The 70,963-nt window shown below is 37.0% G+C and overlaps 3 protein-coding genes across 3 annotated transcripts; 2 read left to right on the top strand and 1 right to left on the bottom strand.

The window, feature by feature from the left end:
• Positions 1 to 15,792: 15,792 nt before the first annotated feature.
• LOC142349948 (SET domain-containing protein 9-like) lies at positions 15,793 to 16,943 on the top strand. Its single transcript, XM_075401807.1, has 3 exons — positions 15,793 to 16,019; positions 16,095 to 16,598; positions 16,685 to 16,943. The coding sequence occupies exons 1-3, from the start codon at positions 15,957 to 15,959 to the stop codon at positions 16,814 to 16,816; spliced, it is 699 nt and encodes a 232-aa protein (XP_075257922.1). The 5' UTR covers positions 15,793 to 15,956; the 3' UTR covers positions 16,817 to 16,943.
• Positions 16,944 to 26,699: 9,756 nt separating this feature from the next.
• On the top strand, positions 26,700 to 60,642 carry LOC142349788 (ATP-dependent DNA helicase DDX11-like). The gene is made up of 4 exons (XM_075401561.1): positions 26,700 to 27,216; positions 37,940 to 39,129; positions 41,988 to 42,270; positions 59,537 to 60,642. Exons 1-4 carry the CDS (start codon positions 26,736 to 26,738, stop codon positions 60,355 to 60,357), a joined length of 2,775 nt encoding a protein of 924 aa, XP_075257676.1. The 5' UTR covers positions 26,700 to 26,735; the 3' UTR covers positions 60,358 to 60,642.
• A 7,377-nt stretch (positions 60,643 to 68,019) lies between these two features.
• LOC142349141 (uncharacterized) lies at positions 68,020 to 68,706 on the bottom strand. Its single transcript, XM_075400556.1, has one exon. The coding sequence runs from the start codon at positions 68,704 to 68,706 to the stop codon at positions 68,020 to 68,022; it is 687 nt and encodes a 228-aa protein (XP_075256671.1).
• Positions 68,707 to 70,963: the final 2,257 nt, after the last annotated feature.

Below are 70,963 nucleotides of genomic sequence, written 5' to 3'. Positions count from 1 at the left end.
CTCAAAAGAGACAGCATGCAAGAACGACCACCTTCCAAAATTAGAGAGAAATTTGGAACAATTAAATTGTAAGAATATTGAGACCTTGTAACCATCGTCTTTCGTTTCATTAGTTCCGATAAAAATAGTGGGAGTTTGTCCGGGCTGATGTTCAAAGCAATGCGCATACAAAAGAATTTTGAACACAATGCGTTGCCTAATTCGCGAGGTTGGTGTTGAAGGTGACAATCGAAACGCGCAGCAGAGCTCATAAGTCGCTGAAGTTTTTGCTAATAAAGAGCTTGGCAGACCATTATGACAGTAGTCAACACTTCATAACACTAAAACTCTTACTAGGACTGATATTTTAACTTGATCACAAATTGACCACACTTTACGGAGATAAAAAAATAAATTTGACCAAACAAAGTTGATCTGTCGTTGCAGAGTAAGTTGACAATCAATATTACAAACTAGAACTTTTTCGTATTCAATGTAGTCACCATTTTCTGGCAGACGTAAGAGAATATGTTTAACAATTTTACATTTCCGAATATTCATTTACTTACTCTTATCCGCATTCAATCTCAATTTTGCATTGCAGAACCAACGTTGAATCAAGGTGAAAATATCATCAAACATACATTGAATGAGGGTCGAACCAAACACAAAATAAAGAACGTATCGTCTGCATAAAATTGATACTTTGTTCCCAGTTGTTGTTCCCAGCTTATCTTCTAAAGGCAACATATAAACGGAAAAAATAAAAAGTGCAAGAACCGATCCTTGAGGCACACCCGTCTTAACTTCAACATAACACGAACGGCATCCCTTTATGATAACCTGCTGCGAACGATGAGAAGAATAAATCTTAATGAACAGTAGCACCACCGATTGCAAACCAATCCTTTTCGCTAATATCTCATATAAAACTGATGATTAATAATATCAAAAGCTGCGGACAGGTTTAAATCAAAATACAACACGGAATGCGACTCGTCTAGATAGCAAAGAATATCATTGAAGACTTTAATCAGAGCCGTTTTTGTTGAATGCGAGCAACGAAAAGCACTCTGATACTTGCTCATAAGATTATTGGATTCCAGATAGAAATTATTTTCTCAAATACAACTCCTTCAAAAACTTTTGACAGGAATCTTAGATTTGTCACAGAGCGATAACTTCACAACAACTCAGGATCAATGTTAGACTTCTTTATTAGCGGCCTCACGACTCCTTGTTTGAATTGATTTGGGAAGTATCCTGTCTGGAGAGTTAAATTAATTAACCCCATGAAGTAGTCCGGAGAATTTGTCAAAACAATTTTCATAACCTCGTTGGTATTACATCACGCGGTGCCGTACTGTTTGAAATTTTTGGTAGAATTAATTGCAAATTGCTTAGTGAGAAAATTTGAATACTTTCCAGGGTTGTTGTATGTGAATCAATCAATTCTAGACAATTCTTTGGAGGTAGTAAAACTAATACGGCTTCTTTTTTTAATAAAGAAAGCATTAAACTTATTTGCTAGACATTCAGGCTACCGTAGTGACTGAGAAAGGACAACATTTTTTTTCTTAAGAGTTGCTGCAGCAAAGATTACCTAACAAGCTTATTCTCACTAGCGGCACAATTGTCGACGTATTCACTTTTCTTTTTGGTAAACAGCTCAATATACTCCAAAACCAAATTAAGAAACCGGCTTTTGGCTTGGGAACTACCATTCTTTCGGTAAGCTTTCTCAAACTTTCTTCTGGATCTTTTAATCGTTCTTAGCTCATCGTCAAAGAATGGGCACGTATGATTTCTCATTTATTTAGTTTTCAGAGGATGATTCTTTTCGACATAGCTGGTTTTGTTCATTAAAACACTCTACCAAACAATTTCGGGATTATCTCTGTCGATCAAAACAACAATACATTCTGCAAACGCTACCACGTCAACATTTTGTCATTTTCTGCACGAGGCCTTCGTTACAGCTAAATTCTCGTATTTTGCAGAAGGTCACATTACACAACTCCATGATCAGAGCTTGTAACGAAACTTACAAGCGGTTCTGATACTTCAACCTCCTTGGATGTAATAACCTGGTCTAAAATTCTTGAACTTTTAGACCAGGTTATTTTTGTACAACAGCGCTTTCTCCTCAATAAACAATGTTAACTCACTTATAAAGAGACGTACAATAGTATTTCGTCGACGGTATATACAAATCAAAAGATACACTGACTTGCCAGCGTAAAATCAAGAAAAGCCACCTCCGCGCTTTTAAAACACCTGTTTGAAAAATCATCGACAAATAAATTTCCATCATAGAACAGCGCTAATCCTCCGCCATTTTTTTCTTTTCTGTTTGCACTTAAGTAAATATTGCCATTTGGGCAACACTGCTGGAAATAAAATTCATCATTTGCGTTACCTTTGATCCATGTTTCTGTTAAAATTTTGAGGTTAAAATAATTAGCTTCAATAAGACTTCATATTTGCGAGGTCTTAATGCAAACCGATCTTGCGTTGTGTAAACAAACTTTTACACGGTAATTGACAGTTTTGAAATTTGATAATAATGAATCAAAAGAGGCGAGTCATTCCCTCGCTTTCTGATTTCAAAAAAATTGTGAAAATAAAACATTTTTGGGCCCGAAATCGGGAGATTCAGCTTGATCCTTATCGATTTTGAATACACAGTGGAAAGATTTCAGACGATAATCTTACCTAGATATTTCACGGAGACAAAGTAGACCAGCTCCCTTTTTCTTGCAAAATTCTCTTATATCATCCGTAAAGACAGAGTTGCTTAAACGGCAAATGTAGAGATACCATCTTTTCGGTGGTTTTTTAATTGCACTGACTGTCGTCTGATGATTAATAATTGTGCCCGTCTTGAAAACTTTTGGTTTTCTGTCTTGAAATTCTTTAACGGCAAGCACATTTTCATTGTCTTCATCTTTTTGTTTCTTTGAATTACAATCGCTAGCAGTAATGTCAGTCTGATTTCTGAAAGCAGCTCTAAGATACGGGTATTCCGGTATCTTCAGAGAATTTATCTCCAGCTTCAGTGATTGAATTTTAGAAATCACCATGTCTACTTTCTCTAATGTAAATTCAAAGGCAGATATTCGATCAAGGGCTGATAATTCTGTTGTAAATGTTGGCAAACAACTCATACAAGTTCAAAATATCATTCCAATGCAACTTGTTGTCTGAGCAATTCCAAGGCACAACCCAGGAGCACATTAAGATTTACATCGAACGCAGATAACGCCATCTTCTTCTGTACGAAAACCCATGCACACAGTGAATGGCGGAATGGAGGGAGAGGCGGTGGGGACAAAGCGGTCATTGTTTGGGACAATTAAATACAGTCCAAAGATTGCTGTATGCTGAATAAGTCCTAATTATACGAATAATCTAAATCTTTTTTATCTAAATAAATAATTATAAGACAAATAAATCAGTCGAACAAATGCGGAGAATTCTCGCGCCAAAGATTGACTGAGAAAATAACCTAATGTAACCAAAACTCAAACAATTGCGAAGAATGCTTACGACAAAAGTTTGATGTTGTAAATGAGGGCTTCAATGTTCGTTAAATACTACACCGTTTGCAATAGTCGAATATGAAACTGAAATCCCCGGTAACCGGGGCTACCCAAACAATGTCCGGCTTCTAATACAACAGTAAATAATTAAAATCAAAAGCTGGAATAGAATTAGATAGCCTCCCGGGTGCACGTGGAGACTAATTAATAAGTTTATCACAACAATTACAATAAAAGGTTTTCAAATCGGACATTGGCACCTCGATTGAATTGAAAAGTGAATTACTGATTGCCTGAAGAAGTCCTTTTTGCTACTTTTCCCACCTATTGAACCGTGTCCGATAACAGTATATGCAAGCCTGCAGTACACAGCTGGATCCGGTGCCAAAATATCGAGCAAGGTTTTAACGTTTCAAACTAAATCGGGCTGTCTTGCGATCAGTAGCTAAGTTAAAGTGAAATATCTTTCCAGCATGGTTACGCTTTGTACTTCGAACACTAAAAATTGTTTAGATCCAAACAGTTGCTCCTTTTGGTTTATAGTCATTTTTGTTCAAACAACCTTTCATTCTTGTTCCACAAGCTCTTAATGCAATTCTGCTGTACACTGCGTTTCCTGACACGCAGTTGATGTTGTGCCTCTCGTTCAGATTTGGTTAGGTTCGAGCCAACGAGGAAATGGAAGTAATTTTTAGTGTCTTTTGATCTCCTCGCAATTGCTAAAATTTGTTTGTGTTTCAAAACGCTCATGAACTTTATCAATAAGAGTTGTCGGATGATTTGAAGGGTTTTCTTTCCAATGCCTAAGGAATCAAAATAATCGTAATTGAGCTCTACGTCAACTTCTTGATCAGTATCAAAGCTTTCTGTACTAAAACGCTATCATTGGGAGAACTGGAGGTAACAATGGCCTTGATAATCAGAATAAGTTTTCTGTTATCTTGTTCGATTTGCTTATGCCTGATTGCGCAAACAATACAAGAGGACGCCTTTGTAAAATTATCTACTAACACGTTAGCGTAAGTTTTTGTGTTGTTTTTGTAGCAGCATAGAAGCCATAGAATCTGCTGCAGTCATCAGCGCTCGGAACACATTTTAGAAATAACAGGACAGTCCACGTTAGTGCAGTTCCCCGTTACTGGGATTGACGGAGGCCTACTTGATATCTCCAATTCAATCCATCGATTATGCAGAGGTGGTGTGAAAATACTTCCTTGGGGAACGCCACTACATCTAGATACAAAGTACAAAACTTTTACAACAAAAAAACCTTGAGATCTATCCCCCAAAATCTATTTAATTAGACGTCTAATCCAAATTAAGTCCATAAAGTTTGCATGAGTGAAAGTATCAATTGCATTACTGAAGTCAAGATATAGAACAATTTGCTCACAATTATTGTAATGTTTGTATTTAAATCGACTGTGAAACAAACCAGCTGCGTAGTTGTTGAGCGAACCCTGAACCTGTCGAAAGCCGTGCTGACTAGAATTTATGTTGCTCCGGAACCTTGAATATATATTTATATATATATATATATATATATATATATATATATATATATAATTGAAAACCTTTCCCTAAAAAACAAAAACATAACCTCAAGGCAAGATAGATATAGGGCGATAGTTTTTGGAGTCCGATTTTAATTTTTCTTAAATAAAGGTAATACATGAGCTCATTTGTAGAAAAGCGGCCTGCAAGCTTTTTTAAAATAAAGCTGAAAAGAGAATAAAAATAAGGGTGCAGGAAGTTTGGAGCCGGAAACATAAATAAAAGGAGGAATACCACAAACGCAAAAGTACTTGTCTGAATATCTTTAAAAAACTCGGATGGCTGATGCCTGCTAAAAAGAAGAATCTTCCTGATGAATATCCGAGTTGCGTTTTCGACCGAATTGTATAGATCTGTTCGTGTTTTTCGTATAGCGTGATTTGAAGAAAGAATTGAAAAAAGTTAAATTTGTCGGCAATTGTCTCAGCCTCAGAATCCTCCTAACATAGATTATTTAGTATATTAGGTCTAACACTAAACCTCTTCTTTGACATGAAATGACAGGTAGTCGCCATCTTGTTGAGATAATGATCCGTCAAAAATGAATAAGAAAAGGCGCAAAGACTGCCGCTTCTAGCGTTTCAACGTTGAGGCTGAGGACAGCAAATTCAAAAAGTTTGATAAATGGACAGATGATATTCAATTGTTTCAGTTCTCCTTTAACTGAGAGGTTGGTCATCGGTTATCAATTATAGAAGATTGCAAAAATAATGTCTTGTCAAACTGCTTGGCGAAGACTGTGATAAAAATTATTGAAAGGAGCATAAATTTTTGTGTACGTCAGGGTAACTGCTTTATGTTAGGAAAGTTTAGAATTCAGCAGTCGGTAGTCAAAATGCTCTGCTTGAGAAAAAAAAGCTCATTCCAGAACATTTCAGTGTTTCTCATTTGAATATCGGAGATTTTCCCACATCTGGGAATATTGAGCAAAAAATCTATCCATATCTGCCATCGGATTGAGAAAACTTCATGCAGTGCCAATTCACAGAAGGCAAATTGAACCACCCAAAACAATTGTTTGCAATTGCTCAAAACATTTGTCAACTCTCATTTTCTCAAAGTTAAACAAATTGAAACGTTGGTTTCCTGGGGCTTGCGAATTTGATACATATTGTTTGGAGCCTTTTGAGGTAGACAAACAAGCAGAAATTCCGGAAAAAACAAACCAAATCTGAACAAGCGCCTGTCTAAAAGGTCTTCAATTTGGACTTCGGACACCTCTAATGAAATAGAAAGGGTGTTACTGATTGCGTGAAGAAATCTTACCTGCTACTTTCCGGCCTGGTTAACCTTTATTTTAACAGTATATGGTAGCCCACAGAACACAGACAGATCTGGTGCAGAATTATCGAGCGAGGAATCTAAAATTCAAATATATTCGGGCTCTCTTGCGATGACTATCTCAGTCAAGGTGAGACGTCTCTCCAGCATTGTTACTTTTTGCACATTAAACGGTGAAAGTTTTGGATCTAAAAAGTCGCTCGTTTTATTTTGTAGTAAATATCGTTCAGTCGGTCTTCCGATTCTGATCACAAAGCTCTTAATTTCTTTCTTCTGTACGCTGAATTTCTCGAGGTGGAATTGATATTGTGCCTCGCGTTCAGATTTCGTTAGGTTTGAGTCTACGAAACAATTTGGTTAAATTTTTTAATGTGTGTCTTTTAATCTCTTCGCATTTGATAAAACCTGTTTGCGCTACAAAACGCTCGTTGCACTTTATCAATAAAAGCTGTCGGATGTTTTCAAGGTTCTTTTCGTTATTATCAGTTTAACCAATTGGCCATGCCTCGCGGGCCAAGGCCAGACCTCAGCGGCCCGTGCGACTTGGTATGAAACTATCACAACCAAACGTGGGATTATTTATCCAAATAATTATGACAAAACATGCCTGAAGATGATCTAGTGGTATCTCTCGATGTAAAAAACTTATACACTAATGTAACAGTTGAGGAGGCAATTGAAATTGCGCTTAGAGAACTGTACTCCAGTGACGAGGTACCTGAGATTCCGAGGTCAGCTATGAAGAGCCTTTTGAGACTAGCCGTAACGAATGTTCACTTTAAGTGTAATAAAATGTGGTATACTCAATCAGACGGTTTAGCATTGGGTGCTTCGCTTGTGGTAACTTTGGCAAATTTGTGGATGAAATCCTTTGAAAAATCTTTGCAGAAATCAAAAAAGGGAAGGGAGATCAAAACTCTTGGCACAAAGGTGATAAGTTACTTTCCGAGGGAAAGGAGTCGAGTGCGAATCATGCAAAAACTGTTTTCATGCAAAGTTTCAAGGTATCACTGACACAGAATATCTGACCATGCGGAAAATTGTTTGGATCTGTTCCTATTGTCCAGAAAAAGGTAGAAAAGAGGACACACTGGAATTGAAATTATTCAAGAGGTATGTGGATGACATAGTGTGCACGGTAAATGGGAACCCTCTAGATTACCTTGAGTATGCATATTCTCTTCACAAGAACTTACAATTCACTCTTGAGACACCAAACGGAAGTGAAGACCTGGCATTCCTAGATCTAAACATGAACCTAAACGAAGATAGAAAAATCAGCTGTCATTGGTATCAAAAATCAACTGATACCGGCATAATCCTAAATTTCCGTAGCTGTGCACCGTTACAACATAAGAGAAATGTGATTCAAGGGACTGTGCATAGGATTTTTATTGCAAACAGTGACTCGCAATCCTTTGATGTAGCTTTTAAGAAAAATCAAGAGATCTAAACTGAAGATCAATACCCAACGGAGTGGTCCTCCAGTATTGTTAATGACACATTGGATACAATAGTCACAAAGGAAAAGGTCACAGCAAAACCACCCCAAAATGAACAACAACTTAAAAAAATTAAAAAGCTTAATAAAAGGGAGCCTAAACCTAGGTCTTTTGTTCAACAAAGAGGAAATATCACGCAAAATTTTGCAAGTAGACTAAAAAAATTGTCTGATATTGAAATCATTTTCACAATAAAAAAGCTAAGAACTTGCTTGCCCATACTGAAATCACCTTTTGATAAGAATCTGAAATCCCATGTGGTATATAAAATTACATGTAATGGATGCAGTTCCATCTATGTTGGCCAAACCAGACGACATGTTACCACTAAAGTTTCAGAGCATCCAAAGAAGGATTGCCCTGTTGGACAACACCTTGTTGAATGTTTTGATACAACGCATAACGTAAAGTGGGAGATTCTTGATGCATGTCGCGGGGTTGAAAAAGTAATGACGATAAAAACGATCTACATCAAACAGCTGAAACCGCAATTAAATACGCGCGATGAGTATCGGGGGCGGGAATTGACATAGAAGTACTAGTTCAAATACAAAAATTTGACTTTTGAAAGTCAAAAAATATTCTTGTACATGTTAATTCAAAATTTTGTCAACCCCAAAAAGTAAAAAATAAAAACAGATAGGAATGAAATTAAAAATCATTTAACAGGAATAGAAAGCCTTTTACCCGGATTTTCATAAAATCCGGAATAAAAAATGAATTCATTTTAGTGTAATAAGTGTAAATAAAATGTTGTAAATGTGATTTTAACTGTAAATAATTTCGAAAATTCGATGTTATTTTGACTCATTTCTTAGAATTGTAGTCAAAGACAAGTTTATATACTTTTTAAATGATTTCATCTAATTTTTAAACTTGACGGTGAACGCAATGTTCGAAAACGTTTGTTTTAGATAATCAATTTAGGTTATAATTGACAATTACTTCATGCCTTTAATGCCGACTGCTAATTTGCCGGATTGAGTGATAGAGGGTTTAAATGAATAGGGTTAAAAGAAGTAAAATCCCCCTTTTCAATGCGTAAGGAATCAAAATCATCAGAATTGAGGTCTACAACAAGTTTTTGATTGAGATTTTCTACTAAAGCTCTATCGTTTGAAGAATTGGAAGAAACAAAGCCCTTGATAATCAGGTTAAATTTTTTAGTTATATTGTTCGATTTGCTCGCGCCTGATTTCGGGAGCTATACAAGAGCGAGCTACGATCTCTTTTGTGAGATTGTCTACTAACAAGTTAGCATAACTTTTTGGGTCGTTTTCTTTCGTAGCAGCATGGAAGCCATAGAGGAGGTCTGTTGAGTCATAAGTGCTCGGAACATAATTTAGAAATAACAGGAGAGTCCTCATTACTGCAGTGGACCGCGTAACTGCAGTCCCCATTACTGCCGGCTTTAATCCCTTAAATCTAAGGACTTTTTTATTGATGCCACCAGCTTGGACCAGTTCTAAAATTACCCAAAATCGAATGCTGTTGCTACCAATAACAATCTTTGCCTCATCTATTTTATGTTTAATGGAATTCAATGAACAATTTGTGTAATTAGCTTGACTGAGATGAGATTCAACTTTTCAGAAGCTCTTACAAGCTCGTCGACTTCGGGATAGTAGTTATTTCCACCCACAGATTTTCCCTTGCTGTTGAGTGCATTAGACTTTGGATCTCCCTTAACGACCTATTACTAGGTTCAAACGCTTTGAATGAAGAAAATAGCGGCATCGATTTACCAGAAGTAACGTAAGAGATCTAAACTGAAGATCAATACCCAACGGATTGGTCCTCCAGTATTGTTAATGACACGTTGGATAAAATAGTCACGAAGGAAAAGGTCACAGCAAAACCACCCCAAAATGAACAACAACTTAAAAAAATTAAAAATCTTAATAAAAGGGAGCCTAAACCTAGGTCTTTTGTTCAATAAAAAAGAAATATCACGCAAATATTTGCAAGTAGACTAAAAAAATTGTCTGATATTCAAATCGTTTTCACAATAAGAAAGCTAAGAACTTGCTTGCCCATACTGAAATCACCTTTTGATAAGAATCTGAAATCCCATGGGCTATATAAAATTACATGTAATGGATGCAGTTCCATCTATGTTGGCCAAACCAGACGACATGTTACCACTAGAATTTCAGAGCATCAAAAGAAGGATTGCCCTGTTGGACAACACCTTGTTGAATGTTTTGGTACAACGCATAACGTAAAATGGGAGATTCTTGATGCATGTCGCGGGGTTGAAAAACTAATGACGATAAAAACGATCTACATCAAACAGCTGAAACCGCAATTAAATACGCGCGATGAGTATCGGGGGCGGGAATGGACATAGAAATACTAGTTCAAATACAAAAATTTGACTTTTGAAAGTCAAAAAATATTCTTGTACATGTTAATTCAAAATTTTGTTAACCCCAAAAAGTAAAAAATAAAAACAAATAGGAATGAAATTAAAAATCATTTTACAGGAATAGAAAGCCTTTTACCCGGGATTTTCGTAAAATCCGGAATAAAAAATGAATTCATTTTAGTGTAATAAGTGTAAATAAAATGTTGTAAATGTGATTTTAACTGTAAATAATTTCGAAAATTCGATGTTATTTTGACTCATTTCTTAGAATTGTAGTCAAAGACAAGTTTATAAACTTTTTAAACGGTTTCATTTAATTTTTAAACCTGACGGTGAACGCAATGTTCGAAAACGTTCGTTTTAGATAATCAATTTAAGTTATAATTGACAATTACTTCTCTGCATCTCATGCCTTTAATGCCGACTGCTAATTTGCCGGATTGAGTGATAGAGGGTTTAAATGAATAGGTTTAAAAGAAGTAAAATCCCCATTTTCAATGCGTAAGGAATCAAAATCATCAGAATTGAGGTCTACAACAAGTTTTTGATCGAGATTTTCTACTAAAGCTCTATCGTTTGAAGAATTGGAAGAAACAAAGCCCTTGATAATCAGGTTAAATTTTTTTGTTATATAGTTCCATTTGCTCGCGCCTGATTTCGGGAGCTATACAAGAGCGAGCTACGATCTCTTTTGTGAGATTGTCTATTAACAAGTTAGCATAACTTTTTGGGTCATTTTCTTTCGTAGCAGCATGGAAGCCATAGAGAAGGTCTGTTGCAGTCATAAGTGATCGGAACATAATTTAGAAATAACAGGAGAGTCCTCATTATTGCAGTGGACCGCGTAACTGCAGTCCCCGTTACTGCCGGCTTTAATCCCTTAAATTTAAGGACTTTTCTATTGATGCCACCAGCTTGGACCAGTTCTAAAATTACCCAAAATCGAATGCTGTTGCTACCAATAACAATCTTTGCCTCATCTATTTTATGTTTAATGGAATGAAATGAACAATTTGTGTAATTAGCTTGACTGAGATGAGATTCAACTTTTCAGAAGCTCTTACAAGCTCGTCGACTTCGGGATAGTAGTTATTTCCACCCACAGATTTTCCCTTGCTGTTGGGTGCATTAGACTTTGGATCTCCCTTAACGACCTATTACTAGGTTCAAACGCTTTGAATGAAGAAAATAGCGGCATCGATTTACCAGAAGTAACGAAAGAAACAAGGAACAACGAATTTTTCAAAATGACGAAAACTAAAATAGAGAAGGAGCGCGGCAAATTCACCTTTAAAACCTGTAGAATTGCAAACCGCCTAGAAAATTTATTAAACTTAGGAGAACCAGTTGGACTGAAAAACCGAATTTTACTCTACCTCCAGGGTACCAGTAAGGGAGGGCAGCATGATTGCGGGAATCATGCTGAGGCCTTGATACTCGTCCCACACACTGTTCCCGCTTGGGAACAACCACTCACCCCCGCAAGGGCGAAAATAACCGCCTCAATAAGAGGTATAAACTACAAGCCTTTGTACTCTCAGTGCACATGCCGGCTGCTCGTCCTCTGAAAGGGAGGGCTGGCTGTTGGTTGTGCACTGAGGGTGCCTCTCTTTCTCTTTCTCACTATAAACATCAAAACCAATGACAAGTCACCGTACTCTCAGCGCACAAGCCGGTTGCTGGTTCCCTGAAAAGGTGGGACTGGCTGCCGGAGGTGCACTGAGGGTGCCTCTCTTCTTTCCTTCTTCTTTTTCTTTTCTCTTTGTCTTTTCCTTCGATCCACTTCTCTAAAGACCCTACTCCTTCACTCTCTCCCCGACTCCCTCTCTCCCAAACTCCCTCTAAAACACCCTTCCTGTCACCCCCACGCCCCCTCCGTTCGTCCACTCCACAACCAAGCATTCCATCCAAACCATCCTCCCTGCCTCCCTCCTCCAGACAAGCACCCAATATAAACCACAAGAAACCAACGAAAATACCAAAATCGAAAAAATTCGAAAAATGCAAACCAAAGCGAAAGCGCGGTTTAAAAGGTCGTTTAAACTACCACCTGAGGAATTGCATTTAGCAGTTCACTGCTAATTTAACACATTATATTTGATTTTTTTTTAATTTGAGAACCAGTTGGACTGAAAAACCGAATTTTACGTACAATGTGGAATTTTTTCGAGAAAAAATTTTCTGAGCAAAATATTTGCACTTCGCAATTTTTCTCAGAACTGAAGAAACAATTGGACATTGCACAGCTGTAAATCCCCAACAACAACAACAAACCTACTGCTGCCTGAATTACCTACCCAGAGGCATAAATTTGCCTAGACATCAGTACAGAAGATGTCGAGAAAGTTGCTTTCTGTCCACTTTTCATCCGCATTCACAGGCGGAGCTGGATCGTCAGATATGAAAGAAAATTAGCCCTAAAAAACTACGGGTTTGTAGGGGCCAGGGCGTTTAGCCGACAACCAAAAAAATGAGAAATTGAACCGACAATTTAAGTAAAATGAGCAATAAAACTTATTCTAAAGCTGTGATTGGCCAATTTAAAACACTATTTCGCAAGCGGACAAATATACCGCAGTTTTATCAACTAGTGTAGCGAAGGTCTATTCGTGGTCGGACCGTATTTTACCGAATCTGGCCATGCCTCTCTGGCCATTGACATGCCTCAGAGGCCCGTGGGACTTGATATGAATCTATCACAACCGAACTACTGATTTATGGACCAATTGTGGACTCTTATTACCAATTATGATAAAACTGTCCGCTAAATTTCTCATTTTTCCTTGTCGGCTAAACGCCCTGTCGGCCAATTTTCCTAGCACCGGTTTGTGGAGTCCCTAAGCCCAAAATTATTCTTGTACATGGTAATTCAAAATTTTGTCAACCCCAAAAAGTAAAAAAAAACAGATAGGAATGATAGTAAAAATCATTTTACAGGAATAGAAAGCCTTTTACCCGGGATTTTTATAAAATCCGGAATAAAAAATGAATTCATTTTAGTGTAATAAGTGTAAATAAAATGTTGTAAAGGTGATTTTAACTGTAAATAATTTCGAAAATTCGATGTTATTTTGACTCATTTCTTAGAATTGTAGTCAAAGACAAGTTTATAAACTTTTTAAATGATTTCATTTAATTTTTAAACCTGACGGTGAACGCAATGTTCGAAAACGTTCGTTTTAGATAATCAATTTAAGTTATAATTGACAATTACTTCATGCCTTTAATGCCGACTGCTAATTTGCCGGATTGAGTGATAGAGGGTTTAAATGAATAGGGCTAAAAGAAATAAAATCCCCCTTTTCAAGGCGTAAGGAATCAAAATCATCAGAATTGAGGTCTACAGCAAGTTTTTGATCGAGATTTTCTACTAAAGCTCTATCGTTTGAAGAATTGGAAGAAACAAAGCCCTTGATAGTCAGGTTAAATTTTTTTGTTATATTGTTCGATTTGCTCGCGCCTGATTTCGGGAGCTATACAAGAGCGAGCTACGATCTCTTTTGTGAGTTTGTCTACTAACAAGTCAGCATAACTTCTTGGGTCGTTTTCTTTCGTAGCAGCATGGAAGCCATAGAGAAGGTCTGTTGCAGTCATAAGTGCTCGGAACATAATTTAGAATTAACAGGAGAGTCCTCATTACTGCAGTGGACCGCGTAACTGCAGTACCCGTTACTGCCGGCTTTAATCCTTTAAATCTAAGGACTTTTTTATTGATGCCACCAGCTTGGACCAGTTCTAAAATTACCCAAAATCGAATGCTGTTGCTACCAATAACAATCTTTGCCTCATCTATTTTATGTTTAATGGAATTCAATGAACAATTTGTGTAATTAGCTTGACTGAGATGAGATTCAACTTTTCAGAAGCTCTTACAAGCTCGTCGACTTCGGGATAGTAGTTATTTCCACCCACAGATTTTCCCTTGCTGCTGTTGAGTGCATTAGACTTTGGGTCTCCCTTAACGACCTATTACTAGGTTCAAATGCTTTGAATGAAGAAAATAGCGGCATCGATTTACCAGAAGTAACAAAAGAAACAAGGAACATCGAATTTTTCAAAATGACGAAAACTAAAACAGAGAAGGAGCGCGGCAAATTCACCTTTAAAACCTGTAGAATTGCAAACTGCCTGGAAAATTTATTAAACTTAGGAGAACCAGTTGGACTGAAAAACCGAATTTTACTCTAACTCTATGGTACCAGTAAGGGAGGGCAGCATGATCGCGGGAATCATGCTGAGGCCTTGATACTGGTCCCACACACTGTTCCCGCTTGGGAACAACCACTCACCCCCGCAAGGGCGAAAATAACCGCCTCAGTAAGAGGTATAAACTACAAGCCTTTGTACTCTCAGTGCACATGCCGGCTGCTCGTCCTCTGAAAGGGAGGGCTGGCTGTCGGTGGTGCACTGAGGGTGCCTCTCTTTCTCTTTCTCACTATAAACATCAAAACCAATGACAAGTCACCGTACTCTCAGCGCACAAGCCGGTTGCTGGTTCCCTGAAAAGGTGGGACTGGCTGCCGGAGGTGCACTGAGGGTGCCTCTCTTCTTTCCTTCTTCTTTTTCTTTTCTCTTTGTCTTTCCTTCGATCCACTTCTCTAAAGACCCTACTCCTTCACTCTCTCCCCGACTCCCTCTCTCCCAAACTCCCTCTAAAACACCCTTCCTGTCACCCCCACGCCCCCTCCGTTCGTCCACTCCACAACCAAGCATTCCATCCAAACCATCCTCCCTGCCTCCCTCCTCCAGACAAGCACCCAATATAAACCACAAGAAACCAACGAAAATACCAAAATCGAAAAAATTCGAAAAATGCAAACCAAAGCGAAAGCGCGGTTTAAAAGGTCGTTTAAACTACCACCTGAGGAATTGCATTTAGCAGTTCACTGCTAATTTAACACATTATATTTGATTTTTTTTTTTAATTTGAGAACCAGTTGGACTGAAAAACCGAATTTTACGTACAATGTGGAATTTTTTCGAGAAGAAATTTTCTGAGCGAAATATTTGCACTTGGCAATTGTTCTCAGAACTGTAGAAACAATTGGACATTGCACAGCTGTAAATCCCCAACAACAACAACAAACCTACTGCTGCCTGAATTACCTACCCAGAGGCATAAATTTGCCTAGACATCAGTACAGAAGATGTCGAGAAAGTTGCTTTCTGTCCACTTTTCATCCGCATTCACAGGCGGAGCTGGACCATCAGATATGAAACAAAATTAGCCCTAAAAAACTACGGGTTTGTAGGGGCCAGGGCGTTTAGCCGACAACCAAAAAATGAGAAATTGAACCGACAATTTAAGTAAAATGAGCAATAAAACTTATTCTAAAGCTGTGATTGGCCAATTTAAAACACTATTTCGCAAGCGGACAAATATACCGCAGTTTTATCAACTAGTGTAGCGAAGGTCTATTCGTGGTCGGACCGTATTTTACCGAATCTGGCCATGCCTCGCTGGCCATTGACATGCCTCAGAGGCCCGTGGGACTTGATATGAATCTATCACAACCGAACTACTGATTTATGGACCAATTGTGGACTCTTATTACCAATTATGATAAAACTGTCCGCTAAATTTCTCATTTTTCCTTGTCGGCTAAACGCCCTGTCGGCCAATTTTCCTAGCACCGGTTTGTGGAGTCCCTAAGCCCAGAGCTTATTTTAAGTTGGCATTTTCTTCCCCAGCTTGAAACTTGAGTAATATTTGTATTCTGTTTCAGAAGTATGCAGGATTTTTGGAAATCGTACAAGTATCGGTTCATACCATGGATTTTGATGAATCTTAAAGTAAGGCAGATTACTTCTAAAAGACCTCTTATCTTTAAAGATTTGAATCTCAAAGCCTCTTCAATGGTGATTTAGAGGGAAATTCGAGAGCAGTCAGAGCACCTGAGAGGTCTCGATGTTCCGAAGGTTAAAGCTGAACTAAAGGATGCAATTGTTACTAGTCTAAGATCTGGTAAAATTCGACATGGACAGATAGTTGTAAGAAAAAGCGCAATTCCGAATTGTGGGAATGGTGTGTTTAGTGCTTCTGCTATCTCTAAACATAGTTTCGTTAGTTTATACCCAGGTACTATCTACATGCCGGGTGATCCTCTTTTAATCCAGTCATTGGGAAATAGTTTTATTTTTCGCTGCTCCGATGGCGTTCTAATAGACGGAAATAATAAGAGCTTATCAAACATGATCTTCAAATCAATAGCTGGACGGCTTGGACCCAACTCAAGAAACTTATCTTGGCTTGACTTAACGAATGAAATAGCCATGGGACAGATAATCAACAATGGTGGAAGTCAGAAATGCAATGTTGCATATCAAGAAATTGACTTCACTGAGTCGGAGTTGCGTTCAACTCGCTTTAAAGTAAATGAAGTTTCATATTTTGCAAGTTTCATATTTTGCAAGTTTGCAGAGTTCGGCTCTGAAAATTTGAAATTTGATCTGTTTAGTTAATTCCCTATGTCCATTTCAACACAAATATCAGTCCGTACCCTTTCAGAATGGTAGCCATTTACGCGATAAAGGATATTGAACCTGGAGAAGAACTTTTATCGTCCTACTTTTCAATTGATAGCAGTTAGACTGAACTCATGTTCTATAGCTTAGACTTGGTTGTTTCTGTTAGCGAGTGAGGTGTGTCAGCTACATTGTAATATAAAATGAAACGATTTTACAATTTATAGTCTAATAAAGCTTTTATTTTGCCTGTTTTGGATTCTTCGTTTTCTTTAATTTTTCTTTAATAATGGCCAATTAAAAGAATGCCCCTACCCTTGTAGGGTAGGCAGGCGGTCAACTCGGTGGCGGCAAATCAACTCCTATATTCATTTATAAATTCTAGCAGTAGTCGACGTCGAATTACCATCAAATGCAAATTATATAGAACAACATATAATAGAATATAGTAGAAAAATGATAAATACACCCGAGATTTATCAAGGGGTTGATTGAATCAAAGAAAAGCACCATTAATCTCTCCCATAGGGATCTTTTCTTGCACAGGAGGAGCAGGACCTTCAGCAACCTTGGTGATAAACCAAAAAGCAAGCTGCCAACAATCAGCCTCAAGAACGACGACGCTTACGCCAACATCACGTTTATCCGAACGAAAATCAGCTTTGCACTACTCCGGAGCTCCGTACTCTAACTGTGCGGTTAACGTTCGCTCCGACGACTGCAGCCGGTTGAGGATTCTATAGGGACTTTGTTGAGGAAGGGAGGCTTTTATGTTGACTATGATTCTCCTTTGTTTGATTTTCATTCAGTTGTTTTATTACTTAATATTTTTCATCTCATTTATGTTGATTGCCGGTTTGTAACACACCTTTCCAGGTTTCCAATCATTTCTAATCTTCTCTCCTCTCCTTTTTTTACATTCGCTCGAATCTTTGTTTTTAGCTGGTACTGATTAAGAAAAAATTTTGGCCACCATTTCTGGAAATACTGTTTTTGACCACCATTCTGCTTTCATACTTAGTTTTAATACAATGAAACCAACTATTAATCTCCTATTAATTGTCCAAGAATTTGATTCCTTCAGTCTCAAATAGGCAAGTAAACTGTTATCAGTGTCTTTGTGTGAGTGTTCTGTTTATAGCTGCGAAGCTGTAAGCTGAGCGAAGCTATATTGCGGTGCTCTTGGTTTTTACGACTCGAAGAGGAGTATTGATATTCTACAGGTTTTTTAAAGCAGAAAGCAAGTTTGTTCATGACTTGAATTTTGACTTCTTTCTATTTGAGCTTTTACCTCCGTTTTTGATTGTTGGCCTCTGTTTTCGAACATTGGATTTTAAAAATAGCTTAGTTTGTGATGTATAGCAATTGGTAACAGTCTGTAATTCAAGGTGAAGGGGTCAATTTGAGAAAATTTGATCCCATTTAACTACCTACCCCGCCCCCCAAAAAAACTACCCCCCCCCCACCAGCACCTACCCGCACCCATGAACTGAAAAAATGTTAACAACGTACCTACCCCCCCCCCCCCGCCCCACCTACCTACACCCCCCCACCACCACCTACATGCCCCCACCTACCAACCCCTTCCCCCCACCAGCACCTACCCACACCCCTGAACTGAAAAAATTTTAACGCTTTTTATGTTATATTGGTCTACTATTTTTTTTATTTCTAGTGTTTTTTTCGATATTCTGATTTTGTTCAAGTTAAGGTAGAGATTATTTTGCACGACGAATCGAGTCGTTTCCGGTATTCTACCGGCTATGTTTTTTTTTTTGTTTCGTCGTCTGACGCTCTTTTTTCGTTTTACATTTGTTCACACAGCAAAGCTGAAAAAGTCAAATTTTCTGAATGACTTCTTCCTCTCACTAACGGCATTTGCGCGCGTGACGTCATTTCTCACTCACTTTAGCAAAAAGTTTTTAGGTTATTTGCGTGATTAGATTTTGATCATACGTGACTTACCTCACTCAATAAAATGACTTTTGCACTTTAAAACTTAAGTTTAATTTGAATTTGTTTAAGGTCAAAGGAACTCATATGTGCAGTATAGGTCCCTAATAAGAGGCTTCTGCGGAATGAATTTTAACAAGCTTTATTAATTTATCGCTAAATGTTTTTTTCCTAGTTTTTTTGAGTGGCGTCGATTTTTTTCAATTTAGATCTGTTTCTATCTCTATTATATGGCACGCAGGTCTATTCTTTCGCAGCTATTCCGGCAATCTGCCGGCTATGTTTTTCTGTTGTGTGCTGCGCGCGCGCTTATGTAAATTTGCTGTTTTATGTATGTATGATATCTTGAAAAACGTATTCCACGATTTTGATAGCTCCATTAGCCATTAGGCTGTCTTGGTTTTTACAATCCAAAGTGCTTGGATTGTCTTAGAGTTTTCTGTTCACGCTTTTTAAAAATCAAGTGGGGAGGCTTTTAGTTCTACTTTCGCCATTAGTTGTTTGTTTTCATGACTTGTCTGTCTTTTGTTTTCAATTTTTCTCAGCCGACGTTTGTGTGTAATATTTTATTTTCTTTTTTTTTGACAGATTGGAAAATACGAAATGCTTTATGAAGACGTATTGCTGGAAATCCCCGGACAATACTTGACCAGTGTTGGGGAGGGGTATTTTCTTAATTTTTCAAAAATTTTTGGAATTCAAATTAGAAATTGGGATTTTAAGTCATGGTATTGTAGTAAATGGACCAAAAAAGTGAGTTGTTTGAAGTATGAAGTTTTTGAAATTTGGATGCGGACGTCAATGGGCAGCTAATGGTTTTGACTCATGGTTGTTATCTGTTTTCTATCTGTGATCGTTCGAGTTTTGCCTGTATTCGTTGTTTTGATTGTCTTGTCACATAGAATCATTGATAACAGGTCTTAGCGATTGTCTGATGAGGCATAAATGATGGTAATTACGGTTTCAACTCAAAAGTATTGATTTTCATCCGCCACTTTAACGCTACTTGTTTTCAAAAAAATATTAGTGAACTGTTTTGTTGCTGAGGCTCTATAATAACTGTTCTTATCGGCTTTCCGATGAAGTCTAGCTGCATCTTTTTTATGTTTCAGTTGCCTGTTAATGGTTTTTGTTGTGATGCTATTTCTTTTCCCGAAATGATTAAAATTTCTGTATTTCGCCCATATCGGTTGTTTCGTTGATGTCATGTTGCATAGAGTTAATACTGCATGAATGAAAATAATTACTGGTTCCAGATTATAGCTATTGGGTTTTATCTCCTTAACACTCATTTTTTTCAAAACTATTGGTGAAACTATATTATTTTTGGGTTTGACCGTTATTATTTATCTTTTAGATGCGTAGGTTTATTAGTTACATGATTAATTGATTTTCTAATGAAACCTAGGTGCGTATAATTAGATGTTTTAAGTTGATAGCTAATTGTTTTTTTGTTTATTGATATTGAGTTTTGCCCTTATTTTTCTTTTGATGTCCTGTTTTTAGGCACAATACTGACAGCTATGATAGGATGGTGTCTACTGAAGCATGGTGAATTTGTTGAGGTGTTCAGTCGATAGCTACTCGTTCTTTTGACCTTCATTTTATTTTCATTGTTTTTAGTGCGTTTTTGATCTTTTTAACCGTTTTTGCTGTTCATTTTTGTTGTTTTGTCACTATGTGCCCTTACTGAGAAGTTTCTCCATATTTTTGCTGATATATAATTGGTTTAGTTTAATTTTTTCAATTTTTTATGGGTTCTCTTACTGACACTGCTTTAATATAATTTTCTTGGTTTTTTTTTTACTGTTTTTGTTTTTCTGTCAGTCATTCTAAGGATTGATCTGTTATGATGAGGCTTTATGATTGGGCTTTGCAGAAAGTGTTAATTGGTTTCAGTTTAGAATTCACAGTTTTAATAACATTGACATTTGTTATCGCAAAATTTTTTGAATTTGCCCGTATTGTTGTGTGCCTTTTCTTTTATTCTCAACATTTGGGGTCTCGTTGGGTATGTGTGTTTTCTAATGACAGAAAGTTTGAGATGATTGAGGGTTTTAATAGATTAATACTTGCGATAATGACTACAACGCCAATGTTTGAAAGACAATGCAAAATTCGATTTCTGATTTTCCTTTTTATTCTATCACTTTCTTCATTGGTTTTATTAAACTTTGCTTTATGCGTTTGGAAGAGGCGTATTTTTTACAGTAATTTGATTATCGGATGTAATGGTTTTGACAGTACAGATTTTTTTAGAAGAAGAGAAAAGATGTTCATTTTCTATGCGCTTAGAGGATAATGAACATAACAGTTTCATTCCTCTTCTTTTAGAACAGTGATGAATCTGATAACACCATCTAAATTACCGTTAGCAGTACGTACGCGTCCCCAAAACGCACACAGTAAGTTTGATGAAAAACCAATGAAGACAATGTTGTAGACAAAATAAAGTAATCAAGGAAAGTGAGAAAATTGATGTTCCTGTTCTTTGTTAATCATCGCTAGTTGTTCCCCTGATGTCATTAATAGTCAGGTTTTGTTTTTTTCAATTCATTGAATTGTAATTCAGATCTTGCCGTGCCGTGTATTTGTTCGTTTTTCTGTTTTTTGTTAAACCATATGACATCACGCTCTTTTCAAATCGTAAGCAAAAAAGTACTTTTGCTGTCTTTAATTGGAGGAGATGAGGTCAACTGAGTGTATGTGATCTGAAACTGCCCCAATTTTAAGGTTATTGGGGGGCAGCTAATAGAAACAGCAATAGGTTATACGGATTCTTAATCAAAATATAATATCTTATCAATTAAAATGGATTGTCTTTTTTTTAAAAATCCTTAAGACGGCAGATCTGCAAAGCTATTGCAGCCGTTTTCTGGCAATCTGCCAGCTATGTTTTATTTACGAAAAAGTGAAACAAAATGTTTGGAGCCAAGTTTCGATAATAATGAAGCGAAAGCAAAAAAAATGATTCGTCTAAATTTACCGACCGAACTATTAAAATTTCTCTCTCTCTCTCTCTCTCTCTCTCTCTCTCTCTCTCTCTCTCTCTCTCTCCCTGGGTGCCGTGACTAACAGATTTTGTTAATTCTGCAAAAGCAAATTTAAAAATTTCTTGTTATAATTTTCATTTTTCCATCAGTAGGCACAAGTGTTTCCAGAGTTACGTAAACGCAAGCATTTAAGTTGATAAATGTTAAATAGTTTTATGAAACCCCTTCAATTATTTTGGGTTATTAATTGCACTGGAATGCTGTGATATCTTTGAGCAGTTGTGCTATAAAATTTGAGGATGATATCTGCTAGAGGGATTTTAAAAAATTGTCGGTTTTGATAGCTCCGATACCCCTACGGTGAGCCCGGATTTCTTTGCTCGTAGAATGTATCTGTAAATTACCCCAAATTTGATTTAGAAAATCTTTCCCAGGCCATTGGTTTTGAGATATTAAATATGATCTGTAATTGACATGCATTGATGTTGCAACATTGGGCAATTGTCGAGGTAATCTTACATTATTTTGTTCTATTCCGATCTAAAAGAAATTAACATTGGTTCTACCAAAGCGTGGCTTTAACGAAAAATTAACAATCGACGAAAAGGAGTTAAGGTTTGAGTATTTCATTGAATCATTCAGGGTCAAATCACTACATGCCCTTTGGTTTTCGCGTACTACACCCAACTCGCTATTTCTCGACTCATTGCTCGCAATCGTATAAACAGCATTTTAAAGTGACTGCTTGCGAAACTCCCTTCAATAGAGAAAACTTGCTCAAAAATTTTATTTAAAAAGTGAAAGTGTACAGCTTGTTAGGGTTGCTTTGGCAAGCTTTAGAGCCTTGAGCAATGATTTGGTGCACTTTTAATGGACGATATCAATAATTGGGCGGCTCTCATTGGGTGAGTTGAGAAATAAAGTCCCCTTATGGGGTGACGTTATTTTAGCTCCAATAATGGAGCAATCATTCTGTGAAACTTGCTAAATTTGTTCGACTTGTATTGATCTCCCCTTGTTTTTGAGCCAGCTAAGGTGAATGTTGGGCGCTATCCCCCTCTCCTTGGGCGGCAATTGATCGAGGCAGCTTACGGTGAAGTTAGGAGTCAGTTTTCAAGCGAAAAAGTGCCTTCGTCGAGTTAGAATGATTGCCTTTTGCATCTGGTAACTCTTATACAAAAGTCTGATGCTCTCAGGATGGCAAAACAGTCTTGTTTCACCCAGCTCATAATTGTGGCATAAGGTTTTTCCCTCTTTGACGGCAATCTATCTGCAAGTCTTTTCAGTGAAATTGTGCTTTCTCGGGCCATCATGCCGTCAACACTGAACACAAGTAGAGCAGACGAAATATGCTTCTGACATGCTTCAAAATAATTTTTTTTGTATCTCATCAGCGCAGCTATCTAATAATTTACATAATAAAGCCACCTTGTTTAAAGTTGAGGGCATGCTAATCATAGAAATCTTCGCCCCATCCTTTACATTTTACGGGGAGATTTACATGGAGTGCATAGCGTTGAGCCATGGCGTCACATTTGTTTTGTGGAAATACAAATTCTCTTTCAGAAATTTTTACTGCAATCAGCAGGACTTATCACTTTTGCAGTTTGTTTCCATTAGCTTTTTCTATTTTTTGGTTAACTGCTGATGATTCAAGGTATAGCTGACATTGGTCTGCTTCCATTTTTGTTTCATGTTCTGCCTTGTCCTATGGTTTTCTGATCTTTAATCCTCAGCGTTCAACTCGGCGTCTTTCACAAATCTGATACCAAACATGATGTTTCTCTGGAAATTTCGAATTTATCTTTGGCTTTGCAAGTGAGGTTTATTATTCCCAAACCATTGTTTTGCCGATAGGCTGAATATAATACGCATAGCGTCATGCAGATACTGAGATTTGTGACAGCTGACAAGAGTGTGCTTCGCATTGTGTCCTCTATGCAATGAAAGGATGCTTTGGATACTGATGCAGATCTCACCGGAAATTGTCTCTGCTGGTAATTTTTGTGAAAGCTGAAGATAGTTAATGGCTTTTAAAACGTTTTTTTTTCTGCCAGTTCTTAGATTTTTTTTGTTACGAAGTCTTCCAGATTCTTAAGGATACCAATAAAACCCCCTATGAACTGGCTAATAGAAACGACTATTAAACCAAGCTTATGAAAACAGCGTTGAGCTTACGCAAATTGGTTTTGGTTGACGATCACATGATCTTGTTAGGCTTAGTATAGTAGTCACTTTGGCCCAGTTTCAATAATTTTTCAAGTTTTCCAAGTTAGCACAAGGACAGGCGTCATCTGCATAAAACTTTGAATGTGCTTTCCGGATAACGTAAAGCAAATCCCTGATGGATGGAAAGTGGATCCCTTTGAGTTGTGCTATCTTCACGTTACTTTATAATGCCCTTGTTGCTGAGCACTAGCTTAGATTTTTCCTGGAACTGCTCCACAAAAATTTTGACACGCTTGATCAGTGTTTCCTGGCGTTTAAAAGATCAGCATTGCGAGTCATTGAATTGAAATTATTTTTGCTTCGTGTAACAGCTTACCAAAACCGTTTGATTTCTTAATTGTTGCCTAAGCCCATGTATAGACGCTTCCATACCACAGAAGCCGTTCTGCTAGATGCTTAGTATCATATAATTGAGCTGAATTATCTCTTTCTAAATAAACGTGTCAATGTCTCACCAGTGACTATTGGTCTCAAACTTTGATTTTTTCCACTGCAAAGTCGGCCGATAAAAATTGTTTTAATTTTGCGCCATGGAACAACTTCATTTGCAAGAAAAATGCGCTACTTCGAAACTGAATCTTGAGCTTTGCATCCACACCTAATGATTTCATGAAACCATTGATAAGTATCTGATCCCAATGATATGGAGCAACCAAAAAGTTTTCAGGGTGTTTTTTTAATTATGCCACTGGTAACACTGTTTCTCTTGGCGTTGACCCATCTAAATTGAACGTTCCGTGATAACGATGTGCGGGCTTGTGGTATTTATTTCATAATAAATTCTGTAACAGTCTTGCCCTCTATTATGTCGAGAGGCTTGCTCACTTTACTGAACCCTTATCTATAACTGAACCCTTATCTCTTTTATTTCCCTCTCTCATGATTATAGCAATCTTCCTGGCTAACTTCTTGATTGGCAAATGCTTTGTTTGAGAGTTCACTGCATCGTCTGTATAGTTGTATTAGCGATGTACATTTTTCTGCTCATCATTCAATCTGCTTTCAATCGTTACTTCAACATCCTTTCACTTCTTTGTCTTTGTGCGGAATTTCACTGTGAATACAAACGTTCTGATTGAATATTTGTCTTCAACAACCTTTCCACTACTTCAGTCGATAGTTCAACATAGCTTTTGCCTATTTTTTCTCTAGGCAAGCGATTAGACTTTCATCTACGTTTGCAAGTGGTGTTCCGAGTCTCTTCCCAAGATTGTCATTTATGAGTCAAACAATGAATTTAATGTTTTAGTTGAAACTCTTCGTTCACAAAAAATCCTTTCTGCTGTGAGGAAGGCTGTCTCTGTTTTGACTGGTAGAGTTCAGCTTCGTGTTAGCCAGCTGATGAGCTAGACTCGAAGAAAATTTCATTCGCCGAAACGGTTAAGGTTGCTAAAAAGCATTTTTCGACCATGCTTAAAGCTTCTTCTGTCATTTCAGTAGAATTTACCAGTTTTTTCTGCCAACTGAAGGTAAATCAGAGCAGAAAAGGTTGTAAATATTGTATCAAACAGTTAGCAAAGTAGATCAAGCCACATCGTGTGGTAGGTTTTTGGGTTGCCATTTTCGTGCGCAACTAATTTTGCCCTTTGTTTTATTACCTTGTCCAAGTATCCAAATTTACGTCTTTTAGAAAGAATTACTAATTATCCTGTCTATCATTGTCTGATGAACGAGTGGTTTACTCATGAAAGAGTTGATCGCGTAGGAGTGTTAACACAAATTTGCGTTTCCCAGTCTGCAACATATCGATCTACACTCTGGCTCATTTTAACAAGCTCATTTTAGTGGTTGACTAAAGGGCGGATAGGGTAGAACGGTTGACGGACTGGTAGCGTGGGGAGGGGAGGAGTATGCGCGGGAGGGGAGGAGTGTGATGTAAGGAACGGTCTCACTGGATTTTGTGATGCTCTTCACGTGACATAAAAGTATCGAAGTTTAAATTTGAGTTGTTTGTTGGAAGCTTTTTCACGTTCCTTAGGCTTTCAGTTCCTTTGTCTTGCCTAATAAAACTCTATTAATCGGTTTTGTGTTTAAAATTATCTTAAAATTATCGAATCTGAAAAGTGCTGGTTTAAAAAGTGAATAAAAAGAAAACGAAATAAAATGTATTAAAATTTTTTGTTATTTCTTATCCAAAACGTTTTTAGATAATGACTCTCATTTGTTGGTTGAAAAATAGATGCGGGTCATCTTCATTTGAAATGCATTTTCAACTAATTAAAATGATGTTTCCAAAACATTTGAGAAAACTAGTTGATTGTTTCAGCCTTGACTTTGAGGGTGGAATTTTTTGCAAGTGAATTTTATAAGACTTTTCTGACCAATCAATACCTTTTGCGTAGAAAATTGAAATTGGGATCAAGGGAAATCTTTCAAGAAAGCTAAATCAATCTATGAAGTCAAAATTTAAAATTGTCAACTTAATGGTTGTTTTTTTGGAATTTCACTTTTTCACGCCGAATAAACTTTTTAAAGACAATTTTTTAATCAGACGGCTTTATCTGACCCTCCTTTTGGGGTTAGTGTTTTTCTTCATTTCTTTAGAACGAAATAGCTCTTTTGGAATTTGACCGATCTTTGTTCGTAAAGACGCAAAAAGCCACCGGAAGTGAACTTCATCAGTCTCTTCACCAGTTGATTAAGTTTCCCCCTCCCAAAATTATCAGCCCAGAGTGACGCATAGGTTGATTAATCACACCAGACTCTGAAAACTCTAGCACAAAGGCTTTTCTATCCCGTTCATAAAGTTTTTTTGATAAACGTTTATCCGATTGTTCGCGTTTCTAAATAGTAATTGCCGATAAAAGATGACAATTTTGCTGAAGTCAATTGTGTCTAGGGAATGAGTGCATGCTTTTGTTTCAGATAAATGTTTGATTTTAATTTTCCCTTTCCGCCGTACGAAATTCAAATTCGTTTTATGAATGAGTTGTTCTCAGTACTGAGTGAATCGAAGCACGGTATCTTTGAGTCTCCAACGGGAACGGGCAAAAGCCTCAGTATAATTTGTGCAGCCATGTCTTGGCTAGAGAAGTTTCAGGCTGAACACGTGGAGGAACTGCAATTGAGAATTGATCAGTTGAAGTCAGAATCTGAATTCAGTGACAGAACTGATACGCATGTGAACGAATTTGAACCAAAAGAGGAAGCTAATAAAGACGACGAACCTGATTGGATGAAAAATTTTGAGGAAAATCAGGCTTTGAAGAGCGAGCTGGTGGAATTGAAAGAGTGTCTTAGGAAAATTGAGGAGTACCTGAAAATTATGGAAAAGTACAGAGATGAGGAAAAGTTCAAGAAATTGGAAAAGTCCGAACCACTGTCATCGACTCATCTTGATGAAATACTTCGTAAGATTTGTTTAACTGAATTCCTGTGAATCTGGAGTCTTATTTTTATTAGTAGTTGCGATAGCTGCGTGGGGTCCTTATTGACACTCTTGTTTTACGACTGGAAGAGGAGTATTGGATTTCTTGGTTTTTTTAAAGGAAGTACCAAGTCTTGAGGCGGCGTTTTATACCTAAAAGTGAAAGTGGATAAAATTGACCTGTGAACTAGTTTTTTGCTAAGAAAGATCATTGTTCCGTTCATACGCTGCGTTGAATGAATGACTCTTGGTCTTTTAACAGTTTTTAGAAAGAATGATGTAAATAACTATTAGCAGTTTTTTCGCCGATTTGGCTCATTTGTTTTGCTTGTATTTAGGTTTTCGATATATAACCCTCTATAATTGATATTGTTGTTTTAAAGACACGATATTGCCTTAATTTTTTGTTTTGTATTTCCAATTTTATTGACTTCTGACCGATAATGCCTTAATGTCTTAGTTTGTATTTTTGATTTTAATAACTTGGTAATTTTTTTTACTTTGCTACATTGTCTCTAATGTCCTGTGTTTTTCACCTTTTTGTTCAGCGCAAATAATAATTTTTTTTGGCCATCGTTGGTACTTTTAATACTCTAGATTTATGAGTTCTAAAGTTTTTTTTCAAGATCTCAGCCTTTTTCCGTCATTGTCAAGACATATTTTGTCTGCTGTGACTCTCATTTGATATAGTGTAGTTCTAAGAATCATTTGGCATCGCCTAAGAAATGTTTCTAGTTTGTTTTCTGTAAAATTTGGTGGGTTGTGAATTGCGTGCACGAGTTCTCAAAATTTTTTTTGAAATGAACTTTGTTTAAACAATGCCAAATAATATGTCTCAATTAGTACGATATTTTTTGTTTTAAAAGTTCCAGAGAGTAAGCTTTCTTTTCCAATTCTTAAGGAATAACTTAAGAACGTTAATTTCTTAAGTTAATTCTCATTTTACGTTAATTTCGGTTTGACATTTTTCTGTGGCGTAATTGTTTTTTGAAATTTTTGCTTGCTTATAAAAAGTTACGGTTATACATGAGTATTAGATATTGAGAGGTTTAGAAGGCTGGTTTCCCGTTTAATTTTAATGTTTTTGGCTGCATTGGCGTTTACTTTTGCGGCGTTTACTTGTATGTGTATGTGTGTGTGTGTGTGTGTGTGTGTGTGTGTGTGTGTTCTTGTGTGCGTGTGAAAAGATCAAAACGAATTTTGTGCTTACGATACGTCCATTTTTTCTCTAGATGAACACTAGATTATAGAAAAAGAGCACCACGAGATTTGTGACTGGACGGAGGAAATCCAGCTGAATAATAATGACAAATGAAGGTTTATAGAATTCATTTCTAATTAACCCAAGGCGTCTAAAAATTTTATAATAAATACAGAAACGATGAAGTATTTGGTGTTTCTCGAGACAAATAGAATTTTTTTGCAGAATTTAAGAGTAGCTGACAAAGAAGTTGAAACGGGTAAAGTTTTTTGTATAGCGTTTCAAAATGTTTTTCAGGCGTGCAACTCTGTTACTTTTGTACAAAACGTTTGTTCTACCAGTACTGCAATATGGAGTCTTACTATATGGCACTGCGAACATAATTAAAGACAATATATTGGTCTAAAAATAATCTGATAAGAATATATCCTTGTCTTGGAGAGTTTCAAATCTTCTCGAAGGTCAAAGAAGACCTGAAAATCTAAACGCCCGGGAGCTTCACCTCTATGAAATAATTAAGGCGCCTTCTGAGGGTGTTCTTTCTTACAAATGAAAATCTTTCACAGGTGTTCTTCCTTACATGCAAAATTTTAGCTTGACAATTTTGACTTTTCGAGTGACTTTTACGCCCTTGACTTTTTGCGTTTCACGTGATCTAAAAATCTCTCTGAATCACAATTTCAAGCAGCTGAATTCAATGCTGGCGGCAATTTAATTCTTGAGGTTAGAAGTTGATCGAAGAAAAATTGACAACAAACAATATAGAATTGTTGTTAAAACGAATGCTTTAGTTATTGAATTGTAAGACCGGTCCGTTTGACATATTATAGTTTTTTAGTTATACATGAGCATCAGATATTGAGAGGTATAGAAGGCTTGTTTCCCGTCTAATTTTAATGTTTTTGGCTGCAAGTGCGTTCACTTTTGCTGCTCGTTAAGTTCAGTGTTTGCTCAATACTTTCTCTTTATCAAATTTGCTTTGTCAAGTAGTGGACCAGGTCTTTTGGTTTCTTCCCAAAATTTTGATGACTTGATTTTTCTTTTTGGAAGTTAGACAGTTGCAGTCGCTTCTCGAATTCTTTTTCTGGTTGTTTTTTTGTTAATGTTATTCTAACGATCTCAAGACGATATTACTTCAAGTCAGTTTTCATTCATGCATGCAGTTTTGAGGCTGAGTTGTGTGCGTGACGTTAATGTTTACTCTTATTAATTGATTATCTTTTGTTTGTGCTAGTGAGTACCTTTTGATCACAATTTTTTCACGCCCTATTTGAGTCTAAAGAGTCAAAGGTATCACTAACGGCTTTTCTATCAATGACAAGGGAAGATTTACACCGCCCAGTTTGTTCCAGAGGTAACACATTTCTCGGGATATTACGGTTTTGCTGTCAGCTTTTATGAAGTGTATCCGGTATACTGTGTCATTTAATACTGAATTAGCCAAAAAAAAATGATCTGGGGTCAACGATTCGCTTCAAGATTTCTGAAATCAATTGTGTGTCTAGGGTACGAAGGCATGATTTTGTTTCATAATTTTTATTTTTAGTTCTCCTTTCTGCCGTACGACATCCAATTTCTTTTGGTGAATGTTTGTTTTTAATTTTCCTATTCCGCAGTACGAAATTCTAATTCGTTTCATGAATGAGTTGTTCATAATACTAAGTAAAATGAAGCACCGTATCTTTGAGTCTCCCATGGGAATAGGCAAAACCCTTAGTATAATTTGTGCAAATATGTCTTGGCTAAAGAAGTTTGAGGCTGAATACGTGGAGAAACTGCGACTGAGAATTGATCAGTTGAAGTCTGAATCTGAATTCAGTGACAGAACTGATACACACGGGAGAATTTGAACCAAAAGAAAGCTAATGAAGACGAGGAGCCTGATTGGATAAAAAAAATTAAAGAAAATTTGGTTTTGAGGAGCGAGCTTGTGGAATTGAAAGTGTCTTAGGAAAATTGAGGATTACCTGAAAAGTTTGGGGCAGCGTTTTGACCTATGTGAAGGGGATAAAATTGCTTTGTGAACTAATTTTCTAAGAGAGATAATTGTTTCGTTATAAGCTGCGTTATGAATGACTTTTGGTTTTCTAATAATTTTTAGACAGAATGATGATTAAAGCTTACCGTTTTGACTGGCTTTCGCCGATTTGTCTGATTCGTTTTGCTTATATTTAGGTCTTCGATATATAAACCTCTGTAATTGATATTGCTTTTTAGTTTTTTTTGTATTTTCATTTTTAATATTTTCTGAATGATAATGCCTTAATTTCTTAGTTTGTTTTTTTAAATTTTAATGTCTTTTTCGTAATTTTTTTTGTTCGTTATCTTTAATTCTTTAATAAAAAAATAATAAGGTTTGCTCACGATTGCAGCCTTGTTCTGTCAATTTTTCAAATTAGTTTTCTGCTGTGGATTTCTTTTTAATTGGTGTAGTTCTTAGAATCTGTTGGCATCGCCCACGAAATGAATTTGGTTTGCTTTCTAATAACTTTGTTGGATCGTGAATAGCGGGGAGCCTAATTTTTCTTAAGCGGTTATTTGAACAGAAATATATTGCAAAAGCCGTTGTTTCAACACTGTCAAATAATATGTATTAATGTATCCCAATTAGTGCGATGTTTTTTATTAAAAGTTTCACAGTGAGCTTTCGTTTTCAATCCTGAAAGAATAATTTTTTTCGTTTAGCTTTAGTTCTCTTTGTCATTTTACGTATGGCGTAATTGTTTTGTAAAGCATTTGCTTGTTTATCGGAACATAAAACTGTTCCTTTTGCCATTTTAGTTTTTTCTCATATATGATTGTTAGTTATAGATAGAGGAGGCTTGTTTTACGTCTAAAGTTTATGGTGTTGGTCTCCATTGACAGAGAATGAGGAAAAACTTTACGACCGAGTCAGACCTTTTTCAATTTTTTTTTTCAAAACATTTCCATTGATCTTGTTTAATACCGGCTGACATCGATAAGAGAGCAATAACGACATGAACAAAATTGACTCATTGAGTATACGATCCTTAAGGCAAATATTTGAGCAATTGGGAGTCTACTTGTAAGACTTAGACGAAAACTCACTTGCAACTTTACTAACAGAAATCTGGAATAGCGGCGATATCTCAACTGGGGAGCCTATACCATTTCAACGTGTAATCAAATTGGAACATGGAATTAGAGATGAATTGTTGTAGGTGAAGGAGAGTTTTATCAGACAAATTGAGAATAATAAACACGTTTCAGAGCAAAGCTCGGGCAAAAATTGATAACAATTATTGTCACAAATGTTTTTTAATAACAAACGATCCAATTGACAGTTTTAATTTTCTCATTGGATCACATTGTTTTTAGATGTAAAAAATACACGTTGTTCGTGCGGTTTTTATTAGATACCTAACAAACAACCAAAACTGATCAAATTTAGCTGAATTATTTTTCCTCCTTGGAATTTTGACTCAATTTTTTGAATGCAAACTTTGTAACATACGAAATACATTTTTTTCAGTTAGCAATTGATCTGTTTTTCTTACTATCGGAGGTTATTGCGCTTATAAAACTGCTCTTTTGAATGATCTTTTTTTTTCAACAACGTGCTAACAGTAAGCCACACCGAAACGTTTTTAAAATCAAAGCAACTTCACAAACTCAATAAAATCGGATTCAGAAAACGTAAACCTTGATGTATTTGTCTCGCAGATAGCAAAAAGTATACTTTTTTGAAGAAACTAATATCAAGTCATTGTTCGAACTTATCAAAAATAAAAAAAAATAGTCCATTCTCATTTTGTCAACTGCAACAGCAAGTGAGCTGGATGTCACTTTTCTTCGGCTTAGTCAACAGACGACAGAGCAATAGCAAAGACCAAGCTATTTAAAGTATGTGAAAATTGATCACAATCTCGTTTTTTAAGCACATTTTGCACTGAAGTTTATGAAACAGTAAGTGGTCTTTATTACAAACGATCCGCCTATTTTGGACATTTTAACGTATTACTGAGGACTTTAAATCCTGCGATCTCTTTTTCCGATGCCTGGAAAATTTTTAAAGAAATTTTCCGCGGGTTAAGAAAACTTCAAGTTCTAAGTCTTAATCTGTTTGTGCTCAGAAGTTAACCACGATCCAATGAGGCAATTTTTCAAGTAGTATAAATTATGCGATGAAACAGAGTAATGAATCACTATTAGTTCTTGAACTGAGTAAAGCCTGATACTGTCGAGCATGAAATCTGAAAGAAAAACTAAAATCATCGAGAGTTCGTGGTCCCTTCTGCTTTTGAAATGTTGCTTGTGAATGAAATTTTTCTTCAGAAGCAAGAGCCATTGACCTTTTTTGATTTATGTTAATGATCTTCCGCTTATGTGTGTAAGCGTGTGTGTATGTGTGTGTGTGTGCGTGTTCTTTCGCGCGTGTGAAAAGACCAAAACGAATCTCTAGCTTTAGTTATCAAATTCTTTTGAAAACTGAATGTCAACATAGTTAAAAATCTAGTAATTCTAACTAAACCGAAGTTCCAACTTTTTTATCTAAATTTAAGGATAAATACAAAGAAACCAGTTCCTTTTGAAATAATTTTGAAGTGGGTCAGTAAAATAGCTCATGGTAAGGTTCATTCTGTTCAATGTTCCTGTAAAGAGAGAGCACTCGACAGGTTTCGATCTTTTAAATGTCTCTGAAGCGCTGATTGTTCCAGTGCATTCAATCTAATATTTTCTTCCAAAGATGTTTGAAAATAATGTTGCGATCGTTTTAAGGAATAATTTTCTTCCTTTAGGTTCAGTTCTGTTTGTCATTTTCTTAATGGCGCAATTGTTTTCTAAAGCATCTGCTCGTTTATATGAACATAAAACTGTTCCTTTTGACATGTTAGTTTTTTCTCATATATGGTTGTTAGTTATAGATAGAGGAGGCTTGTTTTACGTCTAAAGTTTATGGTGTTGGTCTCCATTGACAGAGAATGAGGAAAAACTTTTACGACAGAGTCAGATCTTTTTCAATTTTTTTTTCAAAACATTTCCATTGATCTTGTTTAATACCGGCTGACATCGATAAGAGAGCAACAACGACATGAACAAAATTGACTCATTGAGTATACGATCCTTAAGGCAAATATTTGAGCAATTGGGAGTTTACTTGTAAGACTTAGACGAAAACTCACTTGCAACTTTACTAACAGAAATCTGGAATAGCGGCGATATCTCAACTGGGGAGCCTATACCATTTCAACGTGTAATCAATTTGGAACATGGAATTAGAGATGAATTTTTCGAGGTGAACGAGATCTTTAGCAGACAATTTGAGAATAATAAACACGTAAGAGCAGTGTTCGAGCAAAAATTTCCTGCAATTATTCTCACAAATGATTTTTAAATTGTTCTCGCACAAATGAGCTTTAAATTTTTCATCGAATCGCATTATGTATCTCGATGTAAAAAATACACATTGTTTGTGCTGTTTTTATTAGATACCTAACAACAACCGAAACTGATCAAATTTAGTTAAGTTACTTTCCTGTTTGGAATTTCACTCAGTTTTATTAAGGCAAAATTTGAAACATGTGAAACACTTTTTTCGCGGTTAGCAATTCATCTGTTTTTTAAAACTATCGAAGGTTTTTGCACTGATATAACTGCTCTTTTGAATCATTTTTCTTTTTTTTAAGAATGTGCTACAAGTAGACCACACGGAAACATTTTTAAAATCAAAGCAACTTCACAAGCGCAATAATGTCGGCGTCAAAAAACGTAAACCGTGATGTTTTCGTCATACAGGTAGCAAAATGTATACTTTTTTGGAGAAACTAATATCAAGTCATTATTCAATTTTGTCAAAAATATAATAGTCGTCTCATTTTGTCAACTACAACGCCAAGTGAACTGAATGGCACTTTTCTTCGGCTTAGTCAACAGACGACAGAACAATAGCAAAGACCAAGCTCTTTAGTTAGTAGTAGTAGTATAAGACTTCAATTACCTTCTGAGGGTATAAACAAGGATGATGATACAAATGATATAACAAAGATAAAAATGATATAAATTATGTAACAGCTAAAAAAACATTAATTAAACAGAGAGTCATGCTATACAGAAACTACATCTACACCTAAGGTACCACGTGCAAGATAAGTCAAATTCATATTTATCATTTCTCATTGCCATTAGTAGATTTTGAGTTGCGGTTTTGGATTTGCAAGTATCCTTGAAAAAATTGATGCTGACATTGAGTAAATCCGCGGCGTCATTTATAATACGTTCAACTCTGAAGAAAAACGATTTTTCTGTACATCTTTTCTTAGCCCGTGTGAGCGCCAGACGTTCACGATCAAGTGTTCGTAGGTTTAAATCCTTTGAGTCCAACTTGAAAAATTTGTCAAATGATATGCAATTCTCGTTGTTTAAGATTGCCGTAAAAACACGTATGTCACGCTCGATGAGTTGATAGCATATTGGCAGAGAGCTGGATATTTTTAGCAGGGATGAGTAGTCATTGTAACCAAAGCACCAACGCAGGCCATGGATATTGAGCTGTTCTAACTTCCGTAGATCAGAAATTTCAGGAAACCAAGCAGGGTATCCATATAGAAGAACCGATAAAACACATGCCTTGAATAAATTGAATTTAACTCCAGATGGGAGGTTGAACGGAACACTGTGCTTCAAGTAATTGAACGATCGACGAGCTTTAACTATTTTTGTTTGAATATGAATACTCCATTTCAACGTTTTGGATACCTCAATTCCCAGATCCGTAATATTATCAAGCGAAGGAATCTCGACATCACCAAGAAGTATATTATCCAATGACATTCTACTAATTTGTAAATAACCGCTTTTAGCTGAATTAAAAGACAAATAGTTACAATAAGCCCATAACCGCAACGAGCATAGATCATTTTGAGCACTATTCAAGCAGAATTCGCCATGGCAGAGCAATTTCGTGTCGTCAGCGTAGCAGAAAACTTTTGATACTTCGGGTACGTCAATCATATCATCAAGAAAAATTATAAAGAAAAGCGGTCCCAACACGCTTCCCTGAGGAACACCACTAGTAACTGGGAGGCTCTCTGATAAAACACCATCTAATTTAACACATTGACGTTTAGATGATAAATAAGAATTAATAAGTTTCACAAAATTTTCGTCAAAACCAAATTGAATAATTTTCGAAAGCAGCGTGGAGTGGTCCACAGAGTCAAAAGCTATGCTGAAATCTAAATAAACAACAACTTGTTCCATGTTTCCGTCGAAATTCAGATATAACTCGTGCAGAAATGTGAGCAATTGCGTAACTGTAGAATGCTTTGCACGAAATCCATGTTGTCTAGGATTCAGCCGATCTTTAATCTTTGGATAAATAAACAGAAATAGAATTTTCTCTAAAACTAAAGATAACCTCGGGAGTATTGAGATAGGCCGATAATTTTCAACGTCCGCTCGAGGTCCTTTTTTGTGAATAGGGGTAACATAGGCACATCTCCAATTCTCGGGCCAAAATTGTGAATGAATACATTTCGCACTGAAGTTTATGAAACAGTAAGTGGTCTTAATTACAAACAATCTGCCTTTTATTGACATTTTTAACGTATTACTGAGGACTGTAAATCCTCCGATCTGCAAGACCTTGCGTAACCTATTAGTAAATGTTTCGATCTAATATACTTTACCCAAATATTGAAAATGATTAAGTTGGTTCTTTTTGCTGAAAAAGATTCCGCAATGAACCCGATATTTTACAGACCAATATCTCTTTTGCCGATGCCTGGAAAATTTTTTTTGAAGATTTCCGCTGTTTGTTAGTTAATTAGAAAATTTCAAGTTCTAAGTCTTAATCAGATCGTGCTCAAAAGTAAACCACGATCCATTGAGGCAATTGTTCAAGGGGTAGATTTTATGCGATAAAACATAAAGAAAAAGAAAAACTAAAATCGGGAATTCTTAGTACATTCTGCCTCTAGAATGTTGCTAGTTAATGAAATTTTCTTCAGAAGCAAGAGCCATTGAACTGTAGGGTAAATACCAGGATCAATTCTTTTTTGATTTATGTTAATGATCTTCCGCTCGTGTGTTTAAGTGTGTTTGCGTATGTATGTATATGTGTGTGTGAGTGCGTGCGTCTGAAAAGACCAAAACAAATATTCTGTGCTTACGATACGTCAATTTTTTCTCTCTAGATGGACACTAGATTATAGAACAAGAGCACCATGAATTTTGTGAGTGGACGGAGGAAATCCAGCTGAATAATTTTGACAAATGAAGGTTTATGGAATTCATTTCTAATTAACCCAAGGCGTCTAAAATTTTTATAAAAAACATAGAAACGATGAAATATTTGGTTTTTCTCGGGACAAAAGAATTCTTTTGCAAAACATAGAGGAACTGACAAAGAAGTTGAAACGGGTAAAAATTTTTGTCTGGCGTTTCAAAATGTTTTTCAGGCGTGCAACTATTGTAATTTTGTGCAAAATATTTGTTCTACCAGAACTGCAATTTGGAGTCTAACTATATGGCACTTCGAACTTAACTGAAGACAATATTTTGGTCTAAAAATAATCTGTTAAGGATATTTCCTTGTCTTGGAGAATTTGAAATCTTCTCGAAGGTCAAAGCAAACCTGAAAATCTAAACGCCCAGGAGCTGCACCTCTATGAAATAATTAAGGCGCCTTATGAGGTTCTTTCTTACACAGGACTCATCGCCTATTTTTTTAATAATGCAATTATCAAATTTAAATTTTGTGAGGTTAGAAGTGAATCGAATAAAAATTGACAACAAACAATATAGATTTGTTGGTAAAGCGAATGCTTTCGTTATTGAATTCTTTTGATAATTGAATGTCAGCATAGTTAAAAATCTAGTAACGCCAACTTAAACAGAACTTTCAACTTTTTTACCTAAATTTAAAGATTATTACAAAGAAACCATTCCTTGTGAAATGATTATGGAAGGGGTCAGTCAAAAAGCTCTTCTTGGTAAGCTTCATTCTGTTCATTTTTTATACAACGTTTGGAATTTAAAATTTAATCTAATTTTTCTTCAAAAGATGTTGGAAAATTATGTTGCGAAATTTTCAGTATGTATTTGTTTGGATTAATTTTTCACCAGGTCATATCACCATCATTCAATAGTTTAACAGACGCGTGTAGAAATTAATGATTTATGAAAAAGTAATAATTGATAAAATTTGTTATTTATTGCTCTCAATCGAAGTTTGAAGCGATTATTTTAAACTTGTTGGTCTTTTTTTCATGCAAGTTTCGCTTTGCTGTTTTGGTGCGCTTTTCTTGAAAATTCTAATATTTTTAAATGACTTTTTCAAGCTTAATTTCTTCATTTTCAGTGATTTTAAGCTCTATTATGCGAATTCGTTTGACAATGCTTTTATTCCGGAATGGCGTTTAGTCCTGGATGAGAGTTTTAACAACCATGTGAATGCATGTTAAAATGACATTGATTAAGGAAGTTAGGCAATTTTTTTTGTTTTAATTTTGTCATGTCTAAACGTGATGTCATTCGTTTTCAGACATCGAGCGGGAGTTACATGAAGTACAAAATGCGAAAGAGGACACATCACTAGAAGATGAATTTGCTTTAGACGACTATCAGAGCGACTCTGAATCAGGGTCGAGTCACCCTTCAAAATATGAGACAAATGCAAACTCGGAAGAAATCAGAGAGCCTCCCGACCAAAGACATTTGCCACAAATACTCTTTTGCAGCCGAACACACTCACAGCTGTCACAGTTCATTAAAGAATTGAATAAGACACAGTTTTCTAACAATATTACAGCAGCCGGTATTGGCAGTCGGGCCAATATGTGCATTAATAAATCAGTGCTCAGTTTAAAGCACTCCAGTGCTATAAATGAAGCCTGTTTAGAATTGATCAACAAAGCCAGCAATAAGAAATTGGAAATAGATGTGTCGGGAAAAGAAAATGAGATGCCAGCTAAAAAGCGTCGGAAAAATGCACCCCCTGGTCCAAAGAGGTGTCAGTTTTACAATTCGGGCAAAATTGAGTCCCTAAGACGCCACATTTTGACGAAAACTTCTGATATTGAAGATATTGCGAAACAGGGCGAAGTGCATTCAGCGTGTCCCTATTATGCAACTCGGTTCGCCTCAAAATCGTTGCATGTTTTGGCGTTACCTTACCAAGCTTTGCTTCACAGAAGCACCCGGGAAGCACTAGGGATTAATTTGAAAAATAACGTGGTTATCATTGATGAGGCGCATAATTTACTAGAGGGCCTGGCAAGTATACAGAGCATAGAGTTAACTGGACTTGATTTCTACACACTTTATCGCCAGTTGAATGCTTACTTACAGAGGTACAAATCACGACTGAAGAGCAAAAACTTGATATACCTGAAACAATTGTTGCTAGTATTGAACCAATGTTTGCGATTTCTGAGCGGAAAAGCGAATCAAAATCCAAAAACGATAACAATCGGTGAAAACACGAGCACTAGCGTTGAAACAATTAATAGTTTTACTTTCAAAGCCGAATTTGACCATATTAATTTGTATAAATTACTCGTTTATATTGAGAAAAGTCACATCTGTCGAAAGCTGTCTGGTTTTGCGCAGAGATGGAGTGACGAAGGAAATGAGACTGCACAGAAAGGGAATTCGGATTCAAATGGAAAAGCGACTTCTGGAAAAACTGCAATGTCACAATTTATTAAGACTATCAATCACGATAAAGCTTTGGTTAGTCACATAGTGGCGCCATGTGTTACTCCACTGATTTTGTTTTACTGATCCAAATGAGGTAATCCGGTGGCTGTCTTGAAGGATTTCAAAAAATGGTCACGGTGCTCGTAGGAACTAATTCCAATGATAGCTGTTTCTCCGTGTGATCTGAAGACATCGCCCAGAAGAATATTTTTTCATAAAAAAATCAGACATCAGAAGAAAATTTCATCAATTCGTTGTTCACTTGACTTTTTGACTGGAATATAATCTCACCAAGTGCAATTCGCCAATCTCCCTCGTAATTAGTTTCTCCATTGATATATTTTTTAATGAGGTCAAGGTGTTTTGAGGAAAATTGTTCATGGATGCTGATGAAACTAAGTGAACCGTAAATTCATTCATGTTTTGTTATTTCACTACTACTGTCTCTAACTTTGACCGACTGTAACTCATAATATTTTCCTTTGACTGGTTCCTGAGTTCCGTCAATGAGACTATAAGTTGGGTTTGTTGTGGGTAAATGTATGTCTCAAAAACGTTGGTAGATGTATACTCGTTGGTAAATGTTTGGTTGTATCTTTTCCGAAAAGGGAAATCCGTTTTCGATATTCGCACCAACGTAAAACTTTTTTCGACGTACTAGGTTTGCTGACGCATTAAAAGTTATTGATATCAAATAAGGAACTTGTTCACTTTATTCGGCGCCAATTTAGTTACCCTGTTGACTGGGTTAATGGTTTGTACAAAGCTCTGCAATTGATTAAGATACAAGTATAGCTCCAAGATACTTACTTATCAAATTTTTGATTGATAGGATGTTTCGTTCCGCAGAAGCTGCTTTTATTGCTGAAAGTTTTGTAAAGTTCAATTTGATTTTTCTGACGGAGTGCTAAAAGATACTTTAAATTCTGTACCAGCGTCTACCCGAACTTTTTTTGATCATCGTTTTCACTTGTTCTTAATTAATAACAGCGAAGCAATAGCGGCTATTTTTGGGGACATTGTGTTTTTTTTTAATTCGTCGTCTCCATCTATGATTTTACGACCTGACTTTGGAATCGACTTTTTCAATGACTTCTACTGCTTTGCAGTTAAAATTTGTGCACGTGACGTCATTTCTGCTTTTAGGTCAGTTGCGTGACTTACCTCACTCAAAAAAAATGAGTTCTGAACTCACTTATGGAACTTTAGATTTTATGAACATTTACCAATTAATAGTGTGCATCTAAGTGGTGCCATACTTATATGCCCTAATTCTTCATTATTAGTCTTGAGTTTTTGATTTCGTATATCAAATTTGAAAAGGCTCTTTTAGGGCTTTTTCCTTATAGACCATATGTGTCATAAAATTGAGTGTCCGATTATAATCCAAAAAGTCTAGTGGTCTATTAAAGGACTGGTGTTCGATCTGTCCATCTTATTCCTTTAGTTGTTTCAATTCATGAAAAGCCACAAGCGTCTTTCGCGGCTATTTGCCGGCAATCTGCCGGCTATGTTCTTTTTCTTAAACGCATCTGCTGTTGTTGAGATGTACTTTGATTTCAGGTAGATGACGGAAGAGACAGTCAACAGCAGCCAATAAATATTTTATATTTTTGTTATCGTTTGCTATTTGTCAACATATGCTAAGTCTAGCGATCAAATTTCGTTTGTCGTAAGCAATAACTCGCAGTGCTCGAACCTTTTTTCTGTATTTCTTATGCTTTCGTGTACTTCAACTCAAGCGATTTCTCATTCGTCGAAAGACTCCCAGTTTTTCTCTTGCTCAGTTTTGCCTTTTGAGGTTTCGAAGCCACTTCTGGTGTCAGAATTTCTTGGTAAGTAATTGAATGGTATCTTTGTGTTTGATTTTTTTTCGGGAAATTGGTTTCTTTTGTTTGGCAACTCCGGATTGCAGTTTTAGCATTGCTGTTGATTACAGTCTTCTTTTTTGTTTGAAGCCTCTAAATCCTTAAAATAATCTGGATTACTAAGTTTTTTAGTCGGTTGCTGCAAATCATAGAGAAAAACAGGAATTTTTAATATAAAATCTTTGATTCTAATCACTGAAAAAGGCCAATTATAGCATAAAATCATCGTTGGTAGAAAAGTTTTTAAGTTCTAAAACAGATTGGGACGAAGAGAAGAGTCACAGAGATGGGAATCTTGACGAAGCAGGTTGAGCTCATAAATAACTCGAGTGTGCGCCACATATACTTTGAACAAATTATTTGTATAATTTTGTAAATTTTTCACCTGAGATCTTTTTTAATTGCTCTTGAACGCAGTTCATAGCAATTATTGTAAACGTGTGTGTCTTTTTTTATGCAAAATTTTCGCTTGACGGTTTTGACTTTTCGAGTGACTTTTACGCCCTTGACTTTTTGCATTTCGCGTGATCTAAAATTCTCTCTCAGTCACAATTTCAAGCAGCTGAACTCAATTGGCGGCAATTTAATACTAAAAGTCAAATAAAAAGTGCGCCGAAACTGGTGTCATTTTTTACTTTAAATCTTAATAGTGGTATATGTTAACCTCTAATATGGTTATTTGAAGCCCACTATAGAACTTCTTAGTCCCATTTAGGCTACTCCTCCTCCCCCCCCCCCCCCGACTGAAGCAGGCTGCAATTGATTAGAGCTCCCACTAGTCGCTCAAGAGCAATTCTTCCGACGTTTAGTCGGTTATGTTTATTGCCAATGGCGTAAAACGGCAACCAAGCGCGCGTGTAGTGCTGTTATCTTACCAGAATCACTTTTTAAATGACAAAATCAAAGAAAAATACGTACTTATAAAACTGTAACGACTGTTATTTCTTAGACCTGCGATCTGCGCATTAGAAATTGATCCGTACATTCAATATTGTGGGAAATTCTGATTTTGTTTGTTTTAAGGTGGCAGACAACCCAAAAGATACTGCAAAACACGACAAAACTATTTACAGCAGTTTTGACGAGAAAAGAACAGCAAGTGTTGTGGGTTCCAAGTGTAAAATATACCAACTGAAATCCTTCTTGGAGGTTCTTGTGTCAGACGAGAAATTGAATTGCAAGATTCTGGTGAAAAAGAAGAGTGCAACAACAGTGGCGGAGGCATCTATAAAGTCGTTCATATTGAATCCAGCTCACATGTTCTCAGATGTTGTGAAGGAGTCCAGATCTGTAATTTTAGCAGGAGGTTAGATCTATCTGCAAGTCAATTTTGTATCGGCAAATTGTGATCCTTTTTTTGTCTCGCATAATGCCATCCCTGGCTGTCATTCGTCAATTATACTGACCGAGTTGTTTTTTTGTTTTAAGATTATTTGAAATAGCTTAGTTAATGGCGCAATGAACTAAGCTGAAATCGTGATAGAAAACTATTGAATTGAAATTAGTTGAATGTTGTTAATAGCCGCCGTCATACTCTCAACGGCTATTATTTATGCGCTCTCCTTATTTACAATTCAAAGAAATTGAATTGTATTGGGGGCGCTGTATTTTTTAAGATCTGTTCACACATTTTAATGACTTTTGAAGTCAAATTGAAGTAGTGATTTTGGTCACGCCGAAACAGGAAGTGGAGCGAAGAAACGAGTGGTTTTGTGGCGAAATTTTCGCTCTAATTTTAAAGTACTGAGAATACGGTGTTTGAACAAACATTCGCTTCCTCGGTAGTGGTTTTTTGGTTTCTCATGCGGCATATTCACTTTTATTTCTTTGTTTTTTTCTTTGACTTTGTTTTTTCAATTTTTTGGATCGGATTTTCTAAATTGTTTAACCAAGGCATCCGTAGTTCATTCTAAGCCTAGTTTGTAGTTTGAACCAAATTTCTATTTCTCGCTACTGGCTGTTTGCTCACATGCGGCATTTTGACATTGATTTTCTGTTTTTTATCTGATTTTTTTAAGAATTGGATTTACCAGTTCCCTCATAGTTCGTTCTAGGTCTAGTTTTTATTCAGTCAATGAAAATTTGTTCAATTGTACGTCAGGACTTGTCCTGCTATGTTTTTTCATTCGCTTTACCTTTTGATCGCGTTTTTCGTTTTATTTAAGTCACGATTTTCACGTTTGACTTCTTACTTAGCTCACTCACTGTTTCAACTGAATGGATTTTAAATTCCTTCACGCATTCAATTACGCAATGTGTTGAAAACTGTCAAAAGATCAAAATCAAAAGAGACGGGATAAACCGATAAAGTCGGTCATTAAGTCACGGGAAATTATGTTATCAAACTTCATTCGTGTGTTTGCTAGCTGACATTGGTATTAAGCTTATTAGCTTTCAGTTTAGAAGCTGAAATAACTACAAATTTAAAATCCAACTAAAACTCCACGCCAAATTAGAACACTTTTGGGAAAAAAGAAGAAAAATTCGGTCAATTTGTTTTTTTTCTTCTGTTTCGATCTCGTTGTGCATGGAGCGCGTCAACGGTGGCTATTTTCAGGCAATCTGCCGGCTATGTTTACATTGGCTGCCTTAGGAACTTTCGTAGAATGAATTGATTATTATAGTAGTGAAGTAAAATGGTTGTTTTAATAAATTTCGTGAGGTCGACAATTCTTGATGATTTTTGATTTTATGACTGAATACTTGACTTTTTGTCTACTTAACCATGTCGATTTAGCATAGTCAGAGATACAAAATAGTGCACATATGGCAAATAATCAACTGGGCATCAATGCCGATGACATTGCCGGCCACATTTAAAGGAGTGCAAATAGTGGAACTCCTTAAAGACGACGCTTTGTTTGGTAGAAAGTTTGTAACCCAAAATCTAATGAAAATAACCGAGGAAAAAAGGAGTTACAAGAGATAACAAAGCAAGATCTTTCCTTCGCTTTTTTGAAAAATCGTCGTTTGCAATGATTTTTGAGCTTTAAACATTGAAGTGTTGAAAGAAAATGCGGCGAGCTGATGGAGCGGATAAAGGAAAAAACTGTAAAAGCGGAAACGTGCGACACAATCGAAACGGCTGAAGCAAAGGTTAATGCGTTGTAATAACTTTCTACCTTCCTTAGATTCCTAAATATGGAGATTCCTGCGTATGGCTACCCGTACCTAACTGTACCCACTTGTACGATCCTAAACTTATCGGAAGCTACTGTGCCTACCTATAACTACCCAAATGTGACGGACATGTTAATATAAGGGATTTGTTAAAATTTTAAGTTGATTGACATGTTAGTGATGTGGATTCTGTGTTGCGATAGTTTTTGTTCTGCTTAATGGTGTACATTTGTCTATTGAGTATGAAATCAGTTCACTCTGCAGAAACTTCACTTATTTCACCTTATGCAGTCTTTATTTTGAGCGAATTACTTTTTCCGAGTCTCGGTACACTTCTATTACCTTTGCTAGAGGCAAGAGACCAGGAGTTGTAAGATCTTCCACAATTAAGACTAAATCGTTAAATTTTAATTTCTGATTCATTCTATGCCATTTAGAGCGTTTCTGGTGGTTAGAGAGATACTCTGATGAATCGGCTTCAAAAATGTTTTTCTAAATTCTGTGATGTTTTCCACAATTAAGTACGTGACTTACCGTTATCGGAATAACAAATTGTCGGTTTTCCACTGCGTTTAGCGAATCTGCGGATACAACGCGTTGTAGAGTCTGTAGAAGAACTTTCAGAAGTTTCCAACTGAACTCCTCTTACCACTAAGCGTGTAACAGAGAGATACAACGGGTGGCAAGTTTACGGTGCTGTGTTATTGGAAAAGAACCCATGAAGTCCGGTCCTGTTGTTGTAAACACAATGTGGTTTTAGAGCGGTAAGCTTTCACTGGGCAGGTCTGACATATGAGGTGGATTCACTTGAGGCACTCTTCGGCAGAGAGGACTGACGTATTGTTTGTCGGACAACGGCTCGGCATTTCAGTATCCAATAGTATTCCATTAGAGTGCAATGTGTTTGTTCAACACAAGAGTAATTATTAACTACATGAGTATTTTGATGAGGAGCTTAACTATTGGGTATACTGTCTACATAGCGAGCTTTTCGCAATACCCTTGCCTTAGACAAGCGATCTTTTGCTGGGAATTTTTTCCTTCCTTTAACAAAAGAGCGAAGTGTTCTAAGTGGGTTTGAGTGAAGTATCTCCTTCACTCTTTGTAAAGACAAATTCTGGTCTCCAAAGCTCTGAAGTTGAGCAACGCCAATAAGGTACTCGTAAATCAGTGTGGTGTGCGAGCGAGAAGTTGCTGCTCTGTTTTCTCGATCATTCGAGGAAGGAGAAGCAGTTTGGTGCTACTTTAACTGACCGAATCCAATTGCTAAAACATGTGATATCAATGGGACTTTTCTTTGCTGAGCGCCGATCGGTTTGCAACGCATGAACGATGAAGACGTTCGGGTTTTGTGCTTTCAAGTTGTCCTGACTTTGCCAGCCACCTTTCGGTGAGCGTTAGGTTTGGACCGTTAAGCGATCGAGAACTGGAGTTCATTGGTTTCACTTGATAGCCTCTTGAGCCATTATCGACAGGTTTTTCAGCTGAGGTTATATAATTCCAGTCATGTGCTGCTGATACATCAATTATTTTTGTCAATTTGTTGGCGGAAGTTATGCGATGTCGTATCTCTGGGGTTGAGCCAATAAAGACCTGTTGTATCATCGGACCAGAAAATTTTCATTTATCTGACTGTCTTGCTCTTCTCTGACGATTTTTTTATATTTGAGCTGCTTGCAACTCGAGTTTTGGTGTTGTCTTTTGATTGGAGCTACACGGGATTTTCCCTTGATGAATTCGACGTGAACCATTTCATCGATGTTTAAACCAATGATGCGAAACTGCTGAGAGTGAATGCTCCGCCGCATCTGACAATGTCTGGAGGTTTTTTGCTTTCTTATCGAATATACAGCGGGAGACTGAAACGTTGTGTAAATATCGGAGTTTCTTTTGCAGTTGAATTGGATCTGCATATGCTTTAAGGTTGAACGGTTTGCCCACTTTGGTCCATGATTCCAGGTGGACTATAGATTTTTACGCACTCTAATTGTGAGTGGTGCTTTAATGCCTAGAGGATCAAAAAATGGATGCGTCAAATCACAAAGGTTCTCGGTGTGTCACCATATTGTTATCAAAGGGAAACTTGAACATTTTTTCTCGATTACATATGTCTGTCTTAGTATTCCTCTGTAATCTGAGAACCTTTTGATTTTGTGTTAAGCTGATTTGAGTTTGTGCTCACAGTTGATCCCTACTGGCATGTTGCAAAAAATCACTAAATTAGAATTCGACTTGGTACGGTTAAAACCCCAAAGAGCCAAGCATGCTTTAGTGCTTCTCATCTGGCTTTTTCAATGTCCTGTGTGGAAATGTACACATCGTCTATGTAGCTATTGCGTTGAACAATATGGAAAACCTCAGAAAACTGTTTTTGATTTTGCAGAATGACGTACAGTGCAATGCAAGTTGCACGAAATATGTGGCTAGTGTGGTGTGTTTTTCTATTTTGCCGCTTTGATCCCACAGAAAACAAAGATATGAACGGTCGGAAGGAGCAGCTTTGACTTGCATAAACATTTGCTCAGCGATGGAGGATATTGCGATGTGGTTTTCCCCGAAACACAAAATGACCCCTGCAAAGTTACTAAGCAAGTCCCGCCTTTCAACAGATTTGAGAATGGCCCTGAAAGATGTTGGACGCTTTGGTTAACCTTCGAAGTTTTCTGGGCCTGTTTTCACTCGAGACCAGATGATGAGGTAGATTTGAAACCGATTTTGTGCTGTCGGTAAGAAGTATTTATTTAAAACATATCCCTTTTGCAGGTTTTTTTTGAATTTATTCTTCGTTTCTTCTTTCAATTCTGTTTGTGGAAAACTTTGATTTCAGCTGTTTCAACTGTATCTCAGCAAGCCACCTGTTATTGAGCAGTTTTGCGTTCTTTCCACCAGCGGCCAACGTTATAGTAATCATCCTAGAATCTGTTTATGGATTGCAAAATTTTCAAACACTTCATCTTTTTCAATCTTCATCCAACCCTAACTTTGGTTTAAAAATCGTTGTCCGCTTGGCCATGTGAACAAATTTGGGTTTTGAAAACTGGATTTTGCTGATCTGGAATGATGTTGTTTTTCTGGCACAAGTCCAGCCTTATGGTGTCTTCATAGCCCAAGGTGTTTTTCAGGCCTTGACCATCTCACTGTAGTGGATTAGTTGAATGCTATCAACTTCAATGATTTTGCACACTTGTCTTTGATTGATATTTGGAAACGTGATGTGTTTAAGGTGATCTAACTTCCTACAAGGTTTGTTGAACTCACTGGTTTTAAATGATCTCATATTGAGATGGGGTACTGCTAACACATCGATCGAACTACTGAGCCATTTTGAAAGCCGTTGTGCTTATTTGGACGGACATTGGAGAACAGTCGAATTCTCTAGTTGTATGGTGGTCACTGGTGGGAATTTTTGCGATGCGACTGTGTTCATGTCAGTGTACAATTCTGATGCTGCAGATTGAAGCCTCAAGCTTCGGCAACTTCCGTTGTCTGGGTACTCATTAGTATAAAGAGTTTTTTGCGCCATTTGGAGTTCAACTGGAACAAGGTCTATGTGGCATATTCCATGTAATTGAAGGGATTTAACAACCGATGGTGGCTTCACTTTCTGATTATTTCCTCCAAATCTCTTTGAGCAGAGTATATTGATTTCGGCCGCAATTGACATTCCAACAAACATGTTTCGACTTGCATTGTACATGATTACTAGAAATGAAATTGAAGCAAAATTTTAGGTTTCTGACTTGTTCTCCCCGATCGAAATGAGGAAGGGTCTGAAAATGAGAGCATTTGTACAGATATTGATGTGTATTGTTACAAGAACCAACAGCAGTTCTGGAGGGGACTTGTTTGGTGTCGTCGAAAAATGGGTCACCTTTTTGATAACTGCTTGTTCTCGTTGATCAATGAAATTGACTTTAAATTTTCTGAATACATCGTTTGTCAGCAAAATTTGATCTCCCATGGATGCGTGGTGTTTTAGCTGCTAGTGATGGCTGATCTGTACAATAATTTGTATAGATTGAAGAACAGTCTTTAGGAGACGGCTGGGTTAAAAGTTTTGAGGTCATACTTGTTACAATCCAGGTGGACGGGCGTCTGGAGATTATTCAATGACTGATTTAGATTTGTTGTGGAATGGATGTCATGATTGAATCCAAGTTGTTGACATGTATCAACAGGTCAGGAGTAAGGCTGAACATTGAGTGAAGCGTTCTGTGGCAGTTTGATTTGGTCGCTAGAACTGCAAGAGTTTATCAAAAAAGGCATTTACTGTCCGGTTTGGGGTTTCCGAAGTGTTCCTCATGACGATTTAAGGCTGAGACAAACTGCTGTATCCATCAATTAGAGATTTTGGCCCCTCCAGTTGATAGCGGCTGAGGAGCGGTCAGCTTTTCTGTTAACGGCATAGGCGACGATCTATTGTGGCTTGAAAGATGCTGAATCACTTCATTCAGTTTAGCGGGTTTCGATCAAACTTTGTTGCTGGCAGACTTTTGATAGATTTTGAGAAACACGTGTGGGGTTCTGACATAAAGCAGAGCCCAATATAACGGACGCTGACGGATCTGTGAGTTGTTGATTTGGAGGGAGTCTCCATGATGGACTACTGTTTGAAAGATGAAAAAGAAATGGCCTGGTTGACTGAACTATTGGTTGAATTAGCCAGAAATGGATCCGAAGACAAGGCAGTGTGAACAGGATTTCCAGGTGAAGTAGCGGTTGAAAAAGTAACAGTGAATTTCTTGAGAAGGCGGAGAAATTAAGCTGGATTTAGTTGGGCTAGCGAGAGCTGCAGAGTCCGATGGAACAAGTTGAGGCAAGTTGACCTGACATCTTGCTCCTTGCAGATGCTAAGAAATATAGGGTGGAGGTCAGGGTTGTCCTAAGATCTGTTGCCTAACTGGTACTACTATCAAAACCGACCCTTGAATAGCTTGACGAAACGTTGCTTCGTTCATCACTTTGAGGTTCTTTTCAGCCTTTGCGGAAAGCCGCAGTTATTTTTCGAATCTTGAATTTAAGTTTGCAAATATGAGAATAGAGCGTTTCTGCGCCTTCTGTGCGCGAATTGTCTTAAAGCTCTTGGGCAGAGTTGTTCACTTTCTCGTGCGGCTCTTCAATTTTGCTCAAGTTTTGTAGAGTTTAGCCTCCCCGGAATCGATTCCTGATATAGCAATCGATGCAACATACAGTTTAGCTTTCAAGTTTCAGATTTTTGATGTCTCAGACTGGGATCAACGGAGTGTTCTTCATTTTCTTCAACGCTAGTGTTTGAGAACTTAGAGCTTCTTTAACACCTATTGATTTTCTGGTTCCAGTAAGTGCCACTTACTCTGTTTGCTCGAAGAACTAAAGCTTTAAAGTTATGTTAGCATCTGTTAGCTTTTTTTAATTTAGTATATCCGACAGCCCGAACTTTTTTAAGCAACTTTTGTTTATTAAATGCGTTCCAAAGCTATAGAACCAAAACTAACCCAACCTTAATGAACCTTAACCAACTTGACGCTTCATTATCGAGTCTTACCAGAGCTTATATGGCCTAACCGAACCATACCGAACCGTACCAGTCCCTACAGTACCTTAACGAACCTCACTGGACCTTAACAAGCCTTGCCAAACCTAAAAACATTACCGAGAAAACGTAGATACCATCAACTACCAATACCAGAATGAGTAACCAAATATATAACAATTAACCTCAGTAACAATTTCAGACAAAACTGAGATTTTTCCTGAACCAAACGATATGAAAAGGCACGTTTTTTATAGTAAAAAAATGTTAATGGGGCTTTTGGAGCAATAAATCAAAGATTGCAGTTTGAATTTTGGATGCTGTTTGTTATCTCATGTAGAAAAAGTTCTCCAGCTGCGAGAAGAAAACGCTTGTGAAGTTACTGGCGAATCAGCATTGTTAAAAGAAAGGATAGTAATATAAGCAGAGAAGTCCCATATCTAAACATCTTTATGGTTTGGGCCATGATGGGTTGCCTTGGGTTGGGCTGGTTGGGATGGGTCTTTTATGTCTAAAATTTTCCACCCTTATCACGAAAAAAAGTCTCGAACGAATTTTTAGCTGGCTGTTTTTTTTTGTTGGACGCCAGAATGTTATATGGTTTGTCAGTAAAATTTTATTTTCCGGGGGTGGGCCGTAATATAGCTGCTGGCGCTGGCGGATCTCTTCAATCCTTGATGTAGATTGATAACGAATAAGAATGGTCCTTGAGAGATGGCTGGACTAAAAGTTTTTCTAGATTATTCTCGTTGCAATTCAGGCAGACTGGTGTCTGAAAATTGTTCAATGCCTGATTTAGATTTGAAATAGAATGGATGTTGCTTGGGTCAAAGTTGGTGACATATATCAACTTAGGTCAGGAGAGACGCTGAATATTGAGTTAAGCGTTCAGTGATAGCTAGGTTAGGTGACTAGATTTGCGCTAGTTCAAGGAAGGCATTTACTAGCCGGTTGGGGGTTTCCGAAGTGTTCTTCAAGACGTTTTAATGCTGAGACATATAAACTGCCGTATCAATCGGTTACGGATTTTGGCCCCTCCAATTGATAGCAACTGAAGATGGATCAGCTTTTCTGCTGATTGCATTGGCTAAAGATCTATTGTGGCTTGAAAGATGCTTACTCACTTCATCCAGATTATTGTGTTGGAGTCAAATTTTGTTGCTTGCAGTTTTGACTCAGATTTTGGGGAAGATGTGCACATGGAATTGGGGTTTTGACATGAAGGAGAGACCAATATAATGGACGCTGACGGATCTGTAAATTGTTGATTTTGAAGTCCATTGTAAATTGTTGATTTTTGAGTCTCCATGATGTAATACTGTTCGAAAGATGAAAGGAAGTTCAGTCCTGGTTGACTGAACTTTTGGTTGAATTAGCCAGCTGGATTGAGCCCGAGCTAGCGGGAGCTGCAGAGTCCGATGGAACAAGTTGACCTGACATCTTGCTCCTAGCAGTTGCTGAGAAAAGTGTGGAGGTCCTTGTAGTACTAAGAATTGTTTCGTAACTGATACTACATAAATCGGGCACTTGATTAGTCTTTGCGGAAAGCCGCAGTTGTTTTTGGAATCTTGAATTTGTTTGCAAATATGAAAATAGAGCGTTTCTGCGCCTTCTGCGTGCGAAATGTTTTGAGGCTCTTGGACAGATTTGTTCACTTTCATGCGGCCCTTCCATTTTGCTCAATGTTTTTTGTAGATTTTCATTTTCCTCGTCGGAATCGATTCCTCATATAACAAAATTGATGCAGAATTCAGTTTAGCATTCAAGTTGCAGATTTGTGGTGTCTCAAATTAGAATCCAGAGAGGGTTCTTCATTTTTGTCCATCGCTACGGTTTGAGAACTTAGAGATTCTTTAACTCTTGTTGATTTGATTTTCTGGTTCGTGTAAGTGCCATTTACTCACGTTTCCTCGAAGAACTAAAGCTTTTAAATTATTTTAGCAACTGTTAGCGTTTTTAACTTACTATATAAAAAAGCCAGAACCTTTTTAAGCAACTATTGGTTAATAAATACATACCAAACCTATGGAACCAAAACTTACCCAAACTTACTGAACCTTAACCAACTCTACGACACCTTGCCGGGTCTTACCAAAGCTTATCTGGCCTTACCAATCCTTACCAAACTGTACCAGTCCTTACAGTACCTTAACGAACCTCACCGGACCTTAACAAGCCTTGCCAAACCTAAAAACTTTACCGAACAAACGTGGATACCATCAACTACCAATACCAGAATGAGAAACCAAATATATAAGAATTAACCTCAGTAACAAGTTCGGACAAAACTGAGATTTTTTCTGAACCAAACGATATGAAAAGGCACGTTTTTTATAGTAAAAAAAATGTTAATGGGGCTTTTGGAGCAATAAATCAAAGATTGCAGTTTGAATTTTGGATGCTGTTTGTTATCTCATGTAGAAAAAGTTCTCCAGCTGCGAGAAGAAAACGCTTGTGAAGTTACTGGCGAATCAGCATTGTTAAAAGAAAGGATAGTAATATAAGCAGAGAAGTCCCATATCTAAACATCTTTATGGTTTGGGCCATGATGGGTTGCCTTGCGTTGGGCTGGTTGGGATGGGTCTTTTATGTCTAAAATTTTCCACCCTTATCACGAGAAAAAAAGTCTCAAACGAATTTTTAGCTGGCTGTTTTTTTTTGTTGGACGCCAGAATGTTATATGGTTTGTCAGTAAAATTTTATGTTCATGGGGTGAGCCGTATTATAGCTGCTGGCGCTGGCGGATCTCTTCAATCCTTGATGTAGATTGATAACGAATAAGAATGGTCTTTGGGAGACGGCTGGATTAAAAGTTTTTCTGGAATATTCTCGTTGCAATTCAGGCAGACTGGTGTCTGAAGATTGTTCAATGCCTGATTTAGATTTGAGGTAGAATGGATGTTGCTTGAGTCAAAGTTGGTGACATGTATCAACTTAGGTCAGGAGAGACGCTGAATATTGAGTTAAGCGTTCAGTGATAGCTAGGTTAGGTGGCTAGATTTTCGCTAGTTCAAGAAAGGCATTTACTATCCGGTTGGGGGTTTCCGAAGTGTTCTTCAAGACGTTTTAATGCTGAGACATATAAACCGCCGTATCAATTGGTTACGGATTTTGGCCCCTCCAATTGATAGCGACTGAAGATGGATCAGCTTTTCTGCTGATTGCATTGGCTAATGATCTATTGTGGCTTGAAAGATGCTTACTCACTTCATCCAGATTATTGGGTTGGAGTCAAATTTTGTTGCTTGCAATTTTGACTCAGATTTTGGGAAAGATGTGCACGTGGAATTGGGGTTTTGACATGAAGGAGAGACCAATATAATGAACGCTGACGGATCTGTAAATTGTTGATTTTGAAGGAGTCTCCATGATGTAATACTGTTCGAAAGATGAAAGAATAGTCCAGTCCTGGTTGACTGAACTATTGTTTGAATTAGCCAGCTGGATTGAGCCCGAGCTAGCGGGGGCTGCAGAGTCCGATGGAACAAGTTGACCTGACATCTTGCTCCTAGCAGTTGCTGAGAAAAGTGTGGAGGTCCTTGTAGTACTAAGAATTGTTTCGTAACTGATACTACATAAATCGGCCACTTGATTAGTCTTTGCGGAAAGCCGCAGTTGTTTTTGGAATCTTGAATTTATGTTTGCAAATATGAAATTAGAGCGTTTCTGCGCCTTCTGCGTGCGAAATGTTTTGAGGCTCTTGGACAGATTTGTTCACTTTCTCGTGCGGCCCTTCCATTTTGCTCAATGTTTTTTGTAGATTTTCATTTTCCTCGTCGGAATCGATTCCTCATATAACAAAATTGATGCAGAATTCAGTTTAGCATTCAAGTTTCAGATTTATGGTGTCTCAAATTAGGATCAAGAGAGGGTTCTTCATTTTTGTCCATCGCTACGGTTTGAGAACTTACAGAGATTCTTTAACTCTTGTTGATTTGATTTTCTGGTTCGTGTAAGTGCCATTTACTCAGTTTCCTCGAAGAACTAAAGCTTTCAAATTATTTTAGCAACTGTTAGCGTTTTTAGCTTACTATATAAAAAAGCCAGAACCTTTTTAAGCAACTATTGGTTAATAAATACATACCAAACCTATGGAACCAAACCTTACCCAAACTTACTGAACCTTAACCAACTCTACGACACCTTGCCGGGTCTTACCAAAGCTTATCTGGCCTTACCAATCCTTACCAAACTGTACCAGTCCTTACAGTACCTTAACGAACCTCATCGGACCTTAACAAGCCTTGCCAAACCTAAAAACTTTACTCTGTTTGCTCGAAGAACTAAAGCTTTAAAGTTATGTTAGCATCTGTTAGCTTTTTTTAATTTACTATATCCGACAGCTCGAACTTTTTTAAGCAACTATTGTTCATTAAATGCGTTCCAAAGCTATAGAACCAAAACTAACCCAACCTTAATGAACCTAAACCAACTTGACGCTTCATTATCGAGTCTTACCAGAGCTTATATGTCCTAACCGAACCATACCGAACCGTACCAGTCCCTACAGTACCTTAACGAACCTCACTGGACCTTAACAAGCCTTGCCAAACCTAAAAACGTTACCGAGCAAACGTAGATACCATCAACTACCAATACCAGAATGAGTAACCAAATATATAAGAATTAACCTCAGTAACAAGTTCGGACAAAACTGAGATTTTTCCTGAACCAAACGATATTAAAAGGCATGTTTTTTTAGTAAAAAAACGTTAATGGGGCTTTTGGAGCATTAAAACAAAGATTGCAGTTTGAATTTTGGATGCTGTTTGTTATCTCATGCAGAAAAAGTTCTCCAGCTGCCAGAAAAAGCGCTAGTGAAGTTACTGGCGAATCAGCATTGTTAAAAGAAAGGATAGTAATATAAGCAGAGAAGTCCCATATCTAAACATCTTTATGGTTTGGGCCATGATGGGTTGCCTTGGGTTGGGCTGGTTGGGATGGGTCTTTTATGTCTAAAATTTTCCACCCTTATCACGAAAAAAAGTCGAATTTTTAGCTGGCTGTTTTTTTGTTGGACGCCAGAATGTTATATGGTTTGTCAGTAAAATTTTATGTTCCGGGGGTGGGCCGTATTATAGCTGCTGGCGCCGGCGGATCTCTTCAATCCTTGATGTAGATTGATAACGAATAAGAATGGTCTTTGTGAGACGGCTGGATTAAAAGTTTTCCTAGATTATTCTCGTTGCAATTCAGGCAGACTGGTGTCTGAAGATTGTTCAATGCCTGATTTAGATTTGAGGTAGAATGGATGTTGCTTGAGTCAAAGTTGGTGACATGTATCAACTTAGGTCAGGAGAGACGCTGAATATTGAGTTAAGCGTTCAGTGATAGCTAGGTTAGGTGGCTAGATTTGCGCTAGTTCAAGAAAGGCATTTACTATCCGGTTGGGGGTTTCCGAAGTGTTCTTCAAGACGTTTTAATGCTGAGACATATAAACCGCCGTATCAATTGGTTACGGATTTTGGCCCCTCCAATTGATAGCGACTGAAGATGGATCAGCTTTTCTGCTGATTGCATTGGCTAATGATCTATTGTGGCTTGAAAGATGCTTACTCACTTCATCCAGATTATTGGGTTGGAGTCAAATTTTGTTGCTTGCAATTTTGACTCAGATTTTGGGAAAGATGTGCACGTGGAATTGGGGTTTTGACATGAAAGAGAGACCAATATAATGGACGCTGACGGATCTGTAAATTGTTGATTTTGAAGGAGTCTCCATGATGTAATACTGTTCTAAAGATGAAAGAATAGTCCAGTCCTGGTTGACTGAACTATTGTTTGAATTAGCCAGCTGGATTGAGCCCGAGCTAGCGGGAGCTGCAGAGTCCGATGGAACAAGTTGACCTGACATCTTGCTCCTAGCAGTTGCTGAGAAAAGTGTGGAGGTCCTTGTAGTACTAAGAATTGTTTCGTAACTGATACTACATAAATCGGGCACTTGATTAGTCTTTGCGGAAAGCCGCAGTTGTTTTTGGAATCTTGAATTTATGTTTGCTAATAAGAAAATAGAGCGTTTCTGCGCCTTCTGCGTGCGAAATGTTTTGAGGCTCTTGGACAGATTTGTTCACTTTCTCGTGCGGCCCTTCCATTTTGCTCAATGTTTTTTGTAGATTTTCATTTTCCTCGTCGGAATCGATTCCTCATAACAAAATTGATGCAGAATTCAGTTTAGCATTCAAGTTTCAGATTTGTGGTGTCTCAAATTAGGATCAAGAGAGGGTTCTTCATTTTTGTCCATCGCTACGGTTTGAGAACTTACAGAGATTCTTTAACTCTTGTTGATTTGATTTTCTGGTTCGTGTAAGTGCCATTTACTCAGTTTCCTCGAAGAACTAAAGCTTTCAAATTATTTTAGCAACTGTTAGCGTTTTTAACTTACTATATAAAAAAGCCAGAACCTTTTTAAGCAACTATTGGTTAATAAATACATACCAAACCTATGGAACCAAACCTTACCCAAACTTACTGAACCTTAACCAACTCGACGACACCTTGCCGGGTCTTACCAAAGCTTATCTGGCCTTACCAATCCTTACCAAACTGTACCAGTCCTTACAGTACCTTAACGAACCTCACCGGGCCTTAACAAGCCTTGCCAAACCTAACTTTACCGAACAAACGTGGATACCATCAACTACCAATACCAGAATGAGTAGCCCAATATTTAACAAATAAACTCAGTAACAAGTTCGGACAAAACGGATTTTTCCTGAACCAAACAATATGAAAAGGCATGTTTTTTTAGTAAAAAAAAACGTTAATGGGGCTTTTGGAGCATTAAAACAAAGATTGCAGTTTGAATTTTGGATGCTGTTTGTTATCTCATGCAGAAAAAGTTCTCCAGCTGCGAGAAAAAGCGCTAGTGAAGTTACTGGCGAATCAGCATTGTTAAAAGAAAGGATAGTAATATAAGCAGAGAAGTCCCATATCTAAACATCTTTATGGTTTGGGCCATGATGGGTTGCCTTGGGTTTTTATGGTTGGGATGGGTCTTTTATGTCTAATAATTTCTACCCTGATCACGAATTTTTAGCTGGCCATTCTTTCGTTGAACGCGAGAATGTTACATGGTTAGTCAGCAAAATTTGATCTTCCATGGGTGGGCCGTGTTATAGCTGCTGACGCTGGTGGATGTCTACAATTCCTTGTTCAGATTAATGACGAATAAGAATGGTCTTTAGGAGACGGCTGGCTTAAAAGTTTTTCGAAATTATTCTTGTTGCAATCCAGGCAGACTGGTGTCTGAAGCTTATTCAATGCTTGTTGTATTTGAGGTAGGGTTATGATTGAGGCCAAGTTTGTGACATGTGAAGGCTGAATATTGAATTTAGCGTTCAGTGACAGCTAGATTTGGTTGCTAGAAGTGCAAGTTTTTCAAGAAAGGCATTTACTATCCGGTTTGGGGTGTCCGAAGTGTTTTTGAAGACGTTGCAATGCTGCGACATAAACTGCCGTATCCATCAATTAAGGGTTTTTGCCCTTCCAGTTAATAGTGACTGAGGATGGATCAGCTTTTCTGCTGATTGCATTGGCGAACGATCTTTTGTGGCTTGAAAGATGCTCAATCACTTCATCCAGTTTATTGGGTTGCAATCAAACTTTGTTGCTTGCAATTTTGACTCAGATTTTGGGGAAGATGTGCACATGGAATTGGGGTTTTGACATGAAGGAGAGACCAATATAATGGACGCTGACGGATCTGTAAATTGTTGATTTTGAAGGAGTCTCCATGATGTAATACTGTTCGAAAGATGAAATAGTTCAGTCCTGGTTGACTGAACTATTGTTTGAATTAGCCAGCTGGATTGAGTCCGAGCTAACGGGAGCTGCAGAGTTCGATGGAACAAATTGACCTGACATCTAGCTCCTAGCAGCTGCTGAGAAAAATGTAGAGGTCGTGGTAGTACTAAGAATTGTTAGGTAACTGATGCTACTTTTAAATCGGGCCCTTGAATAGCCTGATGAAACGTTGCTTTGTTTTTCATTTTGAGCTTCTTTCCATTCTTTGCGGAAAGCCGCAGTTCTTTTTTGAATCTTGAATTTAAGTTTGCAAATATGAGAATATGTCGTTTCTGCGCCTTTTGAGTGCGAAATGTTTTGAAGCTCTTGGACAGGGTTGTTGTTTCTCTTGCGGCTCTTCAAATTTGCTCAGTGTTTTTTGAGTGTGTCCTCCCCGGAATTGACTCCTGATATAACAAATTTGATGCAAGATGAAATTTGGCTTTCAAGTTTCAGATTTAGCTTTATCGCAAGTTTCAGATTTGCGATGTTTCAAATTAGGATCAACAGAGGGTTCTTCATTTTCATCCATCGCTAGTGTTTGAGACTCTGATGCTCAACTCATGTTGATTTTCTGGTTTGAGTAAGAACCATGTATTGTTTGCTCGAGGAGCTAGAGCTTTAAATTTGTTTTAAGTTCCGTTAGCATTTTTTACCTTATTAAATCCAAAATCCAGAACCTTTGTACGTAAATATTGGTTAATAGATACCTACCAAACCTATTGAATAAAAACTTACCCAAACTTACTGAACCTTAAACTCTACGGCACCTTATCGAGTCTTACCATAGCCTATCTGGCCTTACGAAACTTAACAAACCCTACCAATCCTTAAGGTATCTTGCCGAACCTCACCGAACTAACTACCAGTACCAGAATGAGTAACCCATTATATACCAAATAACCCAAGTAACAATTCCGGACAAGTAACAATTCCATCAAGACTTTTGCTTGACCAAACGATATGAAATTGGTGGTGTTGGAGCAATAAGACAAACGATCAAAGTTTAAGTTTTGAGTGCTATTTATCTCATGCGGTGAAAGTTCTCTAGATGCGAAAAAAACGCTGAGGAGTTACTGGTGAATCACCAGTGTTAAAGGAAGGATAATAATATAATCAAAGGAGTCCCATATCTAAACATCTTGTTCGGTTGGGCCATGATTGGTTGCCTTGGGTTGGGTCGTTTGGGATTGGTCTTTCGTGTCTAGAATTTCCTTTTCTACCCTGATCACGAATAAAAATTCTCGAACGAATTTTTAGCTGTCCCTTCTTTCGTTGGGCGCCAGAATGTTACATTGGCCGCCTTAGGAACTTTGGGAGATGGAATTGATTATTGAATTAATAATGGAGTGTAATGGTTTATTATATACTGACCGGAAAGAATAAATTAGCCCCCCCCCCCCTATTTTAAGTAAAATTTGAATTTGTGAGCATTGTTACTGCAAATTAAAATCACATTTTGAATAAAAATTTCACCATTGATACCCTCCGCTAGTCCTCTCGCCTATCTATAACATTCAGAGGAAAAGCCACCTGCACTTAATCAGAAATCCCAATGTAAAGTTGATGAAGTCCATCCAAGTATCACAGTGAAAAAATGGCTACAAGATCACAAATTTTTTACTTCTTTTCTCTTTCTAATGATTAACACAAGTGCAAACTTAGCCATACTTGAACAAACCTGAAAACATGTCACATAATTTACTGTGAAACTTGGATGGAGTTCATCAACTTTACATTGGGATTTCTGATTAGGTGGAGGTTGCGTTTTATGTGAATTTCATAGTTAGGCGAGAGGACTAGTGTGGGGGATCAATGATGTAAAAAATTCAAAATGTGAATTTAATTAGGAGCAATTTTTGCTTGAAAGTTTGAATTTTTGCTTCGTGAAAATGGTAGTGCTTACTTTTGACGTTCAGTTTAAATTAATCAGTTTCGAGTTTGCAGTTTTCGTGAATTCGACAGTTCTTGATGATTTCTGATGTTGTATTTTTGTATACTTGCATAGCTTTTTCTTAACCATGCCGAATCACCATAGGGCAAAGATACAAAACAGTTCACATATGGCAAATAATCAACTGGGCATCAATGTTGATGACAAATATTAAGAAATAAAGTATTTGTTTTCCAATTGAGGCTCACCTCTAATTACATTTAGGGACGATGCAGCCGTTCGAAGAGTTCACGCAACAACTGTTCTCCGCCTTGGGCGTGAATGAGTCGCGTGTTCATCTCTTCACGTGCGGTCACATAGTCAACAAATCCCAGATCAGAACATTAATAGTAGAAAGGGGACCAACAAATGAACAGTTACAGTTTTCATTCATAGATCGTCAGAATGAAGCGGTATTTGTTGAACTGGGAAGACTGCTGGTCAATGTGGTTCCAAGAATTAAAGGCGGCTGTGTTGTGTTCTTCCCGTCTTATGACTTTGAATCACAAGTTATGAATGTTCTGACAAAGCACAAAATGATGGATAGATTAACTGGGAAAAAGCCATTCTTTAAAGAGTCGAGAGTTGCGAACAGTTCAGATGCTGTTTTTGAGAAGTACAAGAAACAGATTGATACTAGTCCTGTTGTTGGTGCGATTTTATTTGCTGTAATGGGTGGCAAAATGAGTGAAGGGATTAATTTCAGTGACAACTATGGGCGCTGTGTAATTGTAGTGGGAATGCCCTATCCTAACAGTAAGTCGCTGGAGCTGAATGCCAAAATAGAGTACTTGAATTCCATCAATCGTAGCCTGGGTCAAATGCACTATGAAAACTTGTGTATGAAATCGGTGAACCAGTCTATTGGCCGAGCGATCAGACATAAAGATGACTACGCGTGTGTTTTGTTGGTAGACCAGAGGTTTGCCAGAGAGAGCGTTCGAAACAAATTGCCTGGGTGGATGAAGGAATCCATCTGCATCTGTCCTAATTTTGGATCCGTTATTAAGGACGTGAACATCTTTTTCAAAAGTAAGACTGACTGAACTTTTTTTCCTCCTGAATTCATGTGGCAATTGCTGCTGTGATTAATACAAGTGTTGTAAAAAGTTTTGAATTTTGATGTTTTGAATTTTGAGTTGATCCAGAAATTGTTCATTTGACAAAAAATTGTTCATTTGAAAGAGTAATATTCACCATGAGGCTTACATTGATTCAATTGAACAAATGTGTATTGTCATTTTGAGATTTAAAACTAGAAATTTGTGTGGAAAGAATAAAAAAGGTGTCAGTTGAGGTTTGTGAATTTAAATTTGATTATAAAAATGTGACCTGTGCTTTTGTAAATGTACATAGGGCAGGTTTTCCTTTTGGAAGTACTACATATTCTAACAGGAGGTGCAAATATTCGGTTGATACAGATATGCAGTTGGTCTAGCAGACTAAATTGTTTCCAGAAAAAAGAATGAAATTGGATTAATTCATTAGAATTTAACACAGGCTGAGACATGCATTTGACGTCCTCATTAGCGAAGCATTACTTCAAGTGGATGGTGGGTCGTCTCACAACCAGACGTGTGCCTGGACACCAGTACAAAGGGAAAGTGAGGAACTATCGCCCAATCATTCGGGATGATATTCGCAATGTTGCACGAGCCTTCTATTCAGAAAGCGACTCAGCCCGACATTTGTTCAATCCCTATTTAACAGAGAAAGAGGAGTACCCTCTCGTCGCAGAAAAGTTGAGCAACCCCAGTAGAATCACATTACTGGAAGAATACCCAATTAAACCCTGGCCAAATGCTGGTAAGCATTTGTACCAAGAGAATTTGATTACAGTTCCAGAAAAAAGTAAAAGATGGCCATCAGAACATCCTGCTGATTTTGTTTGGAAAACTCCATTGCCAAACTGAGCTGCAGACTTTTGTTAATTTAGATAATTTAAAAATTTCTGACTTGGTTTTCATTAGCCGCGGATAATAGTGGTGTCGTTACATTTGGATGAATATGGTTGCTGGTGCTTAGGTTTTCTCATCTGGATTAATTAGTTATACTGGTATGGAACGCGTTAATCTACTTTTCTAAGTCCATCACAGCCTGATTTGAAACTCAGCGTTGAGCAATTTTGTATGTAATAATAATGAATGGAAAGTTAACTATGCGAAACGCCATGTTATAACTATGCGAATCCCTTCTTATACTGTTAACTATCGATTACGATTCTTTTGAACAGAATTGACAGCCTACATTAAGTGCCGGAACGGCTTGCAAATTCAAAACTGATTGTTTCGGAGTTTCTTTTCTCTGTTTAAATCTCTGAGCAATTGCTGGACTCATGAACTGACGAAACCGGAGTAGACTATTGAACAATTCTTGCAACCTTTCTCTACAACAGTTGAGAGTAAGCTCATCGAGTATAGTAAATTTATACAATAATGAAGTTATACAATAATTTGGCTACCCTATAAGTATAAGCTATATGGCTACCATGTCTTCTGGCTAGCATTGTTCAATTAAAATGCTGGTCAGGTAAAGTACTTTTAAGTTTTTCTTTCAATTCTTTTGATTAATAGCCGCACAGCGATAGCTGGGGCTATTATTGGCCTTCTCTTGGTTTTTTACAATTCAAAGAATTTGAATTGTATTGGGGCGCTGTCTTTTTTTTAAGATCTGTTCACACATTTTCATGATTTTTGAAGTCAAATTGGAGTAGTGATTTTGGTCACGCCGAAACAGGAAATGGAGCGAAAAGGCGAGTGGTTTTGCGGCGTGAAATTTTTTCGCTCTAATTTTAAAGCAGAGTGAGAATACGGTGTTTGAACAAAAATTCGCTTTATCGGTAGTGGTTTTCTGTTCACATGCGGAAATTTCACTTTGATTTTTACTGTTTTTTTTCGATTTTTTGTATCGGATTTTTTTCTAAATGGTTTTTCCAATCCATTCATAGTCTGTTCTAGGTCTAGTTTTCTGTTTAGTCAATGAAAATTCTTTGAATTGTACGTTAGGACTTGTCCTGCTATGTTTTTTTTGTCGTCATGATTTTTGTTACGACCATATGACGTCACAGCCACTTTTTGTTCATTCGTTCATGCAATTTCAACTGAATTGCATGCGTGACGTCATTTTTCGCTCTCAGTGGAGCGAGTTTTTTGGTTCATTCGCGTGATTAAATTTTTGGTCACACTTGACTTACCTCTCAAAAATGACTTACTCACTTTGAAATTGACTTTTGTTTACTTTAATTCAAAGAGATAAGGTCAAATGGGTGTGTGTCACTCTAAATGAAGGTTATTAGTGAGCAGCTAATAGAGGCAGCAAAAACTTATACAGATTTTTAATCAAAATATAAAAGATCAGCCTTCAATGAAAAGACAAATTTTTTTGGTCTGTCTTTTTTACTGTTTTATTAGACTGACGATCTACGAATCTATTGCGGCTATTTTCTGGCAATCTGCCAGCTATGTTTGTTTTTCAGGACTTGGCCTGCTGTTTTTAATTTTGTTTTTCCTTTCGGCCTCATTTTACATTGATCACAATTTCACGTTTCAATTATGAAACCTTACTCACTGTTTCCAACTAAATTGAATTTCTTGAGAATACATCTCTACTCGTCAAGGGCGAAAATCGGAATCAAAAGAAACGTTATAAACAAATAAATATCGAAGCACTAATACTATGTTGAAAGACACTGCGTTAAGTTATCAATTTTGCTGAGATTATACTGTAACGGATGCCTTAAGCTTACGGTTCTCCAATTTGCAGGCGAAATAACCATTGTAATCAAATCTAAAGAAACTACAGAATAAATTGGAACACTTCTGACACTTTAGAGAAATTGTCAAATTTCCTTTTCTTACTGTTTCGATGCAAAAGGCATCAATGATGGCTGTTTTCTGTCTAAGTTATACAACGCAATTTAATATTCAAATATTTGGAAGATGCAACAACAAAACATACTAAAGGGGTTAAAAGTATGTTGGCTCATGATGGCTTTCCCATAAGTCGCTTTAAATATACATGATGCAAAAGTAACTGCGTCAACATGGCACACTGCCTTTTAGTGAAAACATGGAGGCTCTGGGTATTGCATGTTTGCACATATTGTTCCGACCGCGCTCATACATATTTTCGACCTAATTATCTACCAAATGAAAAGAGGAAACTTCCAGAAGTTGATGAACTGTTCAAACATTGGTTTTTGAGTTGAAAAAAATTTGTTGCCCAAAACAATCTAAACCGCAAATTGAGGTTTTCGATGCCGCATCAGAGGGCGGATGAAACCTACGATTACCAATATAAACAAAAATTAACGGATCAGGTGTTTTTGAAAACGCATAGTTAAAATGTCATCAGTTAAATCCTAATACACTCAAATTCGACTATATTACCGCAATAGGTGGAACTGCGCACTGCAAATTGTGAAGAGCTCTGACAAACAAAATTTAGTGCAAATAAAAAAATAAAAGTATTGTGAAGCAAGGTGTATTGATGCAAAGACCATTGTTTAAGAGAGCCGGTTTTCAGCGGTCAACTTTTCACTGTCAATTAGTTTCAAATAACAATTCTCTGCGTTTTTTTTTGAGCCGCATGGTTTTTTATCCAAGTTATGCTAGCATAAGCTATGGTTAAGTGAGGGTAAGTAGTGGGTTAGTTCCTCGTAAAACTTACTTCACGGTGACAGGGAACTAAAGCAATGGCCATTGGGGTGTGAGGCACACACCTCACCCATCACAGCTTTCGAATGACTCATCAATTTTTTTGCAAGTTTTTTTTAAGATTACCAGCCGTGTTGTAAGTTGTTAAAAGACTATCCATCATCTCGGAAGTTTGCAATTTATATGAACTCAATTGACAGAAAACTCATGATGACCACAAAGAATTTTTCAATTTTTTTTTTCTAAATTAAACCAAGAAAGAACATCAGTTCTTTAATTCGTCAAAATTCGAAATCACAAAATCGTCTATAGTTAATTTTTTTTTCATTTTGTCTTCGTTCATATACTTCATTCAGTTTCGTCATATAAATAAAAAATTGTTTTTCATTGTTTTTTTCTTTTATTCTTGTTCTTAAAAAGCGAAGGCTATTTGAAATAAATTTTTTCAGCCGTGTTGTAAGTTGTTAAAAGATTATCCATCATCTCGGAAGTTTGCAATTTATATGAACTCAATTGACAGAAAACTCATGATGACCACAAAGAATTTTTCATTTTTTTTCTAAATTAAACCAAGAAAGAACATCAGTTCTTTAATTCGTCAAAATTCGAAATGACAAAATCGTCTATAGTTAATTTTTTTTTTCATTTTGTCTTCGTTCATATACTTCATTCAATTGCGTCATATAAATAAAAAATTGTTTTTCATTGTTTTTTTCTTTTATTCTTGTTCTTAAAAAGCGAAGGCTATTTGAAATAAATTTTTTCAGCCGTGTTGTAAGTTGTTAAAAGATTATCCATCATCTCGGAAGTTTGCAATTTATATGAACTCAATTGACAGAAAACTCATGATGACCACAAAGAATTTTTCAATTTTTTTTCTAAATTAAACCAAGAAAGAACATCAGTTCTTTAATTCGTCAAAATTCGAAATGACAAAATCGTCTATAGTTAATTTTTTTTTCATTTTGTCTTCGTTCATATACTTCATTCAATTGCGTCATATAAATAAAAAATTGTTTTTCATTGTTTTTTTTCTTTTATTCTTGTTCTTAAAAAGCGAAGGCTAATTGAAATAAATTTTTTAAATTTTTTAGGTAATCTGCATTTTGAATGCTAGTTTGCATTATACAGCACTGCGCCAATATTTTGTTCCAGACCCTAATTTTAACCGACTGCGACCCAATTTTATTACTTTTACTTAATTTCACTCTTCTGATAATCTTCATTGGATTCAGGTGCTCTTCTAAACCTCTAGTTTTGAACTCAATGTTATCAAATAGGGGAAACTCAGCTGCTTTCAAAGTTAGAAGCTCTGATTGGAATTGTGTTAGAGTTCCATATTTTAACTTATGTGCTTTCGTAATTCAATTTGACTTCAGTGGAGTCCGCTGATAAGACAACTTAATTGTATACCAATTTTCATGGAAGAGGTTGATGCGACCACTAAATACGCCAACATTCTTGTTTTATTCACGCTAAAAATGAAAAATTACGCATAGGTAAAATAGAAATTTAATTTACGTTTTGAATTCAAATTTACGGTATAATTGTTGGGCTTTCTGCATAGCCTCCTCAACAAGGATGTCACTGCGGTCACAAGTCACCCAGCCATTGTCATCGAGATAATCCTCCACGGGAACTGTATCAGCGTCAGTATCAGTACAAGGCTTGCACTGTGCAGCCTTATTAAGGATCTCTCGATGCTTGTATGGCCAGAATGCATACTGCACAAGGGTAATCATACCCCAGCTGCCAGGGTGGGTAAGGTGGAGACTTTCTAGTACGGCGTCCTGAATTGAATGTGGTATTGCCACACGTTCGTCGACGCAGACGCAGCCTGACCTAACATGCAAGACCCTCCAATAGGAAAAGAGATAAGGATTCACCGCCTTGCATCTTTGGGCGTCGTTTTGTAGAAAGCAGTCTCTCACTTCTTTTAACACTGTATCCTTGCTCGTAAGTACTGCTAAGAACCCTTTAGTGAACAATTGAGTGAGATTGTTTTCAAATATTTCTTCTTTTGATAGTTCGAGGTTCCGCCAGGTTTGTCCATCATTAGAAGAGTGGGTTGAATTAAATGCCGAATTCGGCGTTGACTTGAAAGTTACCCTACTGTGGGTGGGAGAAGTTTGAGGATTTGACTTCAGGCTGCTCATTTTTGGGTTAGTGTTTGAGTGTATTTGTGTCGCGTTTGTGATCAGATTCGAATTAGAGTGGATTTGTGCCGCGTTTGCAGTTTTAGGATGAAGCAACTCAGTTTTAATAAGATTAATGGCAGAAAGCAAATTGGAATAGTTTGTTGAGTGAGGCCGTGTGGAATGTGTGTGATTGACGCTGCTAAAGTGCTGTGATAGGCAGTTTTGCTGTGTGGTATTTACATAAATTGGTGCAACAGCGTCAGGAATGCGGGTAATTGTTGCTACCGCAAATTACTCATCATATGTTTCTAACTTTTGCTTCTAGATTTGGTTGGCGAGAAATGTAATCTACCAGCCCCATTTTTGCGGCTGGTATATATGTTCAATATGAAAGTCAAAGGGTAAGAGTCGATGTACCCAACGGGTTAAAGGACTATTATATGATTTGTTAGACCGGTGTTCTTTCATAATTGAAAGTAGTGCTCGATGATCTGTGATGATTATGAATGATTTGCCGAATAAATTATTTTTAAAATATTCTACGGACCACACAACCCCTAATAATTTTAGTTTATTGATACTGTAACGTTCCTCATTGGAGTTCAGGAAACGAGACCCGAATGCAATTGTATGCCAACCTGTCGGTGAACGCTGTTCTAAAGCTGCTCCTAATCCAGCTCTAGATGCATCGCATACGATCCGGGTTTCCAAGTGTGGATTATAATGTGTGTTTTCTATTGCGCTTGCGACTTTATTATTAATTGACTGAAAATGAGTTTCGAGTTTAGCAGTCCAAACAAGTTTTGTATTCTTTTTAAGCAATGGTCGAAGTGGATGGCATAAATGAGACAGATTAGGGATGAGTTTACTTAGATAAAGAACAGAACCTAAGAATGATCGTAATTGTTTTAAATTTTTAGGTGCTGTTAAAATTAAAATTGCTGCTGTTTTTGTTTCAAGTGGCGCGATTCCTGATTGAGTAAATTTATGACCTAACCATTCTATTTCGGTTTTAGCGAAATGACATTTAGGTAAATTTATTCGCAAATTATCGTCGTCCAATTTTTGTAAACATTTTCAAACTAACTTTAAATGATCTTCTTTAGAGCCGCGGCTGACGATTATAATATCATCTAAGAAACAATGAGTATTATATAGTCCGACTAGTGTCTAGTCCATTACTTTTTGGAATGCTGTTGGCATGTCAGTTAATCCGTAAAATCCTGTAATGAAGCGGTATGTACCAGTACCCTCGCCACTAATTATATTAAAGTTGCAATGCCTAGCTGTTTCCAGGTGTAAATTAAGTTGACTGTATGCGTACTTCAAATCCAGTGTTGAAAAGTATGCTGTTTCGTGTGACGCGTTTGTATTTAGATTTTGTTGAATTGTGTCAATTGAGTTGTTTATATTAGGCATTTGATATTTATTTTTATGAATAGTTTTATTGATTAAACATCGATTTTGATCAACATTTGCGACTTGTTTTGTTTGAGTGAGCGGAAGACCAATTTGTGGGAAGAGATCTCGTCCAATTATAGGTCTATGGCCATCGTCCACTACTGTCACAATAACACCCGTAGCTACCCAATCATTACATTTGACTGAAGTCTAGATCACTCCGATAGTTTAGAATAAATCGTTAGAGACAGTTTTGAATTCGTGCATCTCTGGTGATTGTATCAACAGCTTTCTTTACAATCCGACAATACTGCAGTCGCGATACTTTTTTTAGTTATAGTTTAAACGAACTAATGCTTTTGTACTGGTATTCCCGATGCAATTGTTTAAATTCACTAGCTCCACTTCTCTAGTGTTGTTATTGATGGAGATTCTTGCAACACAATTGTCATCATAGTCGTCGTAATCGGAATCGTAATTTGCATCGTAGATACTATGTTTTTAGAGAAATCTATCAATATGGTGACACCGTTGCTGTCTCGGAAATGGAATCATCAACATTGTTCACTCTGGGTTTCGGCTTAAATGGTTGTTTAGGTTTTCTACACACTTTTGCAACATGATTTGCAATTCCGCAGTTTTTGCTATTCTTCCCACGAGCAGGACAGTTTTGTCGATGAGCAGCCGACCGCCCATAGCCAAAGTTGGGACAAATTGTAGGTTTCACCAAATTAATCGTTGAAGGTCTCGATCTGTTCCAAGAACCTTGTATGTTGTTTATAGATTTAGTCATGATTTCATTTGTAGTCTGATGAGTGGCGGTTCCAGATATTTTCAACGGATTCTGTATACCCATCTCAATATTCATGGCCACTTCTAAAGCCTTCTTAGCCGTTCTCGTTTCTTTTAGCAATTCTCTTTGGATCTCACCGTCTTGCATATTTGCTATGAAAACATCCCGAATGATGGATGATTCGTGACTTCCTAGATCGCAGTTCAAAGACAGTTCCTGCAGGCAACCATAGAACTTTTCGGCGGGTTCTGCTTTTAATTGTTTCCTGGTTAAGAAGGTATAACGGTCGAAAGTTATAATTCGCTTCTTTGTAAATACCTTATCTAGACTCTCCCAAAGATCATTCGTAGTTACCCAATCAATTTGGATATTCGGTTCCTGGGAACCAAATATTCGACGTCCTTCCATCCCGAGACTAGGATAAGTCAGAGAAACAACTTTGTGGTCGCAAAACTTCCAGGGTTTGTCGCCGCACAATATCCCTGCGAGTTCTATTTTCTGACATCTATTTAGCCACGCCTTCTTGAGTTGTTCGTTTCGAGTTTTTCGATCCCTTCCACTCTGAGCCGTACTATTTTCTACATTATCTTCCTAAATGCATTCGGGAGGAAAAGTGACTTTGTCCGGTGGATCTTCCGAAGAGTATCGATTGAAATACCCTCTTTTACCAGGATGGCCAGTTTGAACATTATCTACAATTGTTCCCATCTTAAGTTGGTTTTTCCCAGAAGGGTTCGATTCTAAGAAGGGCACGTTCTTTGACTGCTGACCGCGCCATGTGGTACCTCTTGCTGTGGAGGTATGTAATCGAGCCACGAATGTGATGTAGATTATTGAAATTGGATTCGAGGAGCGAATCCAATGTATTACTTAATCGTCGGATTACCGCTTTTAGTTTTATTCTGTAATAGTGCTACAAATGCAACTCTATTGTGATGACGTGGAATTCTTCTCGAATCCAGAGAGGATTATTCTGACTGTAAAACTGAGACGATTGAAAACAACTGAATTTCAAGAATTAAATTTAGCGAAAGAATGTTTACAAAATGGGAAGTATGATCAAAACTGAAAACCTGACTTTTTAGTTGGCGGTGAAATATACTGATGTGAAATATGGTTAGAAATGACTTTTATTAGCACAAGGACAATCTTAAAATAATTAAGTACAAATTAACTGAATATGCGTAATCATATACCTGCCTAATTATAGGCAATATACCTTCGTAATTCAAGTTCACTGCATTAAGTTGGCGTTATCTAATAAAACAATTTAATTCAATGGCATTTTTACGAATCAGATTGATGCATCAGCTAAATTAGGCTATGAATAATGGGAAGTATGATCAAAACTGAAAACCTGACTTTTTAGTTGGCGGTGAAATATACTGATGTGAAATATGGTTAGAAATGACTTTTATTAGCACAAGGACAATCTTAAAATAATTAAGTACAAATTAACTGAATATGCGTAATCATATACCTGCCTAATTATAGGCAATATACCTTCGTAATTCAAGCTCACTGCATTAAGTTGGCGTTATCTAATAAAACAATTTAATTCAATGGCATTTTCACGAATCAGATTGATGCATCAGCTAAATTAGGCTATGAATTTTACAATAACAATGCTATATAGAACAATTTTTTGCATTATTGGCATGTCAATTGAAGGAATAAATAAAAACTCAATTGTACGGTATAACTGCTAAAAACGTGACTTTTTTCCAGTGCGTATCTTCGACAATTTCACTGCACGGAACAAACGTTTTGCAAAGTCACATTAGGTTTCGTGCTCTCATCAGGGTTCTTCTTTACAAGAAAAGAAAACAAAAGGCTGAGTTTTAATGGCTGCTCTCAGCAATAACAGGGAAAAATTTCCACCGTGCAGCTCTTTTCAGCTCCTTCAAAATTTCGAAACGTACGTTTGTTGCAGTTGATTTTTGTTAACTGTACTATCCGCAATTCTGAGATTACCATTGCATTACTTGGTACTGAATTAGAATCAATAAGGAGTGGTTAAGCTGCGTGGAGTGGCATTTTTGTTTCACCTAAAATAGTAAGAAAAATTACTCCATTGGTCGTTTTTATTGAGCTGTGTTGACAATAATTCAGTTTGGGGAACACTTAGCAGGAACATCTTGCCCTAAACATCGGCTCTCTATCTCCAAAAACTCAAAAGAGTCGCTCTAACATATTAAAACAATTGTTTTTGCAGAATTACTAGCTCAAAAACTGACTTGCAGTTCAATACGCCGAATTTAAATCCTTTTAATAATGGGTTTTTGTATAGAAGAAGTTATATAGTGCTGCTAGTGAAAATTTCAAGCGCATCAAAAGATGAATTTTCGTATCGTTGACAAAAAGGATTTGAGGAAAATAGTTTTGTTTTTTTCTACGTCCAAAGACGTTGACTTTCGTCAAAAATAATCTATGAGTGTTTGATGATCCCATTTCTGTCATTTTGTTTTAAAAAAACCTTAGTGTTGCTAAATTTCTATTCAACAACATCGTTGAATGACAAACCTGATTAAATCAAAATTTTCACGCAATTTTTTGGGGGTAAATCGAAAGTTCTTTTTACAATAACTAAAATTGGGGAAATCATAAGGCAAAAATTGTAGCCCTATTATTTGACTTTTCTTGTGCAGATCTCTAGGACTATCTC

The sequence above is a fragment of the Convolutriloba macropyga genome, chromosome 11 (genome assembly GCF_964194025.1).
Source record: "Convolutriloba macropyga chromosome 11, txConMacr16.3, whole genome shotgun sequence".
Lineage (NCBI taxonomy): Eukaryota > Metazoa > Xenacoelomorpha > Acoela > Convolutidae > Convolutriloba > Convolutriloba macropyga.
The sequence above is the reverse complement of the archived record's forward strand: the minus strand, read 5'-3'. Positions and strand labels throughout refer to the sequence as shown.

Bases quoted from the DNA above. Each gene is read 5' to 3' on its own strand.
- LOC142349948 (XM_075401807.1), top strand. From the start codon at position 15,957: ATGCAGGATTTTTGGAAATCGTACAAGTATCGGTTCATACCATGGATT. The intron at 16,020-16,094 runs GTAAGGCAGATT...ATGGTGATTTAG, and splicing joins GGATTTTGATGAATCTTAAA to AGGGAAATTCGAGAGCAGTC. The intron at 16,599-16,684 runs GTAAATGAAGTT...TGATCTGTTTAG, and splicing joins TGCGTTCAACTCGCTTTAAA to TTAATTCCCTATGTCCATTT.
- LOC142349788 (XM_075401561.1), top strand. From the start codon at position 26,736: ATGTTTGATTTTAATTTTCCCTTTCCGCCGTACGAAATTCAAATTCGT. The intron at 27,217-37,939 runs GTAAGATTTGTT...ATTCGTTTTCAG, and splicing joins TCATCTTGATGAAATACTTC to ACATCGAGCGGGAGTTACAT. The intron at 39,130-41,987 runs GTTAGTCACATA...GTTTGTTTTAAG, and splicing joins TCAATCACGATAAAGCTTTG to GTGGCAGACAACCCAAAAGA.
- LOC142349141 (XM_075400556.1), bottom strand. From the start codon at position 68,706: ATGGAAGGACGTCGAATATTTGGTTCCCAGGAACCGAATATCCAAATT.